At 43.5% G+C, this 72,089-nt stretch overlaps 4 protein-coding genes across 4 annotated transcripts; all 4 read left to right on the forward strand.

The window, feature by feature from the left end:
* The first annotated feature begins 11,018 nt into the window (after nucleotides 1-11,018).
* LOC124661050 (GPI transamidase component PIG-S) lies at nucleotides 11,019-15,583 on the forward strand. The gene is made up of 13 exons (XM_047198911.1): nucleotides 11,019-11,229; nucleotides 11,327-11,996; nucleotides 12,172-12,256; nucleotides 12,354-12,443; nucleotides 12,572-12,645; nucleotides 13,053-13,137; nucleotides 13,208-13,297; nucleotides 13,385-13,515; nucleotides 14,006-14,087; nucleotides 14,168-14,215; nucleotides 14,516-14,588; nucleotides 14,668-14,771; nucleotides 15,135-15,583. The coding sequence occupies exons 1-13, from the start codon at nucleotides 11,040-11,042 to the stop codon at nucleotides 15,252-15,254; spliced, it is 1,842 nt and encodes a 613-aa protein (XP_047054867.1). The 5' UTR covers nucleotides 11,019-11,039; the 3' UTR covers nucleotides 15,255-15,583.
* A 414-nt stretch (nucleotides 15,584-15,997) lies between these two features.
* On the forward strand, nucleotides 15,998-22,483 carry LOC124662580 (lysine-specific demethylase JMJ705-like). The gene is made up of 8 exons (XM_047200398.1): nucleotides 15,998-16,853; nucleotides 16,956-17,102; nucleotides 17,732-17,882; nucleotides 18,663-19,004; nucleotides 19,095-19,354; nucleotides 20,077-20,757; nucleotides 21,126-21,895; nucleotides 21,986-22,483. Exons 1-8 carry the CDS (start codon nucleotides 15,998-16,000, stop codon nucleotides 22,481-22,483), a joined length of 3,705 nt encoding a protein of 1,234 aa, XP_047056354.1.
* Nucleotides 22,484-25,832: 3,349 nt separating this feature from the next.
* LOC124666446 (cysteine proteinase EP-B 2-like) lies at nucleotides 25,833-26,957 on the forward strand. Its single transcript, XM_047203783.1, has one exon. It carries the CDS (start codon nucleotides 25,833-25,835, stop codon nucleotides 26,955-26,957), a length of 1,125 nt encoding a protein of 374 aa, XP_047059739.1.
* Nucleotides 26,958-36,226: 9,269 nt separating this feature from the next.
* On the forward strand, nucleotides 36,227-37,351 carry LOC124666791 (cysteine proteinase EP-B 2-like). The gene has a single exon (XM_047204119.1). The coding sequence runs from the start codon at nucleotides 36,227-36,229 to the stop codon at nucleotides 37,349-37,351; it is 1,125 nt and encodes a 374-aa protein (XP_047060075.1).
* The last annotated feature ends 34,738 nt before the right edge of the window (nucleotides 37,352-72,089 follow it).

Below are 72,089 nucleotides of genomic sequence, written 5' to 3' on the forward strand. Positions count from 1 at the left end.
TGTTGATGTTCACCATTGAAGCTACATCATCTCACGTGATGATCGGTTTTTGGTGTAGTGGATTTGGATCGTGTACCACTTAACAACTATGAGGGATGTTGTATTAAGTGGGAGTTCATTAGTAATTAGATTAAAACATGAACTAATTATCATAAACATAGTTTGAGTAGTATTTTGAATTAATTTTGTAGTATTGGCATCCGTTTACTACTATGCGCTAGTCTTGTAATTGAGATAGAAATATCGTTAAAATCCGACAAGAAACTTTACGGATTGGTACCGTATTGTTAAACAATCAAGAATTGATTAAGTCCTATTGCAAACTTTTAGTAAACCTCACATTGTTGATTCAAAGAGCTATGGTTTCAATTAGTACCTAAAGTTATCTTGTCTCCGTGAAACTTGAAGTTCAAATCTGTTTGAAAAGTAAGGAGCTGAAAATTTAGTTTTCGTAAATAATCAAGGTATGAGATATATGTGATATCTAAGACCTTATTGCAAGATGATAGAATATAATTTGGTGAGACTACATGAACTCATAAGTTTTATGGGAATGTACAAAGGTTGAAGACGCAAGGCGTCACAATCCTCCAACTATTGGGGCACTAACGATATTCGCATATCCATGAAATGACCATCCTTAATATGCACCGTTACTAAAACTCGTCGTTTCGAAGCATCACGTGATGATCGGGTGTGATAGATTCTACGTGTGCATACAACGGGTGCAAGCTAGATTTGCACATGCAAATACTAAGGTTAAACTTTATGAGCCTAGCATGTACAGACATGGTCTCAAAAAGGTTGTCATGAATTGATGGATAAAATTATGAGTGAAATTGTTCATCATAGTTACTAATAAGTGAAATCTAGAACACTTGTCATATGATGATCAACTTCAAGAACCTCAAGGTTATTGGTATTTGACCAACAAACCTAGAAGTTATTGATGTTGAAGTGTTTTTCCGAATAATGAGGAAAGCTAAAAGAGAAAGCGCAAAAGATATTTTGGCAAAAAGAAAAGAAAAGACTAGAAAGTCTAGCTCGGGTGTATATAAATGATATACATGTTATGGTTGTATTCCTAGTTAAGTCACACAATGAAATTCTTGGGTATTAGTACCATATTGGTTGGTATGAAGTGTCATACAAAACAACGCAATACAAGAATACAATGGCCTAAGTGATCGACAAGGAATATGATAGAAAAGCACGTCTGGAACAAAATAAAGTGTTATTATGTTCGTCGTTGGCATTCTATCTAGCCCTTAGAATTTATAATAAAGAACTTAATAATTGTTATTTTGCTCTGGTCAAATGAAAACAATGAGTTGTTCAAATTATGACATTACTCCATGTACGATGGATAAGTTATTATAAATCTTAATGGTGAAACACACATACATAAAACGACGCTAAAATGCCATAAGGCAAATGATTTGAATTCCACTTATTTGTGGAACCGCCATTTAGGTCATGTTAGAAAGGAACGCATGAAGGAACTCCATGCAAATGGATTTTTGGAGTCATTTGATTTTTGAATCATTTGACGCTTGCAAATCTTTTCTAAAGAGAATGATTTACCGTTCATAGGCCAAGAGTTGAACGGGCAACAAACTTAGTGGAAAAATACATAATGATGTATATGGTTCACTAGGCATAGTTGTGTGCGGGAGATTCTTCTATTTCATGAAAACCTTCAAACAATGAATTGAGTATATATGGAAAAGTTTGAAACATTTGAATAGGATTCAAATAAATTTCAGCATGAAGTGGAAATCATCGTAATAGAAAAGTCAAATATCTATGATTGGATCATGGTGAAAATATTTGAATTACGAGTTTTAGCAAACATCTAAGAGAGTTATGAAATTGTTCTACAACTTATGTTTCTTGGAGTATCATAGTGATGATGAAGTATCCAAGAGATATATCCAAACTTTGTTGGATCAATGATGAGATAAAATATTGATGCCATTATATTTTTGTGGATTATGCTTTAGTAACTACCGCTTTTACACTAAATAGAGCATCATCATGATCCGTTGAAATGACACCATACGAGTTATGGCATGGGTATAAACCTTAAAAGTCCTTTCTTTAAATTTTGGTCTAAGAGTTTACAACCAAAATCGGATGAATGTCTTTGTTGGTTATCCCAGAGAATTGATTGGGAATTCTTCTCACAAGACAAAGACAAAAGTGTTTGTCAATGTTTCTTATTTCCGAGAAATTGTTTCTAATGAAGTATTTGAGTGGGAGGACAATATAATTTGATAAGGTTTATGAACCTGAGCATAATGATCAGAGTAGCGCAGCATCGGAATTGGTTTCGGAAGCGGCCACGACGATCATGGCTCCCATGACTACAAAGTGTTTTAGCCATGGAGATCGAAGTACATATTGAACCTTGTAGGTATGGTTTACTTTGTGATCAAATAAATGATTTGTGGACAAAGGATTGATTTTGAACAATAATAAACCAACTACAAACAAAGAAGTTATGATGGGCCATGACTCCGTTAAAATGGCTATACGCCATGAAATCCAAGATAGATGAATACTTTATGAAAGTAAATGGATCTATGAAATTGATAGACTTGGATGAAATATCCTTGAAGAAAGCTTGACTTGTCGAAAAATTGTTTACGACAAAGTTCAAAGAGTTGAATAAGATAAGATTAGATCTTTCGTAGCAATGCTTATAGTCTATGTGGATTATTCTAGTAATCACTACATATTTCTTTTATGAGATATGCTAGTAGGATGGCAAAATACACTACTTAACGAAGTATGTATACAAGATACAACCAAGAGTTTTGCTGGTCCGTGGAATACTAGATAGCTATACAAGCTTCAATTGGATGAAGTAAGTATCACGGAGTTGGAATCTTCACCAGATGAAATAGTCAAAGAGTTTTTGATTTCATCAAGAGACGATGAAGAGGCTTGCATTTGCAAGAAATTAAGTGGGAGCGCTAAGACACATTTATAATACTTTATGTAGGTGACATATAGTTGGTTATAAATGATGTAATTATATACTTGATTAAAAGGTTTCATTGAGAATTAACTTCAATGAAAGGATATGGATCGAAACAAATTTAGTGTCAAGATCTATGAAGATAGATTGAAACACATAAATAAGTTTAAGTCAAAGTACATATGATGGATATTGAAGTAGTTCAATATAGAAATATTAAGAAAATGTTCTTGTCATATGAAGGTTTAACAAGACTTGAGTGTATCGACACTCAATGAGTAAAAACACATGAGTGATTATAGATCACGAATAATATGTACACAATCGGATATCATGTGCTATAAAGTGTTATGAGCATATACCGAGAATGATTCATATGATGATCATTGGACAACGGTAAGAATATCCTTGAGTACTTTAGAAGAACTAAGGATATACATATATATTTTTGTATGAAGAAATGACAAACAAATCGGCTGTAAGGTGTTACACCGATATTTATTTTGTCACATATCAAAATAGAATTTCAATCTCAAATTAGACTAAGTGTTGTTTTAAAGGTAGCACAATGAACTAGAAGTTGTCTATGTTAGATTTAGAAGAGTTCTAAATATTGTGATGGATTCTACAAAACGAAGGCAGAGTATGTCATTTGTTTTGACAAATGACCGAGGATGTTGAGTCAAGAAGTTCTTTGAGAACTTGGTGTAGTTCAGATAGTGTCGGAATTTTGAAGCTATATTGTATGTGACAATATTAGTGACTTATTTCAGACCGCGGAATTAAGGTTCCACCATAAGATCAAACATATTTAATGCCAACTCATTTGGAAATGAGTGATGCGTTGAGACGCAAATGAATTACAAAATACATACGTTTACGAGCGTGTCGGATCCGTTGACTAAAAACCTCTCCCGTGAGCAATACATGATAAAGCACCATAAGGCCAAGGTGTTATATCTTTACAAATGTAAACTAGATTATTGACTCTAGTGCAAGTGGGAGAGCTGAAGGAGATATGCCCTAGAGGCAATAATAAAGTGGTTATTATTTATATCTTTATGTTTATGATAAATGTTTATATATCATGCTAGAATTGTATTAACTAGAAACATTAGTACATGTGTGATATGTAGACAAACAAGAAGTCCCTAGTATGCCTCTTAAACTAGCTTGTTGATTAATGGATGATTAGTTTCATAATCATGAACATTGGATGTTATTAATAACAAGGTTATGTCATTGTGTGAATGATGTAATGGACACACCCAATTAAGCGTAGCATAAGATCTCGTCATTAAGTTATTTGCTATAAGCTTTCGATACATAGTTACCTAGTCCTTATGACCATGAGATCATATAAATCACTTATACCGGAAAGGTACTTTGATTACATCAAACACCACTGCGTAAATGGGTGGCTATAAAGGTGGGATTATGAGTTGAGGCATATGGATCAACAGTGGGATTTGTCCATCCCGATGACGGATAGATATACTCTGGGCCCTCTCGGTGGAATGTCGTCTAATGTCTTGCAAGCATATGAATAAGTTCATAAGAGACCACATACCACGGTACGAGTAAAGAGTACTTGTCGGGAGACGAGGTTGAACAAGGTATAGAGTGATACCGAAGATCAAACCTCGGACAAGTAAAATATCGCGAGACAAAGGGAATTGGTAATATATGTGAATGGTTCATTCGATCACTAAAGTCATCGTTGAATATGTGGGAGCCATTATGGATCTCCGGATCCCGCTATTGGTTATTGGTCGGAGTGAGTACTCAACCATGTCCGCATAGTTCTCGAACCGTAGGGTGACACACTTAAAGTTGGATGTTGAAATGGTAGCACTTGAAATATGGAATGGAGTTCGAATATTTGTTCGGAGTCCCGGATGAGATCCCGGACATCACGAGGAGTTCCGGAATGGTCCGGAGAATAAGATTCATATATAGGATGTCATTTTATGTGAAATAAAATGTCGCGGAAGGTTCTATGGAAGGTTCTAGAAGGTTCTAGAAAAGTCCGGAAGAAACCACCAAGGAAGGTGGAGTCCACATGGGACTCCACCACCATGGCCGGCCAGCCCTAGATGGGGTGGAGTCCCAAGTTGACTCCACCATAGGGGGCCGACCACCCCACATGGGAGGTGGAAATCCCACCCTTTGGGTGGGAGTCCTAGTTGGGCTAGGTTTCACCTCTTATGGAAGGTTTTGGTTTCGGGTCTTATTCGAAGACTTGGACACCAACACTTGGGATCCACCTATATAATGAGGGGCCAAGGGAGGGGGCCGGCCACCCAAAAGACCACAAGCTGGCCGCCCCCCATAGAGTGGCCGGCCACCCCTCCCAAACCCTAGCCAAGCTCCTCTCCTCCATATTGCCCGCATAGCTTAGCGAAGCTCCGCCGGACTTCTTCACCGCCACCGACACCACGCCGTCGTGCTTGTCGGATTCAAGAGGAGCTACTACTTCCGCTGCCCGCTGGAACGGGGAGGTGGACGTCGTCTTCATCAACAACCGAACGTGTGACCGAGTACGGAGGTGCTGCCCGTTCGTGGCGCCGGAACCGATCGTGATCAAGATCTTCTACGCGCTTTTGCAAGCGGCAAGTGAACGTCTACCGCAGCAACAAGAGCCTCCTCTTGTAGGCTTTGGAATCTCTTCAAGGGTGAGACTCGATATCCCCTCGTTGCTACCGTCTTCTAGATTGCATCTTGGCTTGGATCGCGTGTTCGCCGTAGGAAAATTTTTGTTTTCTATGCAACGTTATCCTACATGTTCGAGGTAGCGGAGGAACATGATTGGCTAGACCTTATACCGGGCCTCACACCAAAGGAAGTGTGGACGAGAACTATAGCTCGGTTGGCACCAAGGTTAAGATCTCTTATGGGTAAAGCAACACACCTCTCGCGAGTGTAAAGAACCGTGACTGTCACTCCTCGTTCGGGATATGGAACTGCGAACGCGGTCGGAAAGGAGCTCCATGAAGTTCTAGTAAACCGGTGAAGGCTGACGGACATAGCTCTTCTGAATAAAAGCAACCTCTTGAAGAAATGATTATGAAAACCTGCATTGATATTAGACTTTCTGGTCTAATGTCGTAGCTAGTGCATTAAACACCTCTTTCCTATAATGAACTTGTTGAGTACGCTCGTACTCATCCCACTCTTAAATCCCCTGCTTAGGTATGGAGGCATCGAAGGAGGATCTACAGTACAACTCAAAGGCCGAGGAGTCAACAACTACTTCAAGAGACAGGACCCCGTCAGTGGAGTCAGATATCACATCCATCGAGGAGGAAACATAGTTTAGCCATAAAAGGGAACTAGCTTCCTCAACCTAGCTCCTATTTAGCTAGAATCTATTCTTAGCCTCTACAGCTAGGTATATACTCTACAATTAGAGTTCGTGATAGGATTAGAATACGAGTCGTTCTTTTGGAGTTTATTTGCAGATTTACCTCATTGTAAAGTAGGAGGCTGTGCGGATCTTTTGTAAAGAGTCAATGTTGTAATTCTATAGACATGCCTTGGACCCGCATATGTTTCTGTTGTACCACTCTGAGCGATATAATACTAGTGGAACGGTGTTTCATTGGTGTTATATCAGACTTGCATACTACACCATGCGGTGGTATGCCGGGTCACCACAGTTGGTATCAGAGCAAATGCTTTGACCTTAGGATTAAAACCCTTTAAAGGAGACCTATAGGATTGGTAGTGTCTATAGGAAGTTGTTTTAGGTAAACCACACACTTCTTACGACTTGAGATGGATATTCACTTGAGAATAATCCTGACACACTTGAGTCAACATTTCTTACCTAACTTACCAAGATAAAGTAAAGTTAGTCAGCTAATCCCAAACATATAGTACCCCTGAAGTCTTAGAACAATAGATGAGTAGATCACTGTTGGTATACAATACAGGGTAGCCCAAAGAGAGGATACAACCATAAGGAAGATATCCTATTGGAAGATGTGTACCAACACCTGTCATGAATAAATAAGAGTTATTCAGACCTGTAATGGAAGTAATATCAAGTGATGAAGATAATTAAGATATCCTAATAGAAGATGTAGACCCAGACAAGTAATAGGGTAAGTAAAATTTATTTAAACTTGTGAAACAACTGATAGTAAGTGATACAAACAAGTGATATGAGTAGTATAGACCATGATGAGTCAATCATAGGAAATAAGGAAGAGTGATAGGAATAAGATATGTCTACTTACATGGTAGACTTGCTAATCATATATGATTCACCTGAGAATCATTATGTGAGAAACATCTAAAGTATTTAGGAAAAGAACAATAAGATGCCAGACAATAGTGCAAGAACTGTGTTCTAAATAATTAAGAAAAAAAAAATATGGGAAATGTGCCAAGCACATCATGACCATAGTTTTACAATAGAAACACTTGAAAGTATAGGAGCTATATTCAATAGCTATGTGTTTAGCCAGGTTAGAACCAAAAGACATTATGTGAGGTAGTCCTCAACAAAATAGAAGATTAAGTTAGTACTTCCAAAGAAAATTAAGTTAACTTAACCATTCCAAAACACTTTGTTTCAAGTTTATCTTATTGCAAATGTGCAATTAAGATAAATGTTGAGACAAATAGTAGAAATTCACGTATTCGTGCTAAGTATCACGATATAAACCTATATTATGTGGTGTTATATAATACACATCAGAGTCTGATGTTTAGAGATGTCTTACTCAACTATTTTATTCAGGCTTATGATGAAGTGTATTATAAGCACAAAGCTGAATCTTCTTGAATTTTATTGGATTTTCATTGTTTGACTAGATCCATACATGAAGTTTGACTTTGGTATGCAAATGCATGTTGCAATATCAAGTCCTTACTTGATGCTATAGATCTAGAGGGTAATGGTATTCGTGTGAGGAAGTGACGAATTCTAAAGGTTTTAAAGACAAGATGAAGGTTCATCAGAGAAAGGAAGTAAAGTTGTGGGAAGTAACCACAATACTCTGAAGGTAGTACAATCAGAAACTCATGCTTTACCTCAACAGAGGAGTACTTTAGTACATAGGAAGCATGAAGGTGAGAAACATGATGACTGTGGTGTAGTAGAAGTAGAACCATAGTTATTATGGAAGAGGGAATGCATGGGAAATCACTTAGGATACTATATTCATAGTGTCAGCTAGTGGTTTTCTTGCAAAATAAACCCTGAATGAAGGAAGATGATATATGAAACCATAGCAGATATAAGAAGACCATAGTAGATATCAGAAGACCACAATTGGTATAGGATCAATACTTGCGAGATAAAGCGAGAAGATGTCTCGTCCGATTGATCAGAACCTATATTAGAATCCATTTTTAGATATCAAATAGCCACAGATGGTATAATAACCACAGCTGGTATCAGTTGGTATTACTAATAGTCCACGATTTAATTATTTGTAACAAAAGTTTGTGAACCAATAAAAATCTTGTCAGCCAAATAGCTAGATCTATAATCATTTAGTCGAAGGATTTACATTGGATGTCCACAATTGAGTGGATACACCACAAACATTCTTCGCGAGACCTTAGAAGAAGTAAAAACCATAAGTTAGAACCAGACCAATATTCCAACCATAAGTCCAATAGTTGGAAGAAAAGGAGTTGAAGACCATAAGAAAACTCTAAGGGGTAGAGTAAAATATTGAGTTGGATGTACAATGACTCAATACTTTGAGCAAGATAGATGAAGAAGATCTGAACTGAGAGGAAGTTCGATCTTATTTTCATAAGATTGTGGAACACTACTTTCAGAAGAATGTCAGACCGGAAGCCGAGGTTCATACCTCGAGGAAGTAAGAAGTGGACTATAACTTGAGAAAGTGAGTAGTGTTTACTCAGAAGTACGAAAGCTCAAGTAAGTTAAGCATAAAGAAGTTGGACCCGCATATGTTTCTGTTGTACCACTCTGAGCGATATAATACTAGTGGAACGGTGTTTCATTGGTGTTATATCAGACTTGCATACTACACCATGCAGTGGTATGCCGGGTCACCACAGTCCGGCACCCAGTTCATGTCACAACTCGATCAATCTCACCACCAAGGCCTCGATGACCTAAATTTCATCAGCGACGAAGGAGAAGAAGATAGAAGAGGAACAACTAGCACTTGAGAGGGAGAAGTTGGCCAAGGAGAGGGAGGATGCCGACCGCAACATCATGTTCATGAACCCAAACACATTTGATGACAAAGTTAGGCATATTGGGAGATTGCTCGTGCTAGGATCTTGACCCAAGAGAGTGGTGGTGATGGTGTCCGAGATGCTCTTTGAGGTGACTGAGATGGCGAAGGCCTCACTTTTGGAGCTAACTTGCTCAATTTGATGTATTTTGGATTATATTTATGCATGTTTGTATTATGGATATGTGTCATGTAGCGTGGAGATTCGAAAATGATGATGACAAAATTTTAGTCCTCTAAATTTTTGGGAATGGAATCCGGTGGTCAAAGTTTAGAGGAGAAAAAATGGAACCGTTTTCTCCTCTAAATTATTGGGTTGGATTAGAGATACTCTTAGGCTGGTCACAGTGGGGAGTAACTTAGACTAGTAACATATGTCATGTTACTAGTATAGGTTACTATCTTCATAGTGGATAGTAACTTATATGTGGTGTCATGCATTGTATCATTTATTATATGTTGTAGACTCATCTTGCCTTGATGTGCGTAATGTTATGGTAACATAGCTAGTTACCACCTCACTCTTTTTCTTCATTTATTAGCATGTCATGTCACCAAAATGCCTTGAGATATGTGATGTTACTAGCTACTACTATGAGACTAGTCATAGTGGGGAGTAACATAGAGTAGTAACATGGTGTATGTTACTACCCTATGTTACTACCTTCATAGTGGGTAGTTACATATATGTGGTGTCATGCATACCATATTTATTAGATTGTAGACTCATCTTGTCTTGAGATGTGTGATGTTATGGTAACATAGCTAGTTACCACCCCACTCTCTTTCTTCATTTATTGACATGCCATGTCACCAAAATGCTTTGGGGTGTGTGATGTTACTACCTATGTTACTCCCACTATGGGCAGCCTGTGAAATCTTATACCGTGTAGGAGTTTTCTTGTTAGACGTGAACCAATCCCTGATCTGTTCCCTAGGTCCATCACCATCTGAAGGACGACCGCGACAACGCTTTTCCTAACTGAGGCGACCAGTCAACTTCCTAGCCTCATAGCCATAGTATGTGGCTCGCTACTTTAGATCAAACTGAACCTTGTCCGTATCAAAACCCTATAATCTTCGATAGCTCTGAAGACACGGAAAACCAGATCACCGATGGTTCGACATGTTACAAGGTTTTCCGATGTTTGTTGTGTACTTATGAGCGACATGGTACACATATGTTTCTTTGCTATTGTATCTTTTGTTCACATATGTTGGCTTTTCCTATGGTGGGTATTGCGACCCATTTTCAACGTCTTTGTAGCAGCGAAAGAGGATTAGTTGTATTCATACATTTTCTTTTGCTACAAGGGGCGTGTTCAAAAATGTTGAACAACTTTTTCTTTCTACGTGTTGGGGTTTGGGTGGGTGCAAACGATGTTGCGTGCATATGGAGAAATATTGCATGCACAAGTTTGATATGTGACAAGGGGAAATGAGATCTACCATTTTAAGTGGGATCCAACAAGTGGGAAGACACGACTATTTTCTCAAAGTTTCAGCCGATTGTCGCCTACCACTCGCTAGTTTCAGTTCAACGTTACTTGTATTTGGCATGAAAAACTGAATTGAGTACTGTACTCTGTACTAATTTGGCACTTTGGTTTTGACTAGTACTAGTAGTTTGGCACTGCTTTTTTTTTTTTTTTTTTTTTTTTGAACTAGTTTGGCACTGCTGATTTCACTGAGATGGTATTCCGGCTATATTGTCTATAGAAAAAAATTGTGACCGGCCACACCACGGGCCCATATGTCAGCAGACTACCCACGCTTACAGGGAAACCAGCCGATCCCGTCTCCGTTTCCAGCTCCGGCCACTGAAAAAGATGGCGGAGATTGCCGGCGACGAGACCCCGCCGCTACCTTCGTCTTCCGGCGCCGGCGAATCCTCTCTCTACTCGTCCCCACCCTCGCCCACCGCCCCCGCAGGCGACAAGTCGCCGCCGCCGCGCACGACGAAGCCCGGCACGAAGCGCCTCGTCCTCACCGCCTCCGTCTTCCTCTCCTTCCTCGTCGGTACGCATCCCCACCACCTCCAAATCCACCATAGCTTCACTGTTTTTCTCTGACTTCTCCGTCTAACCCTCCCGCATCTCCCTTTCCCTCTCCGCAGGACTGCCCTTCCTGCTGAAATCCACCGAGATCCACCGCTCGCCGCTGCCCTCCGACGCAATCGCCGGCCTGTCCCGCCGCCTCCACTCCCACCCACCCTCCTTCCCCCGCGCTCTCCACGCGGTCTTCCTCCGCTCCGGCCCAGGCTCCCCCGCTCCCTCCCTCGCCGGTCAGCTCGAGCGGGCAATCTCGACCCAACCCCACGGCCTCGCCGCCGGCAACATCTCCGTATCAGTCACCGTGCAATCGGGCGGTAGCTGCTCCAGCAGCAGCAGCACTGCGTCTCCGCCTTGGCGATGCGGGTCCGTGACCACCGCAGATTCGGTCCGCGGCGACGAGGTGTTCGATGAATTGCTGCACTCTGCATTGGGTGGTGGTGGTGGGGATCGGATGAAGGTTTACACTGTTGTCTTCATCGAGAGCGATGATGAGAAGGGGACGGTGGTTGTGATCGGAAAGCACCGCCACGCTTGGGTGGTTGGGAAGGTTGATGAGGCTGAGGCGGTGTCACTTGTTGGCAAGGTGTTCATCAAGTATTTCCTGAATGGTGGTGTTGAGGAGGGCGAGGCAGGCATTGGGAAAGGGGAGTTCATGCCAGTTGGTTCAGATGGGAATGTTGTTCTCTCGTTTAGCTTGCTGAATGCCGATCCAAATGATTGGGTCTATGACTGGTAAGCACAAAAACTTGAGATATCATACGCAAATAATTGCTGCTGGTGATTTTCCTTTCTTTATCTGGAACTCTGCATTCCTAGAAAATTGCAAGATGTAACTTGTCCTGAAATGTGATAAACCATGTACATCTGATAGCTTTACTTATTCAACGGTTATGCGCCCCACATGTAGGGATTTTGAAAATATTGGTGAGAGGATGCTGAATCCTGTGGTCGAGGCATTGCGACCAATTGGTGATATTAATGTAGAGAGCCAGGTGAATATTTGCCTTATTTGGGCTAAACTTGCATCTTCTATCTCATGGAAGGTGCCAATATTAATAAGTACTGTACAACTGTTCCTTTTCTTTTCAGGTTTTGTACCACACTCCAAAGTCCTCCTTTTCTCATTCTGATGATAAACTTGGCGGCAATGTCCTTAGTATGGGAGACATCCCTTTCTTTGTATGTTCCTGACTTGCTCTGGCGAAGTAATCTAGCCTCACTCGTTGCTGCATTATTTGGATAACTATGTGTTAATGCCTGTTCAAGCTTCAGATGCACTAATTTAATTGTTGCAATAAAATTGATAGGTAAACTCAAACGAGTGGCACTTGGATACATCGCTTTCAGCTACTGGACGATCAAAAGTTCTTCAATTTGTGGTGTATGCTTTTACTTTTAGATCAGTCCGGCATCTTAAATTTGTATTGTACACTTTGCATGCCATGATGTGTTTTATGTTCCTTAACATATTTAAAACATGAGTATGAATCTTGTCCCTTTTTCATGGCCCCTGCTACTATTTGCCTCTCTTTATGATTATACTCTCTTTTCCTGTGCCAAACTCCTGAGGCGATCCCATTGTTTTTTTACACCACCATGGTAATTGCCTAATAGTTCTTTTCGCCTCTTCTGTAAATAGTACGCTTTGAAGAATATATCATAGTTTTAATTCAGAATTCTGATTTTCCAAGTATACAGGGACATAGGATGATTTGCCAGGTTTAATATTATTTATGAACTTGTTGAATGCTCATTTAGTCATCTAATTTTTTATTCTGTAATAAACAGGTATGTTCCATCTGCAAGGGAATGCCCTTTGTATTTGCAGCTTCCAGATGGGGAGCTTTCAAAAACTAATGCGTTTATTTCCCCAGTAAGTACTTTTTACCTTGTTTGTGTTGTCCATCTTAACATTTCCTTGACTGTATTATCCTCTTAATTAGATGTGGGGAGGTGTTGTTATTTGGAACCCACCAGGCTGTTCACTTGGTTCTAAGAAGACAAGTGGGACTCAGACCAAAATGTCATCACAGGTATTTGGAATTCACCATCTTTTCTTTGTCTTGCCTTTTGTATATGTTTGCAAGAGCATTATATGCTGATGCATTTCTCTGCAACAGGAACTTATGGAGACTCTAGAAATCTTCATTGGACAGCTAAGGCAATTATTTGGTCTAAAGGCCAATTATCATGTCCAAGGCATGGATGTGACAACTAAATTCCTAGTTAGTGAAAAGGGGTTTGCACAATGGTGAGAATATCTCCCTACTCGTCCAATAGGATAACATGGAACAGGTTCATTTTATTATGGCAGAACACAGTTTACAAAATCTGGAATGTATATGATATATGTGGTCACATCGGACTAGAGATCATATTTACTACTCCCTCCGTCCAACTGAGATTTGTCAAAATTTAGATGTATCTAGACATAGATACATCTAAATTTTGATAAATCTCAGATAACCTTCTGTGGGACGGAGGGAGTAGTATTATTATCAAAATATTAAGTCATGGTTACGACGATTTGCAGTTGCTCAGATTATCGGTACTGTAGTAAGTACTATACATTAAGAAGTATGCAATCACTTTGTGTTTAGTTTATGAAATCTGTCTTTTTTTTACCATATAAGCTTCAGTGTCCAGCAGTTGTGAGTTTAGAAGTTCACTTAGTTTTGCTAAATTGCCCAACTCGTTAGTCCGTAAGGTTCTTTACAGAAGTTACTATCAATCTTTTGCAGGGAACTAGATTTATTGTACCGACATCATGCATGTTCCAATCTTTTGTCATGCCTTGCCACCTTGGAGTCTCTTTCCAGCTTGGTACATCCGAAGCTCTCAATGAGATATATAATTTATCCTTCACAAAGATATATATACACTAATGTTGCTTCTGTTGGTAGGTCCAATCGCTGCCAAGAATGATTGTTATGGATGAAATTGGGAGGCAGGTTTGTTCCTCTGCCACTCTTACTGAATAGATATCTCATGGTTCTGTGTAGCACTGTTTCGTTTTCTGAGGGTACACTTTTTGACTCTTATTAAGAAACAAAATACTCAGATAAAACTTCACATGCTTCATAAACCTGAACATTCATGGTGTCCATTGTTATGTTTTGTACCTTCTTGGGTACGTTTACACACTTGACTTTTACACGGAACACGGTTGTCTTTTGTTTAGTGTAAATCCCTTCATAAATTTATAGTGAGGCAAAGTTTGTTCTGACTTCTGACAAGCAAATATTTTCCAGGTTGAGCTTTCGCTTGAAGCTGCAAGTTTAGCTCAAAGAAACGCCAGTCTTGGAATAAGCGATTCTTCAGCAGGCAAGTTGAGGACACACTTTATATTCTCCAAGTTAACCAGAGATTCAAAAGATTTTGTTAACATCGTGATGTTGTGCAGTGTCTGCAACAAGAGCAAGGGCATTAGCTGAGGATGCATTTTTCCATCCGTCCATCAGTTCAATCAGCTATGCTTCGGTGGAGCACTACTTTGCGATTTACATGGTTAGCATTTCACCGAATCATAGACCTCTGGTAGTTAAATTTACGTTGGTAGGTTGGTACTTTCGAATTCTCTATTTTAACCTGAACTGTGGATTATAAACCAAGGTTATAGTATCCTAGTCTGCAAAGCAGCAGAAACCTCCTGTTATCTGAGTTGTGTAATGTTGACATGTAAGTTGTTTAGATAGACTAATAACTCTGATGGTTCGTGTCCCCTTCCATGCTGCATTACCCATTCAATATTCCAAGCCTTGAGATATCTCCGTAGTATATTGAAACCATTTATGGAGCTTTGTTGACTCCAAAATACGGCTGTAAGAACTAGAGAACCCTGTCAATGTTGATGTGTTTCACCTTTTGCAGCCATTCTTTGCACCTGTTACTCTGCACGTGCTGCTGGCGGCAATCAAGGAGCTGAAACGCTACAAGGTGGAGCGAGGGAAATACTCGGCGTTCCTCGCTTCCCAAGCGACGACCTCGTGATCTGTCAGTCATGTATCATCGATCTCACGGAGTTTGGCAGGTGATGGAAGGTGGACGCGATGGTCTATAGTGGCATCCTTTCACGTCTGAAACATGGCAATGATATGGTTGCGCCGTCACGACGATCCTAGGCACACACACGCGTAGGGTCTATTTGTGTGCATGTGTGATGTAAAGCTGTAGTTTATATGGTAGGTTTTGCTAGCACATGCGAATGTGGCATGGAGGCCCACTCACATGTAATTTGACCCAGTTTCTTTTAGATGATTCGGCCCACTCGTATGAAACACATGCCAAATTTGAATTTTGAATCGGTATCATTTTTGTAGAATGAATCGTGTATCATTGTCCTGTGAGCCACTGTTTGCATCGGCGAGATGATTGCAAGCGCTATTCACAGAAGAAGATGGTACCGGTAGCCATTCTAGGAGCGAGCGAGAAAGGCATGCATCCAGTATGCAGTTTTGGGCTGTGTGTGAAGGCCCACAGAAGAAGTGGAGGGCAAGCCACGAATAACCGCACGTGAAAAACCGCACCTTTGGCTTTGGGTAGTTACCGTGCCACAGACACAGAGGCAGGACGTAAAAAAACCGCAGCGCAGCGGTTGCGGCAAACACGCTCGCCTTCCTCCTCCGCTGTCCAAACCAAACCCACTCTGCTCCGCCTCCCGAACAAAAACCTCTCCTTTGCTCTGCAATGCGCGTGTAGCACCGCCGCGGAAACCACCCCCGGCACCGACCGCCATGCCGTCATCGCCGCCGCCGCCGCCCGGTCCGTCGGGCGAACTGGTGCCGCCGTGGCTGAGAGCCCTGCCGCTGGCGCCGGAGTTCCACCCCACGGAGGCCGAGTTCGCCGACCCCGTCGCCTACATCCTCAAGATCGAGCCCGCCGCCGCGCCCTACGGCATCTGCAAGATCGTCCCGCCCTGCGCGCCGCCGCCCAGGAAGACCACCCTCGCCAACCTCGCCCGCTCCTTCTCCGCACTCCCCTCCTCCTCCCCGACCTTCCCGGCCCGCCACCAGTACGTCGGCCTCTACGCGCGCCGCCCGCTGCCGGCGGTCCAGACCGCCTGGCTCTCCGCGCGCCGCTACACGCTGCAGCAGTTCGAGTCCCGCGCGGCCGCCGCCCGCGGCCCGCTCCTCGCCCGCCTCGGCGTGCCCGCCTCCAGCCGCCTCTCCCCGCTCGACCACGACGCGCTCTTCTGGCGCGCCGCCGCCGCCGACCGCCCCGCCACCGTCGACTACGCCAGCGACCTCCCCGGCTCCGGCTTCTCCGCCCCCTCCCCGCGGCACCACCACCCCGCGGCGCAGCAGCGCCACGTCGGCGACACGGCCTGGAACATGCGCGCCGCCGCCAGGAGCCCCGGCTCGCTGCTGCGGTTCGCGCGCGACGAGGTGCCCGGGGTCACCACCCCCATGCTCTACGTCGGCACGCTCTTCGCCTGGTTCGCCTGGCACGTCGAGGACCACGACCTCCACAGCCTCAACTACATGCACTTCGGCGCCGCCAAGACCTGGTACGGGGTGCCGCGCGACGCCGCGCTCGCGTTCGAGGACGTCGTGCGCCTGCGCGGATACGGCGGGGAGGTCAACCCCGTAGGTGAGGCACACGCGCGCAGCCCTTTGTTTCTACATCTTCTTCTTCCGTGTCCTCTGCTGTTCTACCGACTGCAATGTGATTTTTTGCGGAATTGGGGTGCAGAGACCTTCGCGACGCTGGGGAAGAAAACTACCGTCATGTCCCCTGAGGTGTTCGTGGAATCAGGGGTGCCCTGCTGCAGGTTGGTGCAGAATGCAGGGGAGTTCGTGGTCACTTTCCCGGGATCATACCACAGCGGTTTCAGCCATGGTGAGCACCTGCACTAGTTCAAATCTTCCCTTTTATATGCTGCATTGTCTGTTTGATGCATGCATTTGCAATTTTGCATGTCGTCCAATGCATGCATATACCACAATGTCAAACCTTTCGTCCCAAAACTGCACATAATTAGTTGAGGTAAACATATATCTTTGCCAGGCAGTCTTTCCAAATTCGATATCCATGTGATGTCAACCTGTTATTGAAATTTGTAGACTTGGAATAGAATTACAGTTTTGCATGTGTTTTGTTATTCAAGTATTATTATAAAGTGCAACAATAAGATACAAAAATGCATTCCAAACTTTTTGAGTTTGAGTACAAAGGACCGTATGGCATTGTGGAGGGGAATTTGAGAATGTGCTAGAAATAAAGATCATCCTTGGCTTATAGTTACATTTACTTATCCCTGTTCCGACTTTGTTTATGCATCTTGACATGGGGTCTTTGTCAGTTCATCTCATCTAGGTAAGATGTGTATCTGCAATGAACACTTTGGTGCACATGACTCATAACGATCTTTGTTCCTATGGCACGCCATTGGAAAAGTAATCTTGAATTGTTATTCTGCCATCGCTCAATTGCAGCTAACCCCAAGAGGACCCTTTCTATCTGATCAGGTTTCAACTGCGGTGAGGCATCAAATATAGCTACTCCTGAATGGTTGACAGTAGCGAAAGAGGCAGCAATCCGGAGGGCATCAACCAACCGACCCCCCATGCTTTCGCACTATCAGCTGCTTTATGAACTTGCACTGTCAATGGGCATCAGGTATTCAAACACAACTTCCTTGCTTCACGACCCGCACTTGTTTTTGTGAGATAATTTGTTTGCCTCCTGCCTCCTACAGAAAATATGGACATCATAAGTCCTTATGAGTGTCCAACTTATATTATGTTTTCACCGGAAAATAATTCGTCGGCAGGTGTGCAATGTGCAAGCTCCATGTGTTAACAGATATATGTTTCTGTGATCAGTGTTTCACTTTCAGTTTCTCTGTCCCAGGCAAGGAAGTTGTATTTTATTTTCACTTATGTCTCTTACAGTAGCTATGACTTAATGATAATGCTTCAGTCTGGTGCCCTTTGTGTTCATTTATATTGGAGCTGTTCTCTAAGATAGCTCTTTCCGTGCTTGGAGTTGGCATCAGGTATTCAACACCAGTTGCACTTGCACTTGCAGACTTGATAATTTGTTAGCCTCCTGCCTACTTAAAAAAAATACCAATCTCATAAGTCTTTATTATTGTCCAACTTGTGTGATGTTTTCACCTGAAAATAATTTGGCAGTAGGTGTGCATGTATTTGTGATCAGTGTTGACAATATTTGATGTTCCAGTTTCAGTTTCTCTAACCAGGCAAGGAAGTTGTATAATTTTCACTTATGTGTCTGACAGTAGCCATGACTTTATGATAATGCTTTGATCTGGTAACCACATTCATGTATATATTACCGCTGTTTATACTCCATGTGCCCGGAGCTGGCACCAAGTGCTCCATTTTGTATATTGTTTGACCCTTCACTCACTTTTTCCAACTATTATATTTATAGGGACCCATCCATCGGGGTAATGGAACCACGGAGTTCTAGATTAAAGGAAAAGAAGAAGGGCGAAGGAGGGCAATTGGTCAAGAAGTTATTTGTCCAAAATGTTATTCAAGACAATGAACTGCTTAGTTGTCTTCTGAATGATGGATCTTCTTGTATTGTTCTTCCTATAACTGCTCATGATGGTCCTGTTCTTTCAGCTCTGCGCTCAAGATACCAATTAAGACCTAAATCCAATTTGTCAGATAACCTATGCAGTAGTGGAGAAACTCTGGAAGCCTCGAGATGCTTACTGCAGAATGAAGCATTTGATTTGAATGGTAAAATTAGAAACTGCAGTGCTTTGTCTTCATCCAAAGAAAGGTCATTACCAGTCTGCTCTGGAAAGAAATACCCACCAGCAAGATGTATGCATGATTGTGTAAATCTCTCTAGTTCACCTGACACACATAATGCAGAAGGTGATGAGGTGGATGTAATCAGTGCTGCTGGACTATTAGATCAGGGTTTATTATCCTGTGTCAGCTGTGGGATTTTAAGTTTCTCGTGTGTGGCTGTCATCAAACCAAGAGAGTGTACATCAAACTACTTCATGTCTTCTGATTATAATTTGATTAGTGATAAGCTTTTTGCATCTGGAGGGAGTCATCTGGCAAATGCAACAGGAAGAGAAGGGACTAGTGGTGGCATTCTAAGTAAGTTACACGTCTTGCAATTTATACCATCAACTTTTTAGCTTTGATTTATCTTCCCTTTTTTGCTGTAATTAGCATGGGCTTGTTTATTGAAATAGTTATGTTCTGAGTTACTGTGACATGATTTCTAAGTAGTCAAAAAATTATTAATGCTTAATCCGTTAGAACATAGAACACTCAAAATTCAGTTGTTAAGATAGATGCAAATTTGGTGCTCTGATTTTATTTTCTTGTTAAAAAATAATCCATTTTAAAATTCCACAGATAAGAAAATATAGCATTAGCCTTGAATCTTTATTCCCTGACTAAGCCACTTTGCCAGTTTAATCCCTGAATATTGTTGCTATTTGTTAGAGACATTATCCAGAAGGGCAGGGTTACAGGCTTCATTGCTTGTTGCCTCAGGACGTGGGCCGATTTTTTATTTATATTTTTTCTTATTTGAAATAGTTCCGCCGTGTCTTTCTTATGATGGAAGCGAATAATTTGTGATACCTATGTACGATTTTATTGCTAATCGCGTGATAGTTGTTGTTTATGTATCATAGGACTATTGGACCGTCACGTTAATTCTGAATAGAGACTGGATGTAACTTGAGTAGCTCTACTTAGAGTTCTAGTTTATTAGCTATGCCGAAGTAGATTTCATCCTAGTTTCTTTTGTCTTATAGCATCAAGAATTTATATCTGATGCAATGTATGTATTCCTAATCAACACGCAGGACCCGGTTTTGAATCGTATGGCAATGAAATGCTTTCTGATGCTGAACCTGTCAACGGAAATTCTGCTCTTGATCCTCTGGTGGCTGCTTATGGAGATCAATCAGATTCCAACGAAGATATTCGGAACAAAAAACTTAAGGTCTCTCATGAATCCATGGAATTATCGGGGCAGATGACTGAACCACAGCACAATGGCTCAAGTAATATCTGTTGTGATGGAACGAAGATTTCCTCAAGTAGCGACAAATGCCACCAAATTCCATCATCCCAGAGCTCTCTGTGTATTGGTGGCTCAGGTATTTCAGATGGACCAAGAGGTGTTCGCACAAGAAACAAATATAAACTTAAGCAGGCTCTGTCTGAAGGTTTTCAGCTAAAGGATAATCGTCTGACAATGGAACAGAAGGTTCTACCTGAACCGTCAAGCCCAAATAAGATTCTGAAGGAGGGGCCACTTGATGCCAGCGGCACAGATTATCATTGTATATGTAACAGCACCGCAATCGTTATGGATGACCCTGGAACCTCTGCTGCTACAATGAACAACTTAAATAAACCGATTGTGAAGTTTGATAAGGATTCATCAAGAATGCATGTATTTTGTCTTGAGCATGCTGTTGAGGTTGAGAAGCAACTTCGAGCGATTGGTGGTGCAAATGTTATTCTTTTATGTCGTCCAGGTCAGTCATCAAGCTGCTTACTCGATTGCAATGCACCTTTTTAAATCCAACATTTTTTGAACTTGTGGTATCCTCTCTAATGCTGCATGCACCCAGTATGAGCGAGCAATGGCTCATTCTGATCGTACTTGAATACGTTAATGCACGAGCCATCCAAGACATGGTACTAGGTTGCTCCTTTTTTCTGTTTAGAGCACATTTTACTTACATCCGCTTTGGTAATGTCACTAGTAAAAAGAAAATTTAGACCTGCTGTGCTTGAGGTGTTCATAACACTGAATAATCTCCCCGCAAAAAAAAAAAGAACTGAATAATCAACATTGAGTTCTAGGTTCTGAAAATTGACTTGTTTGTTACGTTTTGTACAGAATATCTTAAAATAGAAGCAGAAGCAAGGTCGTTAGCTGCAGAAATGGAAGTTGAGTATGACTGGAAGGGTATCCATTTCAGGGAAGCCAAAAGGGAGGACAGGGAGATGATACAAGAACTTCTGCAGGATGAGGAATCAATACCAACAAGCAGTGACTGGACTGTAAAACTGGGAATTAATCTTTACTACAGTGCAAATCTGTCCAAATCTCCTATACACAACAAACAAATACCATACAACAGGGTCATCTATAGGGCATTTGGCTGCAATTCTCCAAACAACTCACCGGAAGATCTGAAAACTTGCGAGAGGAGTCAAGGCAGGCAGAAGAAAATAGTCATTGCTGGCAGGTGGTGTGGGAAAGTATGGATGTCAGACCAGGTCCATCCAATCCTAGCTCAGAGAATTGAAGGCAGTGAACTGGAAGAGAGTGACGATTCTGGTGGAGTGGCAGCCTCCAAAAGAAGCACTGCAACAGCTGTAATGAAATCAAGCAAGAGAAGGGAGAACATGACTCTGGAGGAAACAGATACCAAGAGGCTCAAACAAACTGAGGAGTACAGCCCCAAAGTATTAAAACGTGTTGCTCAAGTGTCCTTCCCTTCACCAACTGGAGCTGTTCTCCGTGTTAGCTCCAGGATTGCCAATAGACCAAACAAGGTGAAATCAGAGATGACAGAAGAAGAAGATGATGATCCTGCTAGCTGTCCGAAGTCAAAGGTTACTTCCCGTTGGCGAACAAGAGCACCACAGAAGACTGAAGTCGAAGCAAGGAAGCAAATGAAGATAAGCAGAGGAGACATTATGATGGATCCAGCTACTCCAAAGGATGAAGAGGAGCACCCATACTCTGCAGAGGGTTCTCCTGTGAGCTCTGACCGTAATTGGGATTTGTATCCGCGTAAGCACCGAACCAGAACAGAAGCAAAGATCCAACTGAAGAAATCTACAGGAGAGAAGAAGAGGACTCCAAGAGATCCAGTGCACGCCGAAGAGTACATGTGCAGCATCGAGGGCTGTTATACAAGCTTCGACACGGAAAAGGAACTCTCCATGCACGAGCGCGACGTCTGCCCCGTCAATGGCTGCGGGAAGAAGTTCATCACGCACAAGTACCTGCTGCAGCACCACAAGGTTCACACGGATGACCGCCCGCTGAAGTGCCCGTGGGAGGGCTGCGGCATGGCGTTCAAGTGGGCCTGGGCAAGGACGGAGCATCTCAGGGTTCATACGGGCGACAGGCCCTACGTTTGCCATGAGCCAGGGTGTGCACAGACGTTCAGGTTCGTGTCAGATTTCAGCCGTCACAAGCGCAACACGGGCCATTCACCCAAGGGGACGAGAACGGAGGCCTGATCGGCCATGGCAGGAGCAAGTTATGATGGTATACCAGGAGCGACAGTGGTAGGATTGTGTATATTCAAGCAATGCCCGGAGCCCATGGTAGTCTGCTCACGGTTTCTTTAGCTTAGCACTCAGCATATCGTTATTTCCTGAATTGTATTAGCTAGCACCGCAATCGGTGTGCTTGCTATGTCCATAATTCCGTTCATTGATCATTTCAATGATTGCCAATTTACCTTAGTTTAGCACTTACTTATGTCTGATGTATTGAGATTACCACCAAATGCACGGTTAACTGTCATATTCAATCTGATCTCTTTTAGTTTCACTTCTTTGCTTGTGTTAACCTTTGGCATGTAGATGATGATTTAACTGTGGTTTTATTTTTGTGGGCAAAATTTGACTGAGGTTATGATACGATGCCCCCGTTCAATCTTTGCTTGTGTTAACCTTTGGCATGTAAATGATGATTTAACTGTGTTTTTTTTTTGTGGGGAAAATTTGATTGAGGTAATGATAGGATGCTCCCGTTCAATCTGATCTATTTTTAGCTTCACTTCTTTTCTTGAGTTAACCTTTGGCATGTAGATGATGATTTAACTGTGTTTTTTTTTGTGGGGAAAATTTGACTGAGGTTATGATACGATGCTCCCATTCTTGTGAGCTTGTGGCAGACGCGAGGGTGGTGCAGAGGAACAAGGCATAGATCCGTTGGCTGTCGTGGTTCTGTTTGTGCTGTTGGGCTGCCAGCCGGCTGTGGGATGTTGCATCGCTTTGGCGCTATCAGGCTTGAGACATGGGAGTGCGACTGAAATATCCGCCAGGTGCGTCAGGCACGATGCGTATCCATGGGATACCTGAAACTGAAAAGTGATCATGGAACGGGCAAACAGTGTAGCACGCTACTGAGTCCTGACCTAGATCGTTTAAATTCGTTCTTCAGATTAAGTTCAAATCTACTTCATTCTCACACCATTTACAATTTCGGTTTTGCTATATCTCAGTCAACTGAGATTTCTTAAGTCTAAGTCACTTACAAAAATGTGCTTTGAGTTGCACTTTTCTGTTAAAAAATTGCAATTGCACTTTTCTGACACAAATGTGCAACTGAATCGAGTTGCACTTTTTTTTGAACTGTAGTTGCACTTTTCTGAGCTGACTGAGACTTAAGAAAATCTCAGTCAACTGAGACATAGGCACACCCTTACAATTTTACATGTTTGTACAGACAATGTCAGAACATATGAATGCATCGAGTGACCTGACCCAAGTTTTTAGACCTGAAAGCTGTTGCTGGATCGGCACAGTACTCCTTTTTTTTAATGGGGCACAGTACTCCTGGTTAGCCATGCATATAATACAGAGCAAATTTGCCTACCGCTGCCCTTCATGCCGCCGGGCCCAGCGGTGGTTTGGGGGGCAGGCTTGCCGTGGACAGCCGGCCGCTAGGGTGGAGATGGTGGGCGCGCGCATCGTCGTGCAACGATCTGTGCGGCGTCCCTAGTCGGGGAGGTGGTGGAGGTCCTCTCCTGGCAGCGCGCTGACCGGCGGTGGAGATACATGGCTGGGCCGGTTGGTGGTAGAAACCCTAGTTCTTGATTTGGGTGTCTCCCGTGCCGCCTTCCTGGTCCTGTTCGCTGCGTGGTTGGGACGGTTCCGGTGGAGATCGCCCCTACTCTGCTGCCACCATTCTCGTTCCGGTGGAGATCCCTCTCACGCCATGGCGAAGATCTGCTTGTTGCATGTCTTCATTGATCTGGCCGAGTGTCGAGTTCCCGAAGGCTCCGTCAGCGAACTCCAAATAGACGGCATGCCTGGAGTTTGCCGGCCCGATGGTATTTGATCGCGCACAACCATATTTTTTCTGGTCGTTTGGTTTCAGAGGGAGTGAGGCGAAGCTCTGCATTCTGTTGCCACCATGGGACATGTCTTTAGTTCCAGAATGAAGTTAGTCGCGGAGAATGGCATGGAAGTCGAGAGTTGTGGACTAATAATGGTGGTTCAAGTCCCGTCGGCGATGAGGTTTTAGCTTAGTGATTTGCAACTTGGAGCAGTGGCATCGACAAGTGGGGGCGACATGAGATATTTAGGGTATGAACTTGCAGGGTGAATGTCCAAGGTCTGGCCTTAATTGGTTGTGCGTGGCAATGGCCTTGTTGAAGGCATTGTTTTGTGGGCGCGGACGTTTCTCCTGGGTGAAAACTTATGATCTATGATCAGGCGATGATCACGTTTGTGCGTTGTTCACTTCTTGGAGGTGTCGCTTTTGGAGAAGATGGATTTATGATGCTGTCTTGGTGGTTTTGGGCCGGTGTACAACTGTAGCGGGACTTTTCTTTTATGTAATTCTTCTTTCATTGCATGTGTGCACCCGTATTATCATTAGGCCACCGTGTTGTTGGAGAAGCTATGTGTAATTGGTATTTTCGCGATATTAATATATTTTTTTATGAAAAAAGAATTGGAACTTGCAAAATTACTTTTTTTTTATGAAACACAGCACAAACGTAGACGTTCACATATATTTTTACAAAATTACTTGTCACGGAAATAATTCGGTTCGGAAGGAGTAGGGCTTCCTCCTAATGCTAACCCTTTTAATCAGATGCATTCGCGTGCCTGTCTCTTGAGAGCAATGCCGGCCGCCGCAGATTACTATACCCCGCCGAGCCTACGTCCGGCCGGTGCAGTTAAGACAGTGGCCGATCACCTCGGCCTTCTCAACCGCCATTAAGACCGCGCTTGATCCTCTCGGCCGACTCAACGGCCACCCCAAACACAACAGCAGATACGTATGTGATCAAGTACAGTGTCATCTACTCCACTAACTGCATCTACCAATTCTACGTATACGGCGTAGCATCCATAAAACTGCACACCTAGCTACGATTCATTCACGTACGGCGGTGATCCAATCAGATCCAGGTCCAGCGTACGTACGTATGAATACTCCCTGCACCTCGGCCACGAACAGCGAGTCAGCGAGTGATCCTGCCTGAATCTGCCCTGAATCTTCGTTGCCGCCCAATGAGCTTTCTGTACACGCAACTTGCTATCAAGATGCAACCATCCCGAACTGACACCATTCCTATGACTATGAGCTTTCTGTTACCGCCGTTTAAACCTCGTGTCTTTCCCGCCGCAAAGCAAGTCGGAGCCGTTCGTACCGTTTCCACGCTCGTGCTCCATCGAGCTAACGATCTGTCCACCTATAAATACACATCCTCCCTTCTCTTCCACCATCATCGATCTCACACTCCAAGCAGTAGCTGCCTGGGTGATCAGATCAGTACTGCAGTACTACGACACTGCACCTCACTAGCTTGTGGTACTAGCAGCCGGTACTGGTCGGTCGAACACCATGGGGCAGCTCAGCAAGAAGCTTCTCCTCCTGGCGGCCATGGTCGCGGCGGCACTGGCCGTGGCGGAGCTATGCGGCGCCATCCCGATGGTGGACAAGGACCTGGAGTCGGAGGAGGCGCTGTGGGACCTGTACGAGCGGTGGCAGAGCGCGCACCGTGTGCCGCGCCACCACGCCGAGAAGCACCGCCGCTTCGGCACCTTCAAGTCCAACGCCCGCTTCATCCACTCCCACAACAAGCGCGGTGACCGCCCCTACCGCCTCCGCCTCAACCGCTTCGGCGACATGGCCCGCGACGAGTTCCGCGCCACCTTCGCTGGATCCCGCATCAACGACCTCCGCCACGACCTCCCCGAGGCGCCGGCCATCCCCGGGTTCATGTACGCCAGCGCGAACGTCTCCGACCTCCCCAAGTCCGTCGACTGGCGGCAGAAGGGCGCAGTGACGGGGGTCAAGGACCAGGGTAAGTGCGGCAGCTGCTGGGCCTTCTCCACCGTGGTGTCCGTGGAGGGCATCAACGCGATCCGGACCGGCAAGCTGGTGTCCCTGTCGGAGCAGGAGCTGGTCGACTGCGACACGACAGACAACAACGGGTGCCAGGGCGGCCTCATGGACAATGCCTTCGAGTACATCAAGAATAACGGCGGGCTCGCCACCGAGGACGCCTACCCGTACCATGCCGCCAACGGCACCTGCGACGCCGTGAGAGAGAAGAAATCCCCCGTGCTGGTGCACATCGACGGCCACCAGGACGTGCCCGCCAACAGCGAGGAGGGGCTTGCCAAGGCCGTGGCGAACCAGCCCGTGTCCGTCGCTATCGATGCCAGCGGCCAGGCGTTCCAGTTCTACTCCGAGGGGGTGTTCACCGGCGACTGCGGGACCGAGCTGGACCATGGCGTGGCCGTGGTCGGGTATGGCGTGGCGGACGACGGCATGGCGTACTGGACGGTGAAGAACTCGTGGGGGACGAAGTGGGGGGAGAAGGGGTATATCAGGATGCAGAAGGATGGAGGCTCCGATGGCGGGCTCTGTGGTATCGCCATGGAAGCGTCCTACCCCGTCAAGACCCCGAGCAAACCCAAGCCCACGCCCAGGCGCGCGCTCGGTACAAGGGAGTCCCAGTGACGATCCAAAGCAAGGTCGATGTATGTATCATTTCTAGTTATATTAGGGTCAAATAAGTTCGAATCAAGCTGTTCTGCTTGGACGCAGCAAAACAGTAGGCGTGTGTAGGTCAGACGAGGTCGATCAATATTTATTTTAGATTTCTAAATATAATGTAATAATGTAAATTTGAACACGTGCTGTCTCTTATGCTGGAAAAGACTGCTGAATATGGTTTTATTGAGGGTGTGTTAGAGGTTGTAACTTTGTAGAGAATGGTTTATGTGCATGTTACAGGTTGACGGTGGCACGATTTTTATGCTTCAAGATAACTAGCAAAGGGATTAGGGGCCCTCGTCAATGCGAGGCCGCTATTCTACTTTATTTGATCTTTATATCAAACTGGGTGAATCGACTGCCTTTGTCTTGGGATCAGATGCGTGTTAATATAGGCCAAAACAGCCTCGAGCGTGACATTTACAAGAAGCGCTATACAAAGATAAATACTAAAATTTACTTCAGAGGTTGTAGAAGAGGAAGGGAACTGGTGTGAGAATAGGAAGTGAAAAGATCACTGTCCTTTGGTAAAACTCAATAATGCTAACATCCTCCCTTAATCACAACTTGGTAAGATTGAGATTACATCTGAATTCTTTTAGGTTGGAAATGCCTTGGTAAAATCATCTGCAACTTGATCTTTTGAATGCACAAATCGAATACTTAGTTGCTTATTTGTAACACTCTCTCTCTTTGACAAAGTGAAAATCAATTTCAATGTGTTTTGTTCTGGCATGAAAAATTAGATTAGATGACAGATAAGTAGCACCCAAATTATCACAACAAAGATAAAAAAAATTGTGCTTGCTTTACTCCAAGTTTTGCATGTAATGATTGGACCCATATTATTTCTCTGGTTGCATTTGCTTGAGCTTTGTATTTTGCTTATGTACTAGACCTTGAAACAGTTGAGTGTTTCTTTGCATACCATGATATCAAATTTGATCCAAAAAAAGACTACAAATTATCATGTAGACCTTCTGTCATCTAAACAACCAACCCAGTCTGCATTAGAAAAGACACTGGCCATGGTGGAGGGAGACTTCATAAATGTAAGTCTGAGACTAGCAATGTTCTTGACATATCTAAGTATTCTCTTAGTTGTAGTCCAATGTACTGAAGTAGGTGCATGAAGAAACTGGCTTACTTTATTAATTGAGAACGCAATATATGGTCTAGTAAGAGATAAATACTGAAGTGCACCAACAATATTTTTGTACCTTGTGATGGTCTCTTGTCCAAGTGGTGGCAGATACTTTTTCGGTATAGAGAGAGGTGTAGATGCATATTTACATGTCTGCATTCCTATTCTGCTCAAGAGATCAGTTGCATTTTTTTTGAGTAAAGATTATAATATTCCTTGTTTACTTCACTTCTATTCCAAGAAAAATAATGTAGATCATCCAAGTCCTTGAGAGTAAAGTTTGCACCCATATCTTTTAGTAGTGTCGCAATTGCTTCATGAAATTTGTAACAATTATGTCATCAACATATATGAGTATAAACATTGTAAGCCAGACTTGTGATAGATAAACAAGGATGTATTAGCTTTAGAAGGCATAAAACCTAGTTCTTGTAATTCTGAACTTAATTAACCGGGAGTACTATGTAGGGGCTTGCTTGATTTCGTATAAGGCTTTGCCAAGCTTGCAAACATGAAATGGTGCATTCTTGTTTTTCAAATCCCAGGGTTTGTCTCATATATACCTCCTCTTCTAGAACACCATTGAGAAACATGTTTTGTATGTCTGTCGAAGATTCCAGCTCCTAGACACAACAATAGTCAAAATGAGACGGATAGTGGCTGCTTTAACAAATGGACTAACCGTGTCCTCATAATCTATACCATATCACTATTTAAAAAAATTCCACCAACCTTGCTTTGTAACGTTCTATGGGTCTATCAACCTTTTTTTATCATATAAACCCATTTGCAATCTATGATATTTTTACCTTTCTCTTGTGGGACCAATTTTCATGTTTTATTTTCCAAGAAGGCTATATATTCTTCATTCATGGCTTCTATCCCCTTTGCATCTTGAAGTGCATCCACGATATCTTCAGGCTCACTTGTAGATGTTAGCATAACATACCTTATCGTACCATACACTTTTACAAGTTCTACGATACCTCTTTGAAGTCTTGTTACTGGTCGTAGAGGTATAGGAAAGGTTGCATGATTGCTTGTTACAAAGGATCCGGAGGCACCTACAACCTCGTTTCTGATCAAGGCTGATCACGTTGGATCAGCTGTTGTCAGCCCACTAGGAGATCCTGCGGTGAAGGGAGATGCTAATGTTGTTGGCCCACTCGGGGACCTGGTGCGTGTGTGTCTGGGAACGCCAAATCCTCCTAGGAACCGCCCATGATCGTCGTTTTCTGCATGCGTGATGCATGTAAAATGCATACATGAACCTTGTAGTTTATTATACTAAAATATTTATTATATTGCAATTTTATTATATTTATTGGGACTAACATATTAATAGTTGCAAAAGTGCACACATTTTTGTTTTAAACTTTGTTGTGTATGGAATAGGCAAATATGAAGGAAACCGGTCAGTATGGTGAAGTCTGGAGTTTCTTGAAATATGTCCCTGCAGGATACTTTTTAAAGATCGGCCCAAATAGAACCGAAGTTGGCCTCAACGGAAAAAGTTCAGGAGATAGAATTTGTGGAGAACTTTCTCAAGTTTAATTTTACATAAAGAACGTTCCAATCGGTGTTCGCGTGCCAAATCGGCGTCCATTTTATTTTAGTATAATAAACTACAAGGTTCATGTATGCATTTTACATGCATCACACATGCAGAAAACGACGATCATGGGGCGGTTCCTAGGAGGATTTGGCGATCCCAGATACACACGCACCAGGTCCCCGAGTGGGCCAACAACATTAGCATCTCCTAGAGCTGAAAAGGATAAGACGATCGCTTCCTTGGAAGAACGGCTTAAGGCCAGCCAAGGTAATGAATTTTACGACTTTTTTTAAACTAATTCTTGATGACAAACAACTTATGTTCTTGTCTTATTTTTGTATGCGCTAGAGGCTATGCTAACTCCACCATCCCTTGACGATCTTTCCGCCAAGCTGGAAACCCTCAAAGCAGAATATGAATCTGTCCAGGAGAGCCTCAAGCGATCTCAGAGTAATGAGATCAAACTTAAGAAGGATCTGGAGGTGAAACATGTTGCTTCCACAAAAGGTGGAGTCATTGACGACACAACTGAAGGCTGCCGACGCGGAAGCCAAAGTCTTGGATGAAAGTTTCCAGCATAAGTTCCGAGTTCCCTTTCACCCTTTTTGTTTGGACCAACATGAGCACTACAATATGACTGATGTTTGCGATGCATGGTTTCATTGCTTCTTTAGCTCATCTTGGTTTTGAAGATGGGATCTTGGCAGTCAGTCCTCTGGCCCAAATTTATGCTGATGCCGGAGCCTCGATCACCAGGCCGATGAAATCTTGCCAGAAGATTGGTGAAACTTTTAGCTTGAAAGATGTCGACACCAAGGATTCCAAATTATTGCAATTCAAGATGTCCCTTGTGCCGGATATGTTCAGGGACTGGCAAGGATCTGCTGGGCATGCCCTGGTGATCTGCAAAGCCCATTACCCGGATATGAACCTGACGGAAATGATCAAAGGCGTCCCGAAGGGAACCAAGGTCTCCACCATCGTCAAGAGTGTTCATGGTTTTGACAATTGGATGGCCTCCAGCGTTAGCCACGAAAGTTGGTATGAAAAGTTCAAAGATGTCACTCGCACAGCTTCGGCAGCACTTCATCCGGATATGGCGAGGGAAGCTCTTCTGACGATGTCGAAGATGAGAAGGCGGAATCCGCATCAACTTGAACTCATGTGTAACAAAAACATCTATGCGTCATTCGGCCTCAGAGTGGGTATGTAATAACTTAACTTAAACTTAGACGCTTTTGGCTAGATTAGGTGTGAAAACTATGATAGGCGGAAATAATACTTATCCTGCTAGTGTTTTAGTTCTTGTGCATTGTGCTGATAATTTTAAGCAAGTGTTGGCCACATATCTCTGGCTTAATCTGTTTGACTTTTCGCGATTCGGAAGACTTGTAGCCGGGAAACTTGCTGAAGCGATATAGCCTAATGACCAACCGTCAAAAACTTCAGAACTACCCCCACCCTAAGTGCCGAAAATAGTTACTAGGAAATCCACAAATAAGCTTCAAAAAACATGTATGCCCGACAACTTAAGCTCACGCCCCACTGGACGGTGCTTTGAAACCAACACTAACACTCACATTGGCGGAAGAATCCAGCTCTACAGTTTACTCGGATTTTTTTACATGATCCAAAAATGAATAACTAAAGGAGGTCAAAAGACAACCATAGGCTTTATTTAATTGATCATATAAGAGATATAATTACACAAGTAATGGATATGCTAAGTGTGGAAAGGACGTAACGTGCTATATTTCATGGGCGATCTGTTTCATCATAGATGTCACCCGGATCTTGTCTTTTTTCCTTTCATGTGGAAGTTTTTGGGTGTGCCCTCCACTTTTCAGATATCTACTAAGTAGTAAAATCCATTATGAAGAGTTTTGCTGACGACGAAAGGTTCTTCCCGTGGCGGAGCCAACTTGTGGGTCTTCACTCTTTTGGGGCATAGCTCCAAGTCCCCTTACTTGAACGAGTGTTGACGAACACACGATGGCTATGATAGGGGCGTAGTTTCTGCTAGTAGATGGTGGATCTCTGGTTTTCCAAATCTCAAGCCTCTTCTAATAAATCCACAGATAAATGTCGAGCCTCGTCCGCATCTTCCTCTTTGTAGACGAAACTCACGGTGAATCGTGAAGTATCTCGGTTGGGAGGATAGTTTTCTCTCCATACACCATAAAGCATGGAGTGAATCCGGTAGATCTATTTGGTGTTGTGCGTAGGGTCCATAGCACAGATGGCAATTCCTCATCCCAAGCTTCTTCGGCTCGACGCAGCGGTGCTTCGAGTCTGGGTTTGATCCCGCTAAGAATTTGTCCATTAGTACGCTCAACTTATCCATTGGATTGTTGATGTGCCACAGATGCCAGATCTGACCGGAACACAACGTCGTCATAGTACTCTTTCAATTCTTTTAAACATAAGGCTCGAAAGCCCAGCTTTGAATTAACAAAGCCATCAACCGGCCAGGAGTTACAACAGGACACCACACCACACACGCACACCACGGCAGGAAAGATACACGGGTACATACAAAACGAATTACAACACTGCACTACGAGCGAGGACAAGCTTGCGGGAGTGCGGACCGCCGCTGTTCGACACCAAGGACACCGTCCGGAAGGCACGGCGAGGCACTGCCGGAGCAGGAGTGTAGTCTTGGTTCCAAGGAGAACAGCCGGGACACCGAGCACCGAAGCACCAACCTTGTTCTCATGCCGAAGAGGGCCCTGCCCCTCGCACGGTTCGAAGGCGTCGAACCATCGGACATGAGAGAGGCTCACCCGAGAGCCGCGAGAGATGTTGGGCTCGGGACCCGTCGCCACCCTGGAGAAGACTACCTTGACAAGGATCACACCATACCGGCCGCACTGCCGAGCACTTGGACATCCACCAACGACGAGAAATCCGCCGGGAGCATCTGCAGAGGAGGGGGCAGACTGCCGTCGACGCACGCATACGGGCTAGAGATCACCGCAGCTGCTCAAGGACCGACATTGCTCAAAGCTGCAACCTTCAGCTCCACCAACCTACCGAAACCTCCCCAGGCGGCGCCTCCAAGAAGGTAACGGCGCAACAGCGCGTCGCCGCCGCCCAATCAACAAGATTTTGGACTTTCGTTCGGGAGGTGGGGGAAAGGTTAGCAGGGGCCAGGACAACAGCTACTACCTCAGAACCGACATGAACCTTAGCCCCATGCCGCAGACGCCGCCCGCCGCCGCCTCTCATCCCGAGGAGTCGAGGACGCCGGACCGAGGAACCCACCACGATGCCCGCCGCAGGACATCGGGGGAGACGAACCCGGCGCCCTCGGCGCTCGCCGACCCGGACGCATCGAGGCCGCCCTCCCGGCGGCCACGATGAGGCCCGGACCTAGGCCCGCCGGCCCGGATGCGGGCCCGCCGCCGCCACCCATGGCCACGGCGCGCCGTCGCGAGGGCCGCGCCGGCCCGGCCGAAGCCGAGCCGCGCCGCCACCCCGCCGGAGAAGCGCCTTCACCACGCCGTGGTCGGGCCACCGCGCCGCCGCGCCGGATGTGAAGCACGGCGCCCCCGCCGACCGCGCCGGCCCGCGCCACCACGGTCACGCGGGGAGAGAGAAGCCCCGCCGCCGCCGGCGCCCCGGGGCTTTGCCCGGCGACGCCCTCTGGCGGCGGCGAGGGAGGGACGGGGGGAGGAGGGGCTGGAGTTGGGGAAGGCTAGGGTTTCGCCCTGCGCTCGCGGGAGCGGCAGAGCGCAGGGCGAAACGGGGGTCCTTCCCCTGCTCACGCTGGTCTCGTACTCTTTCAATTCTCCAAGTGCAAAGTTTATGTCATTGTCAGTAATGACGCTGTGAGACCGAATCTTACCAGATGCATCATCGGGCTTCCTCACAGGTTTGTCCTCAATACATTTGCTAAACTTACCAACTGCAATTAGGAGATAGTGAAAACTGAAGGATGCTCTTTTCGGTTTTGACCAAAATCGAACAATGTTCGTTAGCATGCCTATGAAATATATCCACAACAGAGAATCAACTCAAATTTTGATAAATCAGCTTGTGAGACAAATAAGCCAGCCCAAACCGAGCCGTTTTGCAGCGAGGTAAAAACTAGATCGGCGATGGAGCTGCTTCTTCCTCGGCTTCGTTGGTTTCCGTCTCTCCCTCTCTTGGTGCTCGCTTCGCCGGTGCCGGAGTTGGGCGGCGGGTCAGATCTGGTGGTGCAGATTTCCCCAAGGACTTCTTTGTAGTTTCTTCTTTTGAGAGGGGCTTTTCTGCAATGTGTACGGGTTTACGTGTCCCTCTGGACCGTTCTGTTCTGTGTGTACGTGTTCTGTACTCTGGTTTGTCTATGACTTAATATATACGTATGCCTATCAAAAAAAAAAAAACTAGATCGCACGGAGCCCAGCCCGAGCAGGCTCGTATCCAGTCTTACATTCGCGTGCCTGTTTCTTCAGAGCAATGCCGGCCGCCGCAGACTACCCCGCCGAGCCTACATCCGGCCGGTGCAGTTAAGACTGTGGCCGACACCTCGGCCTTCTCAACTGCCATTAGTACCGTTCTTGATCTTCTTGGCCGACTCAACACACACCCCAAACACAGCAGGAGATAAGTACGTGATCAAGTACAGTATCATCTACGACCACTAACTGCATCTATTCTACATACGGCGTAGCATTCATAAATCTGCAAACCTACAGCAGGCTATCAATCTATCATTCACGTACGGCGGTGATCCAATCACATCCAGGTGCAGCGTACGAATGAATAACCCCTGCACCTCGGCCACGAAGAGCGAGTCATGGCATATCTCACGGGACGACTGATCAAATAGTTATTTTTTTTACCGCATGTCCGTTTGCGTCTGAGGGTGTTCCTAGTGGCCTAACGCATAATTTTTTTCTTTTTTCATTTAACCATAGATAGAAACATTACACAAACTACTAAATAGTTTGAAACATGGTTAAAAAATTACGAAATAAATAAAACCTAACTAGTGTTGGCTTCGTGGATTTCATGCTTTCGCTGCCGAGAAAGAACACACTTAGACACCTAGTCGTCCAAACTAAAAAATCCAGTTGGATTTTGTGTGCCTTATGTTCTTACATGCGCAGGAAGAACATATAAAAACCTACACTAGTGGCTTTAATTGGTCGGTGGTCATCTTTGCTGCAAATTTTGCTGCAAATAAAGAACACTCTAACAGTACTAGTTGTATGTGTCCTCGCCGAACTCATCCGTGTGGTAGTGCCTGCGGCAGGATGTCTTGTTGAACACCTTGACGATCATCTCGTCATCGCCTTCTCAGAGGAAGGTGAGCAGGCAGCCGGCCTCGAGGTTTTGTGGGCGCGTGCGAACTTGTTCCACCGGTGTGCAAGTACATCTTGCTCTGCTCATCGAACAACACCTCGATGTGCCACTGGCACAAGCCGCATCTGGCATCTCGCGGCTGCAACTCGGCCGGTTCGACGCCGTCGACGAACTCAGCAAACTTGTCTATCAGCCGCTTGATGGCGAGGGGGTCCTCGCCGATGCAGAGGATGAACTCAAAGGAGCTCTCCTCCTGCAATGACGAGGACGACGTAGGCTACGGCGAGCGACTGGGTGATGCTGCTTCAGCACGGCGGCCCCTGCCATGGCGACCACACCCAACTGGACCGGCCATGGATTCTCTCGCGGGTTTGTGGGGGGCGGTGCAACGGTGGAGGTTGTGCGGTAGCTAGGGTTTATGTGGAGAAGATGATGAGGCAACCCAGCGCGTGCCCGTCTTTATATACGCCTGTACGCCGGAGGAAGTCGAGGGGTGCGGCACGCTTGGCAACAACATTAATTTCATTGGTAGAGGTGGGCGACAGCCGCTCAGCAGGCGAGGTATCACCATTAACATGGCGCATACTGCCGAAGCGATGTCTCGTCTCCACTACTAGCGCGCTCGAGAAAACGCATCGACCTAGGTCGCTGCCGGGTGGGCATGTGGGACAAGCGAGCTTTTACGTGGCCCCAGCGTGCGCCGACACATCCAAGACACATATTTAGGCTCTGCATTTGCATCTCCACGGATAGACCGGTCACTAAGCATTGGGCCGCTAAGCCTAGATGCAAACTCAGTTTTCGACCACGTCGGTGACTCCGAAGTATCCTTTTGGGTCGGGTCGTTGGAGATGCCCTCAGCCACTGATCCTCCGTGAATCTGTGCTGAATCTTCGTTGCCGCCCAATGAGCTTTCTGCACACGCAACTTGCTCAAGCTGCAACCATCCTGAACTGACACCATTCCTATGACTATGAGCTTTCTGTTACCGCCATTTAAACCTCGTGTCTTTCCCGCCGCAAAGCAAGCCGGAGCTGTTCGTACCGTTTTCCACACTCGTGCTCCATCGAGCTAACCATCTCTCCACCTATAAATACACCTCGTCACTTCTCTTCCACCATCATCGATCTCACACTCCAAGCAGTAGCTGCCTGGGTGATCAGATCAGTACTGCTGTACTACGATACTACACCTCACTAGCTCGTGGTACTAGCAGCCGGTACTGGTCGGTCGAACAACATGGGGCAGCTCAGCAAGAAGCTTCTCCTGTTGGCGGTCATGGTCGCGGCGGCACTGGCCGTGGCGGAGCTATGTGGCGCCATCCCGATGGAGGACAAGGACCTGGAGTCGGAGGAGGCGCTGTGGGACCTGTACGAGCGGTGGCAGAGCGCGCACCGCGTGCCGCGCCACCACGCCGAGAAGCACCGCCGCTTCGGCACCTTCAAGTCCAACGCCCGCTTCATCCACTCCCACAACAAGCGGGGCGACCGCCCCTACCGCCTTCGCCTCAACCGCTTCGGCGACATGTCCCGCGACGAGTTCCGCGCCACCTTCGCCGGGTCCCGCATCAACGACCTCCGTCGCGACCTCCCCGAGGCGCCGGCCATCCCCGGGTTCATGTACGCCAGTGTGAACGTCACCGACCTGCCCAAGTCCGTCGACTGGCGGCAGAAGGGCGCGGTCACCGGCGTCAAGGACCAGGGCAAGTGCGGAAGCTGCTGGGCCTTCTCCACCGTGGTGTCCGTGGAGGGCATCAACGCGATCCGGACCGGCAAGCTGGTGTCCCTGTCGGAGCAGGAGCTGGTCGACTGCGACACGACAGACAACAACGGGTGCCAGGGCGGCCTCATGGACAATGCCTTCGAGTACATCAAGAATAACGGCGGGCTCGCCACCGAGGACGCCTACCCGTACCATGCCGCCAACGGCACCTGCGACGCCGTGAGGGAGAAGAAATCCCCCGTCCTGGTGCACATCGACGGTCACCAGGACGTGCCGGCCAACAGCGAGGAGGGGCTTGCCAAGGCCGTGGCGAACCAGCCCGTATCCGTCGCTATCGATGCCAGCGGCCAGGCGTTCCAGTTCTACTCCGAGGGAGTGTTCACCGGCGACTGCGGGACCGAGCTGGACCATGGCGTGGCCGTGGTCGGGTATGGAGTGGCGGACGACGGCACGGCGTACTGGACGGTGAAGAACTCGTGGGGGACGAAGTGGGGGGAGAAGGGGTATATCAGGATGCAGAAGGATGGAGGCTCCGATGGCGGGCTCTGCGGCATCGCCATGGAAGCGTCCTATCCCGTTAAGACCCAGAGCAAACCCAAGCCCATGCCCAGGCGCGCGCTCGGAACTAGGGAGTCCCAGTGATGATCCAAAGCAAGGTCGATGTATGTATCATTTCTAGCTAAATTAGGGTAAAATAAATTTGAATCAAGCTGTTCTGCTTGCACGCAGCAAAATAGTAGGCGTGTGTACGTCGGACGAGGTCGATCGATATCTATTTGGATTTCTAAATATAATAGTAATAATGTAAATTTGAAGATCTGTTGCTAAAAAAGACTGTTGAATACACTGTATATGGTTTAATTGAGTGTGTGTTAGATAACTTTGTAGAGGATGGTGTGTATGTGCATGTTACAGGTTGACAATAGCACGATTTTTATGTTTCAAGTTAATTTAGGAAGTGCTAAGAATTTGAAATTTATAATGTGCATGTTTGAGCAGCTATCAGGCTTTAAAAAAAATCATAAAAGTGAGCTTTTCTGTTTTGGTAAAACAAGAAATAGAAGTGATTAATATGCATCTATTTTCACATGTGTAGAGGGTATAATTCCTTTTAGATATTTATGTGTACCTCTTAATTACGTAAGATTATGTAATGCTGATTGAAGAGAGGCTGAAGAGAAAATCGAAAAGAAACCCATGTTTGGAAAGGGAGTCAGAATTCATATGGAGTGAGACCGATTCTACCGAAATCTCGTTTGAGTAGCATTCCTTTCAACATGATGCTCATGTTTGAGTTACTTAAAGGTGTGGATAAGAAGTTTAAATTCTTTATGAAACGCATGTTTTGACACGAGGAGGATGGTGTTAAAAAGTATAACCTACTTAGCTAGGATAACATAGTGCAAAATGAGCTGCATCTTAGATACATACACATAGTGCAAACTGAGCAACATTCCGATAACATAGTGCAAACTGAGCTACATCTTAGATACATACACAAACTGCAAACTAGGATACATATTAGATACCTACACATACTGCAAACCGAGCTACATACTGAAAACATGGTGTAAATGTTGATACTTACATATCTTGCTAGTATTGACTTAAATGTTCAATTTAGTCCTACTACCCATATCTTCATGCAAGCATCCTTAATACATGCAGTGTGCGTGAGGGATGGGAGGAAAATGATGGATGAGTTAAATAACAAGGAATAATGGGATGTTTAAAATCTACGTGATATTCAATAGATTAGGTCAGCCTTGTGGTTTACGAGCAGTCAACTTCTCTAACAATATCGCCTACCTTGCGAAAAAAGTGGCTTCTCCTTCAGGTTTACAGATTGGAGGTAAGTTTATCAGAAGCAAAAGTTGTAGGTTGTAATGAATGAAATCAATATTGTCTATCATATCCCATGTGCCTAAAATTGCATAAATATTTCAGTATTGATCATTTGTGTAAATATTGGGTGATGAAGTAAGCTGGAAAGAAATGGCGTGATTTCAAGAGCACGCTTCAGAAAATAATTTCAATCTAGAATTGTCGGTTGAGGAGAACATTGCAAATAGATGTCAGGAAAGAGTCCTAACTAGTGATTGGGCACCATTTTGTGAGATTCGGAGTTTGGATTCCATCAAGGAAAACAACTCAAAAGAATGCTTAAAATTGTGCTGATAAAAAATTCCCGCCATACGTCCGGATAAAGGAGAGGTACACAGGGCTGGTGAGTAACATCGAAGTATCTAGATATGGTTGTTAAATAGAAAATTAAGGGTTTTGCTGGATCAGGATTTTATTTGATATGTTTTTTTTCGTATGTTTACATCATCGATCAAGAGACAACTCATGGTCGTCCAATTATGAGAGATGAACACATGAACAAAGATAATGTACCTTTTGATGAAGTGGCTGAGGAAAATATAGTAGGATCTTCACTAACTTCTTACATGGTATGCATATATTTAAGTTTCAATACTATTACTAACTGATACTCATATTCTAGGAAAAAATGCAAAAAATAACTTAGGCATGATCCAGGTCTTGAGTACAGAGATATTCAAGAAGGTGAACTTTGTTCTTGTGTCTTCCCAAAAGATACCGGAGGCAGAGTTTGTAGATTAGGATTGTTACCTCATGCCTACAAGTCGGTTGATATTGCAAAACAATCAACCATGTGTCAAGAAATGGAAGTGGAGAATGTAGGGCTTAGGCCTCGGGGCGTGTAAAGTTGAACTGATTCCCATGATGAATGTCATGGCTGGGCAAATGGAAGTGATGCAGAGGAGGTGGGATAGTAAATGTAGTTCTACCAACCACTCAGCCATAGAAGGAAAGACACATGTCCTAGATACACATTGTCAACCTAAAGCTAGTGTGCAATCCCCTCTTCGAATGATAGTTGATGCTCGACAACCTATCGTAGATGCTGATGGGATTCATGGCATGGAAAAATTCTACGAGAAGCGAATACAACTAAGAACCAATATACAAGATTCTAGCAATGAGTTAGAGATTATTTCTTCATACCTTTGAAGAACGCGAGTGGAAACGGTTTATAATCGTGGTTGATGTAGTCATACTATTCCCGGTCCAATCTGACCAGCATCGCAATGAGCGTCACCTCAGAGATGTGCACACGTTCAGCACAATGATGTATCCTTCAACTTGATCCATCAAGGTGATGGGAGAGGTAGGTGAGACCGAATCCAGCAGCATGACGATGTGATGGTGGATAAGGTGGAGAATTTCTACATGGCTTCTGATGGGATTCGTAGCATAGAAAACAAAAAAATTCCTACCGCGAGAACGCAATCCAAGCCAAGATGCAATCTAGAAGATGGGAGCAACGAGGGGATGAACGAGACTAACCCTTGAAGATTTCCAAAGCCTACAAGAGGAGGCTCTCGTTGCTGCGGTAGACGATCACTTGCCGCTTTCAAAAGCACGTAGAAGATCTTGACGGTGCCACAATCGGGCAGCACCTCCGTACTCGGTCACACGTTCGGTGTTGATGAAGACGACGTCCTTCTCCCCGTTCCAGCGGGCAGCGGAAGTAGTAGATCCTCCTTGGAATCCCGGCAGCACGACGGCGTGGTGGCGGTGTCGATGGAGATCTCCGGCGGAGCTTCGCTAAACGTATGCGGGAGAGGTGGTGGAGGAGGGGCGGCTAGGGTTTGGGAGAGGGGGCTATGGGCGCCGGCCTCAAGGGGGCAGGGGTGGTGCGGCCAAGCCATGGGCAGCCCCTCCCTCTCCTCCTCATTATATAGGTGGAACCCCAAGGGTTTGCCCAAAGTCTTCGAATAAGACCCCAACGGAAAAACTTGCCTTATGGACGAAACCTAGAGGGACGGGGACTCTCCCCTTCCCCTTTACTTGGCCGGCCAAGGAGGTGGAGTCCACCATGGACTCCACCCTCCCACTTGGTTGGCTGGTTAGGGTTTGTGGAGTCCCTCCGGGACTCCTCCTTCCATAGTGATTTATTCCGGATAATTCTAGAAACCACCTTCCATAAATTCACCGGATCATTTCCAAACTTGGAAAGTGACTTCCTATATATGAATCTTATTCTCCGGACCATTCCGGAACTCCTCGTGATGTCCTGGATCCCATCCGAGACTCCGAACAAAACTTCGAACTCCATTCCATATTCCATACCTACTTAAACGACATCAAACCTTAAGTGTGTCACCCTACGGTTCGCGAACTATGTGGACATGGTTGAGACCTCTCTCCGACCAATAACCAATAGCGGGATCAGGAGATCCATAATGGCTCCCACATATTCAACGATGACTTTAGTGATCGAATGAACCATTCACATACGATACCGATTCCCTTTGTCACGCGATATTTTACTTGTCCGAGGTTTGATCATCGGTATCTCTATACCTTGTTCAACCTCGTCTCATGACAAGTACTCTTTACTCGTACCGTGGTATGTGGTCTCTTATGAACCATTCATATGCTTGCAAGCTATTAGACGACATTCCACCGAGAGGGCCCGGAGTATATCTATCCGTCATCGGGATGGACAAATCCCACTTGTTGATCCATATGTCTCAACTCATACTTTCCGGATACTTAATCCCACCTTTATAACCACCCATTTACGCGGTGGCGTTTGATGTAATCAAAGTACCTTTCCTGTATAAGTGATTTACATGATCTCATGGTCGAAAGGACTAGGTAACTATGTATCGAAAGCTTATAGCAAATAACTTAATGACGTGATCTTATGCTACGCTTAATTGGGTCTGTCCATTACATCATTCACATAATGACATAACCTTGTTATTAATAACATCCAATGTTCATGATCATGAAACTATGATCATCTATTAATCAACAAGCTAGTTAAGAGGCTTACTAGGGATTCCTTGTTGTTCACATAACACACATGTATCAATGTTTCGGTTAATACAATTATAGCATGGTATGTAAACATTATCATAAACACAAAGATATATTATAATAACTATTTTATTATTGCCTCTTGGGCATATCTCCAACAGTCTCCCACTTGCACTAGAGTCAATAATCTAGTTTACATATGTAAAGATATAACACCTTGGCCTTCCGGTGCTTTATCATGTTTTGCTCACGGGAGAAGTTTTAGTCAACGGATCGACATGCTCGAAACGTATGTATTTTGCAATTCATTTGCGTCTCAACGCATCACTCATTTTCTAAATGAGTCGGCATTAAATATGTTTGGTCTTCGGTGGAACCTTAATTCCGCGGTCTGAAATATGTCACTAATATTGTCATACACAATATAGCTTCAAAGTTCGGACACTATCGAACTACACCAAGTTCTCAAAGAACCTCTTGACTTAACATCCTCAGTCATTGTCAAAACAATGACATACTCTGCCTTCGTTTGTAGAATCCGTCACAATATTTAGAACTCTTCTAAATCTAGCATAGACAACTTCTAGCTCATTGTGCTACCTTTTAAACAACACTTAGTCTAATTTGAGATCGAAATTTTATTTTTATATGTGACAAAACAAATATCGGTGTAACACCTTAAAGCGATTTGTTTGTCATTTCTCCATACAAAACTATATATATATCCTTGGTTCTTCTTAAGTACTCAAGAATATTCTTACTGTTTTTCAATGATCATCACATGAATCATTCTGGTACATGCTCATAACACTTTTAGAGCACATGACATCTGATTGTGTACATATTATTCGTGATCTATAATCACTCATGTGTTTTTACTCATTGAGTGTCAGATACACTCAAGTCTTGTCAAAACTTTCACATGACAAGAACATTTTCTTAATATTTCTATATTGAACTACTTCAATATCCATTCTATGTACTTTGACTTAAACTTATTATGTGTTTCAATCTATCTTCATAGAACTTGACACTAAATTTGTTTCAGTCCATATCCTTTCATTGAAGTTAATTTCTCAATGAAATCTTTTAATCAAGTATATAATTACATCATTTATAACCAACTATATGTCATCTACATAAGTATTATAAATATGTCTCAGCGCTCCCACTTAATTTCTTGCAAATGCAAGCATCTTCATCGTTTCTGATGAAATCAAAAAACTCTTTGACTATTTCATCCGGTGAAGATTCCAACTCCGTGATACTCACTTCATCCAATTGAAGTTTGTATACCTATCTTACCATTCCACGGACCAGCAAAACTCTTGGTTGTATCTTGTATACACCTTTAATACGCACTTCTGATAAGTAATGTATTTTGCCATCCTACTAGCATATCTCATAAAAGAAATATGTAGTGATTATTAGAATAATCCACATAGACTATAAGCATTGCTACGGAAGATCTAATCTTATCGTAGTCAACTCTTTGAACTTTGTCGTAAACAACTTTTCGACAAGTCGAGCTTCTTCAAGGATATTTCATCCAAGTCCATCAATTTTATAGATCCATTTACTTTCAAAAAGTATTCATCTATCTTGGATTTCATGGCGTATAGCCATTTTAACGGAGTCAGTGCCCATCATAACTTCTTTGTTTGTAGTTGGTTTATCATTGTTCAAAATCAATCCTTTGTCCACAAATCATTTATTTGATCACAAAGTAAACCATACCTACAAGGTTCAATATGTACTTCGATCTCCATGGCTAAAACAATTTGTAGTTATGGGAGCCATGATCGTCGTGGCCACTTCCGGAACCAATTCCGATGTTGCACTACTCTGATCATTATGCTCAGGTTCATAAACCTTATCAAATTCTATTGTCCTCCCACTCAAATACTTTGCTAGAAAACAATTTCTTGGAAATAAGCAAGTAACATTAACAAACACTTTTGTCTTTTACTTCATAGTGGGAAGAATTCCCAATTCTGGGATAACAACAAAGACATTCATCCGATTTTGGTTGTAAACTTATTTACATATGCTATGCATACCAAAAATTTAAGAAATGACTATTAGGGTTCATACCCATGCCATAGCTCGTATGGTGTCATTTCAACGGATCATGATGATGCTCTATTCAGTGTAAAAGCGGTAGTCACTAAAGCATAATCCACAAAAATATAATGGCATCAATATTTTTATCTCATCATTGACCCAACAAGGTTTGGATACGTCTCTTGGATACTTCATCATCACTATGATACTCCAAGAAACCTGAGTTGTAGAACAATTCATAACTCTCTTAGATGTTCGCTAAAACTCGTAATTCAAATATTTCCACCATGATCCAATCATAGATATTTGACTTTTCTATTACGATGATTTCCACTTCATGCTGAAATTTATTTGAATCCATTCAAATGTTTCAAATTTCTTCCTTATCGAATATATCCACATATATATACTCAATTCATTGGTAGTTTTCATGAAGTAGAAGAATCTCCCGCACACAACTATGCCCAGTGAACCATATACATCATTATGTATGTTTCCACTAAGTTAGTTGCCCGTTCAACTCTTGGCCTATGAACGGTATTTCAGTCATTCTTCAGAAAAGATTTACAAGCGCCAAACGATTCAAAAATCAAATGACTCCAAAAATCCATTTGCATGGAGTTCCTTCATGCGTTCCTTTCTAACATGACCTAAATGGCGGTTCCATAGATAAGTGGAATTCAAATCATTTGCCTTATGGCATTTTTAGCGTCAGTGTTATGTATATGTGTTTCACCATTAAGATTTATAATAACTTATCCATCGTACATGGAGTAATGTCATAATTTGAACAACTCATTGTTTTTATTTGACCAGAGCAAAATAACAATTTATTAAGTTCTTTATTATAAATTCTAAGGGCTAGGTAGAATGCCAACGACAAACATAATAACACTTTATTATGTTCCAGACGTGCATTATTACCATATTCTTTATCAGTCACTTAGGCCATCGTATTCTTGTATTGCGTTGTACTGTATGACATCTCATACCAACCAACCTGGTACAAATACCCAAGAATTTCATTATGTGACCAAACAAGGAATATATCCATAACATGTATATCATTTATATACACCTGAGCTAGACATTCTACTCTTTTCTTTCTTTCTGCCAATAATATTTTGTAGTTTCTCTTTTAGCTTTCCTCATTATTCAGAAAAACACTTCAACATCAATAACTTCTAGGTTTGTTGGTCAAATACCAATAACCTTGAGGTTCTAACTTTGAAGTTGATCATCATATGACAAGTGTTCCAGATTTCACTATTAGTAACTTTGTAATATGATGAATAATTTCACTCATAATTTTATCCATCATATCATGACGACTTTCCGAGACCATGTCTGTACATGCTAGGCTCGTAAAGTTTTAGCCTTAGTATTCGCATGTGCAAATCCGGCTTGCATCCGTTGTATGCACACGTAGAATCTATCACACCCGATCATCACGTGATGCTTCGAAACGACGAGTCTTAGCAACGGTGCATACTACGGATGATCACTTCATGGATATGCGAATATTGTTAGTGCCCCAATAGTTGGAGGATTGTGACGCTTGGCGTCTTCAACCTTCATACATTCCCATAAAACTTATGAGTTTATGTAGTCTCACTAGATTATATTCTATCATCTTGCAATAAGGTCTTAGATATCACATATATCTCATACCTTGCTTATTTCTGAAAACTAAATTTTCAGCTCCTTACTTTTTCAAACAGATTTGAACTTCAAGTTTCATGGAGACAAGATAACTTTAGGTACTAATTGAAACCACAACTCTTTGAATCAACAATGTGAGGTTTACTAAAAGTTTGCAATAGGACTTAATCATTTCTTGATTCTTTAACAATACGGTACCAGATCCGTAAAGTTTCTTATCAGACTTAACGGTATTTCTATCTCAATTACAAGACTAGCGCATGGTAGAAAAACGGATGCCAATACTACAAAATTAATTCAAAATACTACTCAGACTATGTTTATGATAATTAGTTCATGTTTTAATCTAATTACTAATGAACTCCCACTTAATACAACATCCCTCATAGTTGTTAAGTGGTACACGATCCAAATCCACTACACCAAAACCGATCATCATGTGAGATGATGTAGCTTCAATAGTGAACATCAACATGTTGATCATATCATCCATATGACTCGTGTTCAACCTTTCGGTTTCCGTTGTCCCGAGGCCATGTCTGTACATGCTAGGCTCGTCAAGCAAACCCAAGTATTCCGCGTGTGCAACATGGCTTACACCCGTTGTATGTGAACGTTGAGTCTATCACATCCGATCATCACGAGATGCTTCGAAACGACGAACCGTGCAACGGTGCATACGAGGGGAGAACACTTTATTATCTTGATATTAATGTGAGGGATCATCTTATAATGCTACCGTCGCGTTCTAAGCAAAATAAGATGCATAAAGGATTAACATCACATGCAATTCATATGTGATATGATATGGCCCTTTAGTCTTTGCGCCTTCGATATTCATCTCCAAAGCACGGACATGATCTCCATCATCAACGGACATGATCTCCATCATCGTCGGCGTAGCGTCAAGGTCCATGGCGCCGTCTTCATGGTTGTTCACCTCATGTAGCAACTATTACAACTACTTTGAAATACTACTCAACATGAAATTTAAAGACAACCATAAGGCTCCTGCCGGTTGCCACAATACAATAATGATCATCTCATACATATTCATCATCACATCATGGCCATATCACATCACCAAACCACTGCAAAAACAAGTTAGACGTCTCTAATTTGGTTTGCATATTTTACGTGGTTTAGGGTTTTCGAGTAAGATCCAATCTACCTACGAACATGAACCACAACGGTGATACTAGTGTTGTCAATAGAAAGAGTAAATTGAATCTTCACTATGGTGGGAGAGACAGACACCCGCAAAGCCACTTATGGAATACAAGTTGCATGTCGAACGTGGAGCAAGTCTCATGAACGCGGTCATGTAAAGTTAGCCCGAGCCGCTTCATCCCACCATGCCAAAAAGATGCAAAGTACTCGAACTAAAAACAACAAAGCATCAACGCCCACAAACAATTGTGTTCTACTCGTGCAACCATCTATGCATAGACACGACTCTGATACCACTGATGGGATTCGTAGCATAGAAAACAAAAAATTCCTACCGCGAGAACGCAATCCAAGCCAAGATGCAATCTAGAAGATGGGAGCAACGAGGGGATGAACGAGACTAACCCTTGAAGATTTCCAAAGCCTACAAGAGGAGGCTCTCGTTGCTGCGGTAGACGATCACTTGCCACTTTCAAAAGCGCGTAGAAGATCTTGACGGTGCCACAATCGGGCAGCACCTCCGTACTCGGTCACACGTTCGGTGTTGATGAAGACGACGTCTTTCTCCCCGTTCCAGCGGGCAGCGGAAGTAGTAGATCCTCCTTGGAATCCCGGCAGCACGGCGGCGTGGTGGCGGTGTCGATGGAGATTTCCGGCGGACCTTCGCTAAGCGTATGCGGGAGAGGTGGTGGAGGAGGGGCGGCTAGGGTTTGGGAGAGGGGGCTATGGGCGCCGGCCTCAAGGGGGCAGGGGTGGTGCGGCCAAGTGATGCGTGCAGTCGACACGTCCGTTGGGAACCCCAAGAGGAAGGTGTGATGCTTACAATAGCAAGTTTTCCCTCAGAAAGAAACCAAGGTTTATCGAACCAGGAGGAGCCAAGAAGCACGTCGAAGGTTGATGGCGGCGGGATGTAGTGCGGTGCAACACTAGGGATTCCGGCGCCAACGTGGAACCTGCACAACACAACCAAAGTACTTTTCCCCAACGAAACAGTGAGGTTGTCAATCTCACCGGCTTGCTGTAACAAAGGATTAGATGTATAGTGTGGATGATGATTGTTTGCGAGAAAACGAGTAGAACAAGTATTGCGATAGATTGTATTCGATGTAAAAGAATGGACCGGGGTCCACAGTTCACTAGAGGTGTCTCTCCCATAAGATAAATAGCATGTTGGGTGAACAAATTACGGTTGGGCAATTGACAAATAGAGAGGGCATGACCATGCACATACATGATATGATGAGTATAGTGAGATTTAATTGGGCATTACGACAAAGTACATAGACCGCTATCCGAGCATGCATCTATGCCTAAAAAGTCCACCTTCGGGTTATCATCCGAACCCCTTCCGGTATTAAGTTGCAAACAACGGACAATTGCATTAAGTATGGTGCGTAATGTAATCAATAACTACATCCTCGGACATAGCATCAATGTTTTATCCCTAGTGGCAACGACACATCCACAACCTTAGAACTTTTCATCCACTGTCCCAGATTTAATGGAGGTATGAACCCACTATCGAGCATAAATACTCCCTCTTGGAGTTAAGAGTAAAAACTTGGCCAGAGCCTCTACTAATAACGGAGAGCATGCAAGATCATAAACAACACATAGATAATAGATTGATAATCAACATAACATAGTATTCTCTATCCATCGGATCCCAACAAACACAACATATAGCATTACGGATAGATGATCTTGATCATGTTAGGCAGCTCACAAGATCCGACAATGAAGCACATAAGGAGAAGACGACCATCTAGCTACCGCTATGGACCCATAGTCCAGGGGTGAACTACTCACTCATCACTCCGGAGGCGACCATGGCGGTGAAGAGTCCTCCAGGAGATGATTCCCCTCTCCGGCAGGGTGCCGGAGGCGATCTCCTGAATCCCCCGAGATGGGATTGGCGGCGGCGGCATCTCTGGAAGGTTTTCCGTATCGTGGCTCTCGGTACTGGGGGGTTTCGCGACGAAGACTATATGTAGGCGGAAGGGCAAGTCGGGGGCCACACGAGGGCCCCACACAACAGGCCGGCGCGGCCAAGGGCCGGGCCGCGCCGCCCTAGTGTCCGGCCACCTCGTGGCCCCACTTCGTAAGTCCTCCGGTCTTCCGGAAGCTTCGTGGAAAAATAGGCCCACGGGCGTTGATTTCGTCCAATTCCGAGAATATTTCCTTACTAGGATTTCTGAAACCAAAAACAGCGAGAAAAAAGCAATCGACTCTTCGGCATCTCGTTAATAGGTTAGTGCCGGAAAATGCATAAATATGACATAAAGTATGCATAAAACATGTAGATATCATCAATAATGTGGCATGGAACATAAGAAATTATCGATACGTCGGAGACGTATCAGCATCCCCAAGCTTAGTTCTTGCTCGTCCCGAGCGAGTAAACGACAACAAAGATAATTTCCGGAGTGACATGCCATCATAACCTTGATCATACTATTGTAAGCATATGTAATGAATGCAGCGATCAAAACAATGGTAATGACATGAGTAAACAAATGAATCATATAGCAAAGACTTTTCATGGATAGTACTTTCAAGACAAGCATCAATAAGTCTTGCATAAGATTTAACTCATAAAGCAATAAATCAAAGTAAAGGTATTGAAGCAACACAAAGGAAGATTAAGTTTCAGCGGTTGCTTTCAACTTATAACATGTATATATGGATATTGTCAATGTAAAGTAATATAACAAGTGCAATATGCAAGTATGTAGGAATCAATGCACAGTTCACACAAGTGTTTGCTTCTTGAGGTGGAGAGAGATAGGTGAACTAACTCAACATAAAAGTAAAAGAAAGGCCCTTCGCAGAGGGAAGAATTGATTGCTATATTTGTGCTAGAGCTTTGGTTTTGAAAACAAGAAACAATTTTGTCAACGGTAGTAATAAAGCATATGTGTTATGTAAATTATATCTTACAAGTTGCAAGCCTCATGCATAGTATACTAATAGTGCCCGCACCTTGTCCTAATTAGTTTGGATTACCGGGATTATCATCGCAATACACATGTTTTAACCAAGTGTCACAAAGGGGTACCTCTATGCCGCTTGTACAAAGGTCTAAGGAGAAAGCTCGCATTGGATTTCTCGCTTTTGATTATTCTCAACTTAGACATCCATACCGGGACAACATAGACAACAGATAATGGACTCCTCTTTAATGCATAAGAATGTAACAACAATTAATGTTCTCATATGAGATTGAGATATATGTCCAAAACTGAAACTTCCACCATGGATCATGGCTTTAGTTAGCGGCCCAATGTTCTTCTCTAACATTATGCATGCTCTAACCATTAAATGAGTGGTAAATCTCCCTTACTTCGAGACAAGACGGACATGCATAGCAACTCACATGATATTCAACAAAGAGTAGTTGATGGCGTCCCCGGGAACATGGTTATCGCACAACAAGCAACTTAATAAGAGATAAAGTGCATAAGTACATATTCAATACCACAATAGTTTTTAGGCTATTTGTCCCATGAGCTATATATTGCAAAGGCAAAGAATAGAAATTTTAAAGGTAGCACTCAAGAAATTTACTTTGGAATGGCGGAGAAATACCATGTAGTAGGTAGGTATGGTGGACACAAATGGCATAGTGGTTGGCTCAAGGATTTTGGATGCATGAGAAGTATTCCCTCTCGATACAAGGTTTAGGCTAGCAAGGTTATTTGAAACAAACACAAGGATGAACCGGTGCAGCAAAACTCACATAAAAGACACATTGTAAACATTATAAGACTCTACACCGTCTTCCTTGTTGTTCAAACCAATACTAGAAATTATCTAGACTTTAGAGACACCAATTATGCAAACCAATTTTTAGCAAGCTCTATGTATTTCTTCATTAATGGGTGCAAAGTATATGATGCAAGAGCTTAAACATGAGCACAACAATTGCCAAGTATCAAATTGTTCAAGACATTTTAGAATTACTACATGTAGCATTTCCCGATTCCAACCATATAACAATTTAACGAAGAAGATTCAACCTTCGCCATGAATATTATGAGTAAAGCCTAAGGACATATTTGTCCATATGCAACAGCAGAGCGTGTCTCTCTCCCACACAATGAATGCTAGGATCCATTTTATTCAAACAAAACAAAAACAAAAACAAACCGACGCTCCAAGCAAAGCACATAAGATGTGATGGAATAAAAATATAGTTTCACTAGAGGAACCTGATAATGTTGTCGATGAAGAAGGGGATGCCTTGGGCATCCCCAAGCTTAGACGCTTGAGTCTTCTTAAAATATGCGGGGGTGAACCACCGGGGCATCCCCAAGCTTAGAGCTTTCACTCTCCTTGATCATATCGTATCATCTCCCTCTCTTGATCCTTGAAAACTTCCTCCACACCAAACTCAAAACAACTCATTAGAGGGTTAGTGCACAATCAAAATTTACATGTTCAGAGGTGACATAATCATTCTTAACACTTCTGTACATTGCACAAAGCTACTGAAAGTCAATGGAATCGAAAAATCCATCAAGCATATCAAAACGAGGCAATGCGAAATAAAAGGCAGAATCTGTCAAAACAGAACAGTTCGTAAAGACGAATTTTATTGAGGCACCAGACTTGCTCAGATGAAAATGCTCAAATTGAATGAAAGTTGCGTACATATCTGAGGATCACTCACGTAAATTGGCATAATTTTCTGAGTTACCTACGAGAGAATTAGGCCCAGATTCGTGACAGCAAAGAAATCTGTTTCTGCGCAGTAATCCAAATCTAGTATGAACCTTACTATCAAAGACTTTACTTGGAACAACAATGCACAAAACTAAGATAAGGAGAGGTTGCTACAGTAGCAACAACTTCCAAGACTCAAATATAAAATAAAAGTACTGTAGTAAAAACATGGGTTGTCTCCCATAAGCGCTTTTCTTTAACGCCTTTGAGCTAGGCGCAGAAAGTGTATATCAAGTGTTATCAAGAGACGAAGTATCAACATTATTTTCACAATTTATCCCATTGGGTATCTTAGATGCTCCCTTATCTATAGTGGTTTTAAGAGCTTTATCAATATTAGTCCTATAATATCTTTTTGGTTTAGGCCCCTTAGAGATATACATGAACCTTTGCTCCTTTCCCACATAAGCTTTCTCTCTAAACTTTATAGATGAAAAGGTTGAACCCAATGTTCCCATAGCCTCTTCAAGTTCACTAATCCTTTGGGTTTGATTATCATGAATAGCACAAGATTCTAAGATGGCGATTCTCTCATTAATTCCACCTAGAGATTTATCAAGTTTATCAGTGCTATCAAGTAATGCTCCCAAAGTAGTACCAATACTTGGAAGGTTTTGTTCTATGGTTTCCAACTTTTTCATGACATCTTCAAGAGAGGTTTCAATTTTAACTTCATTAACAGGTGGTATTCCAAATAAACTCTCAATAATGCAACTAGCTTCTAAAGCAAGAGCGCCTAGGAAGTTACCTCCCGCGAGACAATCAAGAACATACCTATTCCAGCTAGAGATACCAACATAAAAATTCCTGAGTAGGATAGTGGTGGAGTGTTTCTTAGTGCACCTATTATGGGCATCACTAATTCTATACCAAGCATCTTTTAAACACTCTCCCCCTTGTTGCTTAAACGAACGAACTTCAACTTCAGGATTACTCATTTTAGCAGTAGTAATAAAGCAAACTAGATAAAATAAATGCAAGTAACTAAATTTTTTTTTGTGTTTTTGATATAGAGTGCAAGACAGTAAATAAAGTAAAGCTAGCAACTAATTTTTTTGTGTTTTGATATAATGCAGCAAACAAAAAAGTAAATAAAATAAAGCAAGACAAAAACAAAGTAAAGAGATTGGATTGTGGAGACTCCCTTGCAGGCGTGTCTTGATCTCCCCGGCAACGGCGCCGGAAAAAGAGCTTGATGCGTGCGATCGACACGTCCGTTGGGAACCCCAAGAGGAAGGTGTGATGCGTACAGTAGCAAGTTTTCCCTCGGAAAGAAACCAAGGTTTATCGAACCGAGGAGGAGCCAAGAAGCACGTCGAAGGTTGATGGCGGCGGGATGTAGTGCGGCGCAACACCGGGGATTCCGGCGCCAACGTGGAACCTGCACAACACAACCAAAGTACTTTGCCCCAACGAAACAGTGAGGTTGTCAATCTCACCGGTTTGCTGTAACAAAGGATTAGATGTATAGTGTGGATGATGATTGTTTGCAGAAAACAGTAGAACAAGTTGTAGGATAACGTTGCATAGAAAACAAAAAAATTCCTACCGCGAACACGCAATCCAAGCCAAGATGCAATCTAGAAGACGGTAGCAACGAGGGGGTATCGAGTCTCACCCTTGAAGAGATTCCAAAGCCTACAAGATGAGGCTCTTGTTGCTGCGGTAGACGTTCACTTGCCGCTTGCAAAAGCGCGTAGAAGATCTTGATCACGATCGCTTCCGGCGCCACGAACGGGCAGCACCTCCGTACTTGGTCACACGTTCGGTTGTTGATGAAGACGACGTCCACCTCCCCGTTCCGGCGGGCAGCGGAAGTAGTAGCTCCTCTTGAATCCGACAGCACGACGGCGTGGTGTCGGTGGTGGTGGAGAAATCCGGCGAAGCTTCGCTTAAGCGTGCGGGATGTGGTGGAGGAGAGAGACCGCTAGGGTTTGGGGAGAGAGAGGGGTTGGGCGCCGGCCCTCTAAGGGGTGCGGCCAAGGCTGAGGCTTGAAGTGGCCAGCCCCCTCTCCTATGCCCCTCATTATATAGGTGGAAGCCCCAAGAGTTCTAGTCCAAGTCTTCGAATAAGACCCCAACACTAAAACCTCCCATATGTGGGAAACCTACTCAAGGAGGGAGTCCTACCCAAGGTGGGACTCCCACCTTTCCTTGAGGTGGGTTGGCCGGCCACCCTAGAGGAGTCCACCTTGGACTCCTCCCCTTTAGGGTTGGCTGGCCATGCAAGGTGGAGTCCCTCCGGGACTCTACTTTCCATGGTGATTTCTTCCGGACTTTTCTAGAACCTTCTAGAACCTGCCATAAATGCACCGGATCATTTCCAAACTTGGAATATGACTTCCTATATATGAATCTTATTCTCCGGACCATTCCGGAACTCCTCGTGATGTCCGGGATCTCATCCGGGACTCCGAACAAATATTCGAACTCCATTCCATATTCAATTTCTACCATTTCAACATCAAACCTTAAGTGTGTCACCCTACGGTTCGCGAACTATGCGGACATGGTTGAGTACTCACTCCGACCAATAACCAATAGCGGGATCTGGAGATCCATAATGGCTCCCACATATTCAACGATGACTTCAGTGATCGAATGAACCATTCACATACGATACCAATTCCCTTTGTCACGCGATATTTTACTTGTCCGAGGTTTGATCATCGGTATCACTCTATACCTTGTTCAACCTCGTCTCCGACAAGTACTCTTTACTCGTACCATGGTATGTGGTCTCTTATGAACTTATTCATATGCTTGCAAGACATTAGACGACATTCCACCGAGAGGGCCCGAGTATATCTATCCGTCATCGGGATGGACAAATCCCACTTGTTGATCCATATGCCTCAACTCATACTTTCCGGATACTTAATCCCACCTTTATAACCACCCATTTACGCAGTGGCGTTTGATGTAATCAAAGTACCTTTCCGGTATAAGTGATTTACATGATCTCATGGTCATAAGGACTAGGTAACTATGTATCGAAAGCTTATAGCAAATAACTCAATGACGTGATCTTATGCTATGCTTAATTGGGTGTGTCCATTACATCATTCATACAATGATATAACCTTGTTATTAATAACATCCAATGTTCATGATTATGAAACTAATCATCCATCAATCAACAAGCTAGTTTAAGAGGCATACTAGGGACTTCTTTGTTGTCTACATATCACACATGTACTAATGTTTCGGTTAATACAATTATAGCATGATATATAAACATTTATCATAAACACAAAGATATAAATAATAACCACTTTATTATTGCCTCTAGGGCATATCTCCTTCAGTCTCCCACTTGCACTAGAGTCAATAATCTAGTTTACATTGTAAAGATATAACACCTTGGCCTTCTGGTGCTTTATCATGTATTGCTCACGGGAGAGGTTTTAGTCAACGGATCTGACACGCTCAGAAACGTATGTATTTTGTAATTCATTTGCGTCTCAACGCATCACTCATTTCCAAATGAGTCGGTATTAAATATTTTTGGTCTTCTGGTGGAACCTTAATTCCGCGGTCTGAAATATGTCACTAATATTGTCACACACAATATAGCTTCAAAGTTCTGACTCTGTCGGAACTACACCAAGTTCTCAAAGAACCTCTTGACTTAACATCCTTTGTCATTGTCAAAACAATGACATACTTTGTCTTCTTTCGTAGAATCCGTCACAATATTTAGAACTCTTCTAAATCTAGCATAAACAACTTCTAGCTCATTGTGCTACCTTTTAAACAACACTTAGTCTAATTTGAGATTGAAATTATATTTTATATGTGACAAAACCAATATCGGTGTAACACCTTACAGCGATTTGTTTGTCATTTCCTCATACAAAACTATATATATATATATCCTTAGTTCTTCTAAAGTACTCAAGGATATTCTTACTGTCGTCCAATGATCATCATATGAATCATTCTGGTATATGCTCATAACACTTTATAGCACATGACATCTGATTGTGTACATATTATTCGTGATCTATAATCACTCATGTGTTTTTACTCATTGAGTGTCAGATACATTCAAGTCTTGTTAAAACTTAACATGACAAGAACATTTTCTTAATATTTATATATTGAACTACTTCAATATCCATTCTATGTACTTTGACTTAAACTTATTATGTGTTTCAATCTATCTTCATAGATCTTGACACTAAATATGTTTCAGTCCATATTCTTTCATTGAAATTAATTTCTCAATGAAACCTTTTAATCAAGTATATAATTACATCATTTATAACCAACTATATGTCACCTACATAAAGTATTATAAATATATCTCAGCGCTCCCACTTAATTTCTTGCAAATGCAAGCCTCTTCATTGTCTCTTGATGAAATCAAAAACTCTTTGATTATTTCATCTGGTGAAGATTCCAACTCCGCGATACTCACTTCATCCAATTGAAGTTTGTATACCTATCTAGTATTCTACGGACAGGCAAAAACTCTTGGTTGTATCTTGTATACACCTTTAATACATACTTCTGATAAGTAATGTATTTTGCCATCCTACTAGCATATCTCATAAAAGAAATATGTAGTGATTACTAGAATAATCCACATAGACTATAAGCATTACTACGGAAGATCTAATCTTATCGTAGTCAATTCTTTGAACTTTGTCATAAACAACTTTTCGACAAGTCGAGCTTCTTTCAAGGATATTTCATCCAAGTCCATCAATTTTATAGATCCATTTACTTTCAAAAAGTATTCATCTATCTTGGATTTCATGGTGTATAGCCATTTTAACGGAGTCAGGGCCCATCATAACTTCTTTGTTTGTAGTTGGTTTATCATTATTCACAATCAATCCTTTGTCCACAAATCATTTATTTGATCACAAAGTTAACCATACCTACAAGGTTCAATATGTATTTTGATCTCCATGGCTAAAACACTTTGTAGTCATGGGAGCCATGATCGTCGTGGTCGCTTCCGAAACCAATTTCCGATGCTGCGCTACTCTGATCATTATGCTCAGGTTCATAAACCTTATCAAATTATATTGTCCTCCCACTCGAATACTTCACTAGAAACAATTTCTCGGAAATAAGAAACATTGACAAACACTTTTGTCTTTGTCTCGTGGAAAGAATTTCCAATCAAATCTCTGGGATAACCAACAAAGACATTCATCCGATTTTGGTTGTAAACTCTTAGACCAAAATTTAAAGAAAGACTATTAGGGTTTATACCCATACCATAACTTGTATGGTGTCAATTCAACGGATCATGATGATGCTTTATTCGGTGTAAAAGCGGTAGTCACTAAAGCATAATCCACAAAAATATAATGGCGTCAATATCTTATCTCATCATTGATCCAACAAGGTTTGGATACATCTCTTGGATACTTCATCATCACTATGATACTCCAAGAAACGTGAGTTGTAGAACAATTTCATAACTCTCTTAGATGTTCGCTAAAACTCGTAATTCAAATATTTCCACCATGATCCAATCATAGATATTTGATTTTTCTATTACGATGATTTCCACTTCATGCTGAAATTTATTTGAATTCATTCAAATGTTTCAAACTTCTTCCTTATTGAATATATCCACATATATACTCAATTTATTGTTGGAAGTTTTCATGAAGTAGAAGAATCTCCCGCACACAACTATGCCCGATGAACCACATATATCATTATGTATGTTTTCACTAAGTTAGTTGCCCGTTCAACTCTCGGCCTATGAACGGTATTTCAGTCATTACTTTTTAGAAAAGATTTTGCAAGCGCCAAACGATTCAAAAAATCAAATGACTAAAAAAATCCATTTGCATGGAGTTCCTTCATGTGTTCCTTTCTAACATGACCTAAATGGCGGTTCCACAAATAAGTGGAATTCAAATCATTTGCCTTATGGAATTTTAGCGTCAGTATTATGTGTGTGTGTTTCACCATTAAGATTTATAATAACTTATCCATCGTACATGGAGTAATGTCATAATTTGAACAACTCATTGTTTTTATTTGACCAGAGCAAAATAACAATTTATTAAGCTCTTTATTATAAATTCTAAGGGTTAGGTAGAATGCCAACGACAAACATAATAACACTTTATTATGTTCCAGACGTTCATTATTACCATATTCCTTATCAGTCACTTAGGCCATAGTATTCTTGTATTGCGTTGTTTTTGTATGACACTTCATACCAACCAATATAGTACTTATACCCAAGAATTTCATAGTGTGACTTAACTAGGAATACAACCATAACATGTATATCATTTATATACACCTGAGCTAGACTTTCTAGTCTTTTCTTTTCTTTTTGCCAAAATATCTTTTGCAGTTTCTCTTTTAGCTTTACTCATTATTCAGAAAAACACTTTAACATTATTGACTTCTAGGTTTGTTGGTCAAATACCAATAACCTTGAGGTTCTTACTTTAAGTTGATCATCATATGACAAGTGTTTCAGATTTCACTATTAGTAACTTTGTAATATGATGAACAATTTCACTCATAATTTTATCCATTATATCATGACGACTTTCCGAGACCATGTCTGCACATGCTAGGCTCGTAAAGTTTTAACCTTGGTATTCGCATGTGCAAATCTGGCTTGCACCCGTTGTATGCACACGTAGAATCTATCACACCCGATCATCACGTGATGCTTCGAAACGACGAGTCTTAGCAACGGTGCATACTAAGGATGATAACTTCATGGATATGCGAATATTATTAGTGCCCCAATAGTTGGAGGATTGGGACGCCTTGCGTATTCAACCTTCGTACATTCCCATAAAACTTATGAGTTTATGTAGTCTCACCAAATTATATTCTATCATCTTGCAATAAGGTCTTAGATATCATATATATCTCATACCTTGATTATTTCGAAAACTAAATTTTCAGCTCCTTACTTTTCAAACAGATTTGAACTTCAAGTTTCACGGAGACAAGATAACTTTAGGTACTAATTGAAACCATAGCTCTCTGAATCAACAATGTGAGGTTTACTAAAAGTTTGCAATAGGACTTAATCATTTCTTGATTCTTTTAACAATACAGTGCCAATCCGTAAAGTTTCTTGTCAGATTTTAACAGTATTTCTATCTCAATAACAAGACTAGCGCATGGTAGAAAACGGATGCTAATACTACAAAATTAATTCAAAATACTATTCAGACTATGTTTATGATAATTAGTTCATGTTTTAATCTAATTACTAATGAACTCCCACTTAATACAACATCCCTCATAGTTGTTAAGTGGTACACGATCCAAATCCACTACACCACAACCGATCATCACGTGAGATGATGTAGCTTTAATGGTGAACATCAATATGTTGATCATATCATCCATATGACTCGTGTTCAACCTTTCGGTTTCCGTTGTCCCGAGGCCTTGTCTGTACATGCTAGGCTCGTCAAGCAAACCCAAGTATTCTGCGTGTGCAACATGGCTTACACCCGTTGTATGTGAACGTTGAGTCTATCACATCCGATCATCACGAGATGCTTCGAAACGACGAACTGTGCAACGGTGCATACAAGGGGAGAACACTTTATTATCTTGATATTAATGTAAGGGGTCATCTTATAATGCTACCGTCGCGATCTAAGCAAAATAAGATGCATAAAGGATTAACATCACATGCAATTCATATGTGATATGATATGGCCCTTTAGTCTTTGCGCCTTTGATCTTCATCTCCAAAGCACGGACATGATCTCCATCATCAAAGAGCATGATCTCCATCATCGTCGGCGTAGCGTCAAGGTCCATGGCGCCGTCTTCATGGTTGTTCACCTCATGTAGCAACTATTACAACTACTTTGAAATACTACCCAACATGAAATTTAAAGACAACCATAAGGCTCCTGCCGGTTGCCACAATACAATAATGATCATCTCATACATATTCATCATCACATCATGGCCATATCACATCACCAAACCCTGCAAAAACAAGTTAGATGTCTCTAATTTGGTTTGCATATTTTACGTGGTTTAGGGTTTTTGAGAGAGATCTAATCTACCTACGAACATGAACCACAACGGTGATACTAATGTTGTCAATAGAAGAGTAAATTGAATCTTCACTATAGTAGGAGAGACGAGACACCCGCAAAGCCTCTTATGCAATACAAGTTGCATGTCGAACGAGGAACAAGTCTCATGAACGCGGTCATGTAAAGTTAGTCCGGGCCGCTTCATCCCACTATGCCACAAAGATGCAAAGTACTCAAACTAGATAACAAGAGCATCAACGCCCACAAAACCATTGTGTTCTACTCGTGCAACCATCTATGCATAGACACGGCTCGATACCACCGTAGGATAACGTTGCATAGAAAACAAAAAAATTCCTACCGCGAACACGCAATCCAAGCCAAGATGCAATCTAGAAGACGGTAGCAACGAGGGGGTATCGAGTCTCACCCTTGAAGAGATTCCAAAGCCTACAAGATGAGGCTCTTGTTGCTGCGGTAGACGTTCACTTGCCGCTTGCAAAAGCGCGTAGAAGATCTTGATCACGATCGCTTCGGCGCCACGAACGGGCAGCACCTCCGTACTTGGTCACACGTTCGGTTGTTGATGAAGACGACGTCCACCTCCCCGTTCCAGCGGGCAGCGGAAGTAGTAGCTCCTCTTGAATCCGACAAGCACGACGGCGTGGTGTCGGTGGTGGTGGAGAAATCCGGCGAAGCTTCGCTTAAGCGTGCGGGATGTGGTGGAGGAGAGAGACCGCTAGGGTTTGGGGAGAGAGAGGGGTTGGGCGCCGGCCCTCTAAGGGGTGCGGCCAAGGCTGAGGCTTGAAGTGGCCAGCCCCCTCTCCTATGCCCCTCATTATATAGGTGGAAGCCCCAAGAGTTCTAGTCCAAGTCTTCGAATAAGACCCCAACACTAAAACCTTCCATATGTGGGAAACCTACTCAAGGAGGGAGTCCTACCCAAGGTGGGACTCCCACCTTTCCTTGAGGTGGGTTGGCCGGCCACCCTAGAGGAGTCCACCTTGGACTCCTCCCCTTTAGGGTTGGCTGGCCATGCAAGGTGGAGTCCCTCCGGGACTCTACTTTCCATGGTGATTTCTTCCGGACTTTTCTAGAACCTTCTAGAACCTGCCATAAATGCACCGGATCATTTCCAAACTTGGAATATGACTTCCTATATATGAATCTTATTCTCCGGACCATTCCGGAACTCCTCGTGATGTCCGGGATCTCATCCGGGACTCCGAACAAATATTCGAACTCCATTCCATATTCAATTTCTACCATTTCAACATCAAACCTTAAGTGTGTCACCCTACGGTTCGCGAACTATGCGGACATGGTTGAGTACTCACTCCGACCAATAACCAATAGCGGGATCCGGAGATCCATAATGGCTCCCACATATTCAACGATGACTTCAGTGATCGAATGAACCATTCACATACGATACCAATTCCCTTTGTCACGCGATATTTTACTTGTCCGAGGTTTGATCATCGGTATCACTCTATACCTTGTTCAACCTCGTCTCCCGACAAGTACTCTTTACTCGTACCATGGTATGTGGTCTCTTATGAACTTATTCATATGCTTGCAAGACATTAGACGACATTCCACCGAGAGGGCCCGGAGTATATCTATCCGTCATCGGGATGGACAAATCCCACTGTTGATCCATATGCCTCAACTCATACTTTCCGGATACTTAATCCCACCTTTATAACCACCCATTTACGCGAGTGGCGTTTGATGTAATCAAAGTACCTTTCCGGTATAAGTGATTTACATGATCTCATGGTCATAAGGACTAGGTAACTATGTATCGAAAGCTTATAGCAAATAACTCAATGACGTGATCTTATGCTATGCTTAATTGGGTGTGTCCATTACATCATTCATACAATGATATAACCTTGTTATTAATAACATCCAATGTTCATGATTATGAAACTAATCATCCATCAATCAACAAGCTAGTTTAAGAGGCATACTAGGGACTTCTTTGTTGTCTACATATCACACATGTACTAATGTTTCGGTTAATACAATTATAGCATGATATATAAACATTTATCATAAACACAAAGATATAAATAATAACCACTTTATTATTGCCTCTAGGGCATATCTCCTTCACAAGTATTGCAGTAGATTGTATTCGATGTAAAAGAATGGACCGGGGTCCACAGTTCACAAGAGGTGTCTCTCCCATAAGATAAATAGCATGTTGGGTGAACAAATTACAGTTGGGCAATTGACAAATAGAGAGGGCATGACCATGCACATACATGATATGATGAGTATAGTGAGATTTAATTGGGCATTACGACAAAGTACATAGACCGCTATCCAGCATGCATCTATGCCTAAAAAGTCCACCTTCAGGTCATCATCCGAACCCCTTCCAGTATTAAGTTGCAAACAACAGACAATTGCATTAAGTATGGTGCGAAATGTAATCAATAACTACATCCTCGGACATAGCATCAATGTTTTATCCCTAGTGGCAACAGCACATCCACAACCTTAGAACTTTCGTCATCTGTCCCAGCATTTAATGGAGGCATGAACCCACTATCGAGCATAAATACTCCCTCTTGGAGTTAAGAGTAAAAACTTGGCCGGAGCCTCTACTAATAACGGAGAGCATGCAAGATCATAAACAACACATAGATAATAGATTGATAATCAACATAACATAGTATTCTCTATCCATCGGATCCCAACAAACACAACATATAGCATTACGGATAGATGATCTTGATCATGTTAGGCAGCTCACAAGATCCGACAATGCAGCACATAAGGAGAAGACGACCATCTAGCTACTGCTATGGACCCATAGTCCAGGGGTGAACTACTCACTCATCACTCCGGAGGTGACCATGGTGGTGAAGAGTCCTCCGGGAGATGATTCCCCTCTCCGGCAGGGTGCCGGAGGCGATCTCCTGAATCCCCCGAGATGGGATTGGCGGCGGCGGCGTCTCTGGAAGGTTTTCCGTATCGTGGCTCTCGATACTGGGGGTTTCGCGACGAAGACTATATGTAGGCGGAAGGGCAAGTCAGGGGGCCACACGAGGGCCCCACACAACAGGCCGGCGCGGCCAAGGGCCAGGCCGCGCCGCCCTAGTGTCTGGCCACCTCGTGGCCCCACTTCGTAAGTCCTCCGGTCTTCTGGAAGCTTCGTGGAAAAATAGGCCCCTGGGCGTTGATTTCGTCCAATTCCGAGAATATTTCCTTACTAGGATTTCTGAAACCAAAAACAGCAGAAAACAAGAACTGGCTCTTCGGCATCTCGTTAATAGGTTAGTGCCGGAAAATGCATAAATATGACATAAAGTATGCATAAAACATGTACATATCATCAATAATGTGGCATGGAACATAAGAAATTATCGATACGTCGGAGACGTATCACCAAGCCATGGGAAGCCCCCTCCCTCTCCTCCTCATTATATAGGTGGAACCCCAAGGGTTTGCCCAAAATCTTCGAATAAGACCCCAACAGAAAAACTGCCTTATGGATGAAACCTAGAGGGACAGGGACTCTCCCCTTCCCCCTTTACTTGGCCGGCCAAGGAGGTGGAGTCCACCATGGACTCCACCCTCCCACTTGGTTGGCTGGTTAGGGTTTGTGGAGTCCCTCCGGGACTCCTCCTTCCATAGTGATTTATTCCGGATAATTCTAGAAACCACCTTCCATAAATTCACCGGATCATTTCCAAACTTGGAAAGTGACTTCCTATATATGAATCTTATTCTCCGGACCATTCCGGAACTCCTCGTGATGTCCTGGATCCCATCCGAGACTCCGAACAAAACTTCGAACTCCATTCCATATTCCATATCTACTTAAACGACATCAAACCTTAAGTGTGTCACCCTACGGTTCGCGAACTATGTGGACATGGTTGAGACCTCTCTCCAACCAATAACCAATAGCGGGATCTGGAGATCCATAATGGCTCCCACATATTCAACGATGACTTTAGTGATCGAATGAACCATTCACATACGATACCGATTCCCTTTGTCACGCGATATTTTACTTGTCCGAGGTTTGATCATCGGTATCTCTATACCTTGTTCAACCTCGTCTCATGACAAGTTACTCGTACCGTGGTATGTGGTCTCTTATGAACCATTCATATGCTTGCAACCTATTAGACGACATTCCACCGAGAGGGCCCAGAGTATATCTATCTGTCATCGGGATGGACAAATTCCACTGTTGATCCATATGCCTCAACTCATACTTTCCGGATACTTAATCCCACCTTTATAACCACCCATTTACGCAGACTCGTTTGATGTAATCAAAGTACCTTTCCGGTATAAGTGATTTACATGATCTCATGGTCGAAAGGACTAGGTAACTATGTATCGAAAGCTTATAGCAAATAACTTAATGACGTGATCTTATGCTACGCTTAATTGGGTGTGTCCATTACATCATTCACATAATGACATAACCTTGTTATTAATAACATCCAATGTTCATGATCATGAAACTATGATCATCTATTAATCAACAAGCTAGTTAAGAGGCTTACTAGGGATTCCTTGTTGTTCACATAACACACATGTATCAATGTTTCGGTTAATACAATTATAGCATGGTATGTAAACATTATCATAAACACAAAGATATATTATAATAACTATTTTTTAGGGATTTCTATTTTCGTGCCCTCGGGTCGTTAGTTGTACTCAGTTTTCCCCAGCCCCTTAGTTTTTCCTCAGTTTTCCCCAAGCCTATGTCTGAAACCCGCAGAAGGAGCTCAGACGGAAGGAATCCGTTTATTTGGACGTTCGTGCCGACGTGTTGCGCCGCGTCGTCTGTGGGGCCGCGTCGTGTGGGGCCAGGTCGTGTGGGGCCGCGTCGCGTGGGGCTGGTAGAAAGGGACCGCGTGGGACAGGACGAGAAGCGTTTGGTTGCACGTGAGCAGGAGCTGGGTTTTGTCTCTCTCGGCCCAAATTGGCATTTTTAAGAGCACCTTGTCCCCTCTTTCTCTCTCTCGTCTTTTTCACCAAATTAGTATCAAATCTAGAGAAGCTTCTATTTCTGTCTTTCTTCAATATGGCAGACAAATCTAGTAGCAAATCTCCGGGGTTATTTATGCCTTTTGGCCCTCGTTTTTTGCCCAATATGGCAGCAAATCTAGTAGCAAATCTAGAAGCTAGTATATGATAAATTCACAACAAGCATAATCACAAAACTAAGTATAATACATAAACCGCATACAAGCAGCCAAAAGCGAGCAATAACGTTGTTAATGTTCACGACAAACTAAGCTGAAAAATATACAAGACGCACGCAATGTATGGACAACAAGAAGATTAGGATGAATGAATTTGTTCTTCATTCCTCCTCATATATTTATTCGTCACTCCATTCGTGCATTTCCCCAAGGAAATATTCATTGAACTCCTTCCGTCTGCAGTGTGCGGCCAATACATCCTCCAAACGGTATGGCCTGTGTTCATTACTCATACCGTAGCTTCCTATTCTATCCACACGTATCGGCCACTCATCCCGGGCCTTTGTATCATGAGAGTACTCTCCGATATAACCCAAATCCGCGTAGTAGATGCAGCCGGGTCGAAGAGTCGGGTACACTGCGGTGTCGACGGAGATACACCGGATATAATGCACGAACAAGGCATGAAAGCCAATGTTACCGACCGGATGGAGAGAGCGGCTCCGAGTGTCCACACGGTACACCACAGGCGTGTTGTGCATCAACACAAGCAGCAGATCACCATCCGACTTCACAAGGTAGAACTTGTCACGTCCAAGTTCGGAAATGAAATTAGTGTCTCCATCTTGACAGTGTTCGCGCGCTGCTGCTTCTGTACATTGGTGCACACTATTCTTCCGGACTCAAAATTGTCCGAAGCTATTGCATATAGTTCACCATTTAACGGGGTAATGCAACGCATACTATGGTTCTTGATCGAAAATCTTCCTTCTCCCCAATCTTCATATATATCCTTAGTTGGAGTGCTCTCATCGACCCAACCAAGTTCCTCCGGGTAATGTCCGCAAGTGAAGACCATAGTCGGGGAGTTGATTGCAGCGACCGAATCCGAAAAACAAGCTGGCATCTGCGCCTCAAACATAGTGTTTGATGTCTTTGTGAGTGGGTTCGAAGCCGTATCTTGTGCGGCGGGTTCTTCCGGGCAAGCACGATGACGCCACGGGAAAAGCCGACGAAGTAGAATCTAAAATATATTGAAAAGATAACATTCAGCACTAAGATTGAAAATAAGATCTATGGTGACACCACGGGAAAAGCCGAGGAATTTGAACCTTGCACGAACCGCAGATAGATCTATGGTGACGTAGCGGGATGTGCCGAGATGGAGGAAGGTGAACTCAGCGGCGCGTGGAAGGGCGTGGTGTAGCATGATCCATTCGTGCGGGTGCACGTCGGGATCGGGTAAACCCGAGCGCCAATTTCTACAGACTTGCCTCAAAGCGGAGTAGCTGTCCACGTACTCCTCTTTCGCCAATAAGCATTCGCCGATCTTGTGAAGTGGTCCGTCAGCCGTGAGACCGGCCCAGTTCACGGAGGCGCCGCGCTTGGATGCGCCGCCCTCGGATGCGCCGCCCTCGGATGCGCCGCCCTCGGAGGCGACGGGCTCGGAGGCGACGGGCTCGGGGGCGATGGCCGCCGGCGCATTCTTCTTCTCCATCGCCGGCAGGGGAAGGCTCGTACGGCGGTTGGGGTTTTTTGGAGAAGTTGATGGGACGTGAGAGGGGTGGTTTCGTGCGTGAGCGATAATGAGACGTACCGTGTGCAGAGGGAGGGAGAGAGGGGCTTACGCGTCCTAAATGCGACCCGCGTCAACAATGGCACGTCTTCCACGTCTGCACCGCGACACGCGTCAACAATGGCACGTCTTCCACTTCTGCACCGCAACACGCGTCCTCGAGTCTAACCCCGGAAATTTAGATATACTCGGGTATACCCTCGAGTCATATACTAGCATTTTTTGTATGCTCAGTTTCGCCTTGAGTGCTAATACCGGCTAGTGCAATATACTCGAGTTTTACCCTCAAGTGGCTGGTCAACGGAGAGTCAACAAATGGGATTAACTAGTTAAATGAGTTATTTAATGTGCAAAAAATTCCGAAAAAGAGTGGCACTTACTCATGGAGTCTTTACCACAAATTTCCACTTCTCAAATCATAGATAAATCCTAGATAAATCAAGTTTCACCACAAATTGCCACTTCTCAAATCACCTAGTAGCTATGAAGGTGCATGGTTTTCCATAATAAGCCCTACCCAAAACAGCTTTCCCCAAAACATACTTTGTCTGAATGAGACCATAATTTTCACACTCAAATAGTTTGAGGTAGGCCAAGATGGGTTTCATTGTACAAAACACGCATTTTCCATTTTTTAAATCTCATATTTGAATCCCTTAGTCTGTTTACTACTCACTTGCCCTTGGTTTCTTGATACTACTCGGCTTTGCCCTCTCCCTTCACAAACTCTCACAGACGCCCAACATTGCCCCGATTGGTCTAGCCCATGTCACGCGGATCGTGCCCGACGACCGTTGATCGTATGATCTAACGGGCGGGATAACCCCTATCTCTCTCTCTCGGTCGGGGCCACCACCCTCTCTCTCTCGTCGTCGGTTAGCTTCACGCAAAGTTTGGTTTTCTCGCATTATTTTTCACGAGCTAAATTATAAACTCTTTTTAGGCATTACTTTTCAAGCAAAAAATGATAAACCATCACCGATTTGTTGTAGCCATTACTTTTCACGCAAAAAAATGATACACCATCACCCATTTCTTGTACCCATTACTTTTCACGCAAAAAACGATAAATCATCACCGATTTGTTGTAGCCATTACTTTTCACGCAAAAAATGATACACCATCACCCATTTCTTGTAGCCATTACTTTTCACGCAAAAAACGATAAACCATCACCGATTTGTTGTAGCCATTACTTTTCACGCACAAAAATGATACACCATCACCCATTTCGTGTACCCATTACTTTTCACGCAAACAACGATAAATCATCACCGATTTTGTTGTAGCCATTACTTTTCACGCAAAAAATGATACACCATCACCCATTTCTTGTAGCCATTACTTTCCACGCAAAAAATGATAAACCATCACCGATTTTGTTGTAGCCATTACTTTTCACGCAAAAAATGATACACCATCACCCATTTCTTGTAGCCATTACTTTCCACGGAAAAAATGATAAACCATCACCGATTTTGTTGTAGCCATTACTTTTCACGCAAAAAATTATACACCATCACCCATTTCTTGTACCCATTACTTTTCACGCAAAAAACGATAAACCATCACCGATTTCTTGTAGCCATTACTTTCCTTTTAGGCATTACTTTTCACGGTAAAATGATAAACTATACCCCCACAACGGTCGTCTCCTCCTTAATTTATTGTGTATAAACCCCCACAACGGTCATCTCCTCCTTATTTTATTGTGTAAACCCCTACAACGGTCATCTCTCCCTTATAAACACCCACACGGCCATCCCTTGTGTCAATAGGTTCTGCCTCTCTCTTCTTCGTTCACATACACTTTATCCATTGCCATGGCTTCCACGTCTCGGACGCGGACCGGAAGGGGAAGGGGAAGGGGAAGGGAAGGGAAGGGGAAGGGGAAGTGGATCATCATCATTGCCACCACCACCGTCAACACCTGCCATTGATCATAGAGGAGTTCTTCATCGTCGTCTATGAAGACCCTTTGGTCAAGAAGGTACGTACGCGTTCCCACATATATGATGCATGTGATTAATTATGGGCATGTTCTAAAAAACCTTTAATTTCAAGGGTTCCCTAATTTCAAACGATCGGTGCTCGATCTCTTTGCAGGAACTCCCAAAAAAATTGCGGACTATCTTGACGGCAAGGAGCCGGCTAAGGTGTATCCGCGAGCAGCTGACCGCGGTCCTCGTCTCCGGACCGTGGAGGTCCTATTTGACGGACAAGGCCGGATGTACCTCGACAAGGGCTGGGAGAAATTCGCCATCGCGCACGGTGTGGATTTCGGCTGGTTCGTACACTTCAAATATGAAGGCGATGATGTGCTCACAGTGAAGGTGTTCGACGGAACAATGTGCAGGAGGTACTACTACTTAGACGGTGAAGATACTGACGATGAAAGCGACGACGACGTGAAGCCATGCATCCATCCCCTTTAGATAATTAAGGGGATTATGACCAAGAATATATATGTAGCTTCATATGCATCGATTTAGAGATCTAGCTATTTTCTATATATTATGCATGTAAAAAATAACATTGCATTTCCACTATTATTCGAGCACCACATCCTCCAAACGATGCCGATGCCGATGCCGATATCGGCATGGTCAGAACGGCTATGCTCGCCGCCACTGCTAGGTCAACGTCGGGATGCACAATGTTTAGCATAAGAGTCACTTTAGATTAAGCTGCGAAAATAGTCACGTGCCATGGGCTGAGGCGGCCCCTACGGAGCGGCTCTATATTATATTCTCTAAATAAAATAGACGACCACAGCGGTCATTGGCTGCGGATGCCCCACGGAGCGGCAATATATAATTTTCTATAAATAAATAGACGACCCATCGGTCATTGGCTGCGGCAGCCCCATAGAGCGGCCCCATTTGTCATTGGCAGGCACCGCGTATACAATCGAGAAATAAAACGGCCCACGCGTCGGCGGTAGATGGATCCACCCGTCGGCACGAGACGGTCGGCGAGGAACCGACCTCACGGTAACGGTAAGGCCTCCGACCCGACGGCAACCCGCGTCTTCGAGGGGTTTCAAACTAGAGGGAGGGGAAAACTGAGGAAAAACTAACGAGCTGGGGAAAACTGAGTACAACTAACGAAGCAGGGGCACGAAAATAGAAATCCCATTTTTTTTATTGCCTCTTGGGCATATCTCCAACAGCTTCGTCAAGTTTCTGCGGGAAAGGTAAAAGGAGGAGATGTCGCCTAGAGGGGGCGAATAGGCATTTTTAAAACCATTACGGATTTGGCTTGTAAGAATGCGGAATTAAACTAACATTTATTTTACAAGCACAAAACCTAAATATGCTAGGCTCAACTAAGTGCAACAACAACAACTCAAGCTAAGCAATATAGGCACAAGATATATGTAACACAAGTGATAGCAAGATATATATACTTAAAGCAAGGAAAGTAAACTCGGGTCTAGAGATAACCGAGACACGCAGAGACGAAGATGTATTCCCGTGTTCCTCACACAAGGTGAGGTACGTCACGTTGGAGAGATGCGGGATACCACGAAGGTCTCCCGAACGCCACGAAGGCTCACCTTCTTCTCCAAGCCAATACCATGAAGGACACAAGCCTTTCCCTTATGGCTACCTTTTTCTCCACTCCGGAGATGGAAAGCTCCACAACCACTTCACAAGCTCCACGAAGGAGAAGCCCAGGCCTCTTCACAATCTTCCACGAAGAGGTCACCGGAGCACCAACTGCCAAGCCAACTAGGAGGTAACCCCTCCAAGAGTAACAAGCTCACAGTCTCTCACTCGACCTAATAGTAATGGAGAGCACAACACTATGCAAGGATACAAAGCAACAATACTGATAAAAGTGCTCAAATCCTTCTCTCTCAAATCCCACCAAAGAAAAAAATGCTATTGAGGAACTAGAGAGGAAGAACAATGGTGGATGTCAACCACTGAATCTAAGATCTAGATCCCAAGAGTTACCCTCACTTAGAGGAGGAATGGATTGGTGGAGGTTGTAGATCTAGATCTCCTCTTTCAAAACCCTCAAGAATATGCAGGAATCATGGGAGGAAAGGGAGAGGAAGAAAGCTCAAGAGGTTAAACAATGGTTGTCAAAAACGTACTCAAAAACCCTAGAAACAATGGGAAGAAGGCCCCTTTTATACCCCTTCAAGAAAAGTGACCGTTTGAGAGAAAAGTCGAGCCACCCGGCGTCGAATCCGGCAGGACCGACCAGGGTGCCGACCTACCCGGCACAGAGCCCGACAGGCTTACCAGGGTGCCGGATGGTCCAGAAAACCCCCAGAACGTTACCTGGTAGCCGCACCCGGCATGCCGACCTACCCGTTCCTGGACCCGGCAGGCCGAAGTACACGCCGATCAACTCGGCACTGAACCCGACGGCAAACTTTTGCATTCGGACTCCAATTTTGATGATCTTGGGCTGGTTGGAATCAAGACAACGAGCTCTACAACATTATGCATAGAAACATCATAGTACAACCATGGAGTAAGAACAACAATATGAAAGGTTTGAACTATCTATAAGAAGTAAACCGGTAAAACCTCCAAACATGAAAACACAATAGAAGATGCATGCGAATTCCGTTTTAGATGAACTTGGACTTGTTGTAAAGCTGGAAACAAGCTCAAGAACCTCAAATAAAAAAATTATGCAACGTATTGATCTCTCTAAGATGATGCGATCAAGTTACCAAACCGAAAGCCCCTCTTGATAGTGCGGCTATATATTCTATAACTCGGTCTCCCAACAACCACCTTGAGACCGATAAAAGGAAAACATAGCAAGGCCATACATTTTCCTTGTGCATCCCGCTTTATCTTGACGACAACGCTTCAAGCTCCACTCAAGCCGGGATGCCTCACTTGATCGATGTTGCTTCGTGAAGACTCGTAATTGCTCCCACATACACCATTATGGGATAGCTCCATTGAAGCACATCTTCACATGTCCATTATCACCAAATGGATGGTAAGCTTCAAGAATGATATCTTCGATATACTCATCTTGAACTTGCCCTTCTCAACCTTGATGACATCCAAGCTTGATGCCATCCTCTCATGGGCTATATGAGATCATACTCTTGATGCATGCTCATGGCAAGATACCTAACCCACATAGACAACAAAAATGCACATATATAGTGGGTTAGCTCATGAAGCATAATTGACAAGGCTTACCACCACAAGATCACATGATCCAAAGTGGTACAATCTTTACGCTTCATGTGTTGACCAACTTGAATTCAAACTTCACTCTTAGTCTCGGTCAACCTTGTATCTCTTCATGCTCTACCATAATATCTTGATCATTCATTGCTTAACACATAAGCTAGAGCATGACTAACTTGAGTTCCACACAAGAACTCCATCTTCATTTCTTTTTCTTGATCATATCATATTCTTCTCTTCAAATCGATGATGTTGATGCCAACACCAAAGGTATAACATTATATTCATGGCATCCACACATGAATCCAACATATGGACTTCAAGAAATACCGATGGAATATTCCTTCATATAAACACAATGAAAACATTACTCCATAGAGGATTGTCATTAATTACCAAAAACACACTTAGGGACAATGTACCCTTACAAAAGGAGAATAGAAAGGGGAGGGGTTGCAAGGGCTCAAGCATCTTCCCACGTTTAGCCCTCCCCTCTCTTTATATAAGGGGGTTGGGGATAGACAACCACTTAATCTCCCAAGTGGCAACCCCCTCTCTTTTAAAGGTGGTAACCCCCTACTTTCAAAGGTGGTAACCCCTTTTTAAGGGTTGCCCTTGATTAGCGCCATGGACCAAGGAGGGCTGGCCACATGGACAAGTGGGCTACCCCTTGGTCACGTGTAGGCCCTCCGAGATAGGAGGGGGCTAGAATGGGACCCTCTAGAACCTTCTGGATCTTCCGATATGATACCGGAAAGATCCCGAACTTTTTGAAACCCCAAAAAACTTTCCCTTATATGATTATTAATCTTCAAACCATTCTGAATTCCTCATGATTTTGTTAATCTCTAAACCATTCTGAACCCCAAAATCCCGAACTTTGGTCTCACCATAATGAACATCTCATTGCTACCCTAGCGTCATTGAGCGTTAAGTGTGTGACCCTACGGGTTCGAGAAT

The sequence above is a fragment of the Lolium rigidum genome, chromosome 6 (assembly GCF_022539505.1).
Source record: "Lolium rigidum isolate FL_2022 chromosome 6, APGP_CSIRO_Lrig_0.1, whole genome shotgun sequence".
In the NCBI taxonomy this organism is placed as follows: Eukaryota; Viridiplantae; Streptophyta; class Magnoliopsida; order Poales; family Poaceae; genus Lolium; species Lolium rigidum.

What these genes read in the sequence shown, in the direction of transcription:
- LOC124661050 (XM_047198911.1), top strand. Translation starts at nt 11,040, where the DNA reads ATGGCGGAGATTGCCGGCGACGAGACCCCGCCGCTACCTTCGTCTTCC. An exon ending in CTAATGCGTTTATTTCCCCA is followed by an intron (nt 13,138 to 13,207) that starts GTAAGTACTTTT and finishes CCTCTTAATTAG; the next exon opens with ATGTGGGGAGGTGTTGTTAT. An exon ending in AATAAGCGATTCTTCAGCAG is followed by an intron (nt 14,589 to 14,667) that starts GCAAGTTGAGGA and finishes GATGTTGTGCAG; the next exon opens with TGTCTGCAACAAGAGCAAGG.
- LOC124662580 (XM_047200398.1), top strand. Translation starts at nt 15,998, where the DNA reads ATGCCGTCATCGCCGCCGCCGCCGCCCGGTCCGTCGGGCGAACTGGTG. An exon ending in GCACTGTCAATGGGCATCAG is followed by an intron (nt 17,883 to 18,662) that starts GTATTCAAACAC and finishes TTATATTTATAG; the next exon opens with GGACCCATCCATCGGGGTAA. An exon ending in TATTCTTTTATGTCGTCCAG is followed by an intron (nt 20,758 to 21,125) that starts GTCAGTCATCAA and finishes CGTTTTGTACAG; the next exon opens with AATATCTTAAAATAGAAGCA.
- LOC124666446 (XM_047203783.1), top strand. Translation starts at nt 25,833, where the DNA reads ATGGGGCAGCTCAGCAAGAAGCTTCTCCTCCTGGCGGCCATGGTCGCG.
- LOC124666791 (XM_047204119.1), top strand. Translation starts at nt 36,227, where the DNA reads ATGGGGCAGCTCAGCAAGAAGCTTCTCCTGTTGGCGGTCATGGTCGCG.